Source organism: Mytilus galloprovincialis, chromosome 14, assembly GCF_965363235.1.
Source record: "Mytilus galloprovincialis chromosome 14, xbMytGall1.hap1.1, whole genome shotgun sequence".
NCBI lineage: Eukaryota > Metazoa > Mollusca > Bivalvia > Mytilida > Mytilidae > Mytilus > Mytilus galloprovincialis.
Window position 1 is genome coordinate 31,891,408 of NC_134851.1, and position 72,089 is coordinate 31,963,496.

Below are 72,089 nucleotides of genomic sequence, written 5' to 3' on the forward strand. Positions count from 1 at the left end.
TGCTTTTAACTTTATATCATGTGCACTTGTCACTATACGATGCGCAAACACCTTTATATGATGTGCAAATATCTTTATATGATGTGCAAATTTCCTAATATGATGTGCAAAGATCATTATATGATGCGCAAACATCATTTTATGATGTGCAACCATCATTATATCATGTGCAAACATCATTATATGATGTGCGAACATATTTATATGATGTGCAAAGATCTTTATATGATGTGTACATATCATTATATTATGTGCTTGTAATCTTATATGATGTGGTTAGGTTAACTTCATTATATGATCACCGTGTATCATCGTACAGCGGATATAGGTACAGTGTACTAACCAAGCGGGCATGAGCGATTTCGATCTTACACGGTTACGAAAATTCTTTGTTTTGTTCACATAATATAAATGTGTACTTGAATCTAAACATAATTGCTGTTTTAAGAAATGATTTGGTCATAGGTTGATGATTAGAAATGTCTCAATATTTTCCCAAAACAAGAGGGATAACAAAAAGCATGTGCAAATACTTGTAGAAGTTGTTGGCCCGCGTCTCATCTGATATAATTATATATGCATTGCAACTCTTTTTTCTGATAGAAGGTCAATGTGTGTGTGTAATAAGTATAGCTGTTTCAATAATTGGCATTGACATCTTTCATACATATCTTATTTTTCGATATTTTATCCCTAAAGAAGCGTTGTGTACGGTGCTTAGCGGACCACATAAGTCCTTATGTACGGTGCATAGTTAATTTGTTGTACACCGTACACAAAAACTTTATTTTCATACTCGTTTATTAGCTCAAAAGTGTCAAGGAATGAGTAATCATAGGTAGGTTTATGATTGTTAACTATTACTCTTGCCCTGTATTAGGTTTCTTTCAGATAAAACATGTAAATGTCTCAACAACTGTATCGAAATTGAAAGTTCGTGCTGACATTCACAACTATTTGCGCATGAAAAGTTAATTGTTCTTTATTAGAATATCAAAGTTGTTTTAGGAATAGAAAAAAATCGATGCGAAAATTATTTGGGAGCAGGAATTTCAAATGTTGAGAAATATACATTGAATATTGATCAAGCTAAACAAAGATTTTCATTACCGTGTAAGGTCAAAATCGATCATGCCCGCTCGGTTAGTACCTATATCCGGTGTACTGATGATACACGGTGATGATGTCGAAACGTCATTATATGATGTGCTCTCATCGTCGTTATGGTCAATGGACATGATAACGATTACAAAGGTTACTGTCTACGTCATAACTGAGTCCAATCTGCTTCTGAAGACTATTAACGCGGCTGAAATATGTGTTTGTCGCTAGCGAAAGTACAATTTATAGGGAAAATGAGACAACGCAATTTAACAAAATCAACGTTTCAAACATTTCGGAGGAAGATTAAGATCAAATACATTTTTAATACAAGAGCTAGTTGAAGAAATTCCCTGCTGTGGAGAAAATATGATAAGCATAGGCTCCGTGTTGAAGGTCGTACTTTGACCTATAATTGTTTCCTCTTACAAATTATGACTTGGATGGAGAGTTGTCTAAGTGGCTCTCATACCACATTTTCTTATTTCTATTCATTGCAAAAGACACCATTGAAAGCTGTCAGTTTTAAAAATATTTCATAACAATAGCTATAAAATTATCTACTCATGCATAATATGGCGAGATGGTTTGTTTTATAAAATGTCATTGAATAATATACATCTGTAAATGGTAAGATGTATAATGTAGTATTGAATATGTTGAATGATATCAAATCTAGTATATCATATATTCTATGCTACTAAAGGAAGAGACCGATTTCATTGAGCCGCAACTCCTCTAAAACCATACAAAGTCGGAAATATTTATGATATGGCGTATACATGTAGTGTTTTAACTCTAAAAAACTTATCACCATTCCTATTGTATTTACTTTTGATTGCCTAAAATAATTTCTTAGTGAGTAAAAATATTAAAGGACTTAACAGAAGTATACCAGAAGATCTGGAAAGAGAATTAGAAATATACCTTAAGTGTTCTGTTATATTGTTTGCAGATGACACAGTTTTGTTGACTGAAACAGCACAGGACCTGCAGACTCAACTCCGTACTTTCCATGATTATTGTAAGGCTTGGAACTTGAAAGTACAGTTGACAAAATCAAAGTCTTGGTGTTTTGTTTCGAACGGATTCCAAAAAATCTCCGATTTTCTTACAATGATACTAACATTGAGATGATAAAACAATATAACTATTTGGGAATCTGAGAATGGGAAGGATGTATCAGCTTTCTTAAAAATGTCAACTTGATCTTTTTGCCAAATTATCAAGCCCTTGTTGGTGACTGGGTGCGACGTATAATAGTAATAACTATATATTAGAAAAGATATATTTAAAATTCTGAAAAATACTTTTAAATCTGAAATCCTTAGCACCAAATTAGATGGTGAACTAAAATTTGTTACCTGTATACAGCTAAGATTGTTAGACCATTTTTCAGTTTCGGAACTGTAATTCGCTAGTCCAAAATGCTTACATTACTGTAAATATTTTGTTAACGGGGTATACTTTGATCGATAATGGTTATGTTGATTTTTACTATCAACTTAATTAATAGATTACAGGTGGTTATAGATAACGAAAAAAATATCTGTCATATTCATTTCTCATTTCTGGGCCTTGATAATGACGCTTTCGCGTATCAACAGATGAAGCGTATAGGTCCTGGACTTGGTCTTGATGTTCCTGCCAATGGTTTTATCCTTGCAGACAGTATTTATCCGAATACAAGACCTCTGGTGACGCCGTATAAAGCAAATAAAATAGCAAGACTGCCTCGCAATGAAAAAAGGAGGAAACGAAAATTTAACAAACTGCACAAAAAGAGGAGATTTTTTGTTGAGCATGTTATACAAGAGCTTAAAACTTTCTAGGTTATCGGAGCAATTTACCGCCACAGTAGATAGGAACTATCTTGTATAGTTGAGGTGTGTGCTGGACTTGCAAAGAGAAGGGCTGAATTTATCAATAATCTTGATTAAGAACAAGATGATCCTACGGTTGTCAATAAACCCATACAAGATTTTTTTTTTTCGTTTTTACAAGATAAATTTGTCAAGATTAAAAACCTTTTCGGTCCAATTACACTCCAGGCAGTAAATTAATATTGGAGTCCTTTTTTATTTTTTATGGGTTTAGATGAGTGATCAGAAAAAAACTTGAACAAACTCAACTAACTGTACCTTGCAAAATTTGACTGAAAAAACAGAAAAATCAAAACAAAATGTGTTTTCGGCCAGTCAACAAATTGTATACTTTACAGTTCGATTTGGTCGTTTCAGTCTGATTACTTGTATCGGCAACTAGTGGGACATTTTACGTCGTCACTTCGAAAACATATTTGTGCATTAAGTTTCATGAATTTATAATTTAGACAAGTATAATAACTGAAACGTTTGTCTCTTGATTATATGACTCGTAACACATTTATTGTCAGATACATCGAGGGAAAAAGATAAACTGAAAAATAATGATGTATTTAAGATCTTTATAAAAAAAAATAGTTTCAGTCGAAAGTCAAAAATCGTTGGTAATACTCAGTAGTTTTTCTGCATACCACACAAGCTTATTGTGTACTATAGGTAAAAAAAATCGTTCCAAATAAATTACTCAGTGGCTGTACCAGGGGTGAGGGGGTTGTGTTTGGATCTTACCGTTTTTTTCTTGGAAAATTACAAGGTTTTCCTCTTTTTCTTTTATTCTGAAACCTTTCTTTTCTAGAAACACGATTTTGCTATATATCCAAGTTTATTGTAGTCTGGATTATCATGAAGCAGATATAGTCTTATCGCTACTAGCATTAAACAACAGAAACTTAATTCTCATATATATTGAAAATGATAGAAATGTATGTCCTACATTTTTTATATCATGTATATGTACAATTGAATGAATCTTCCTAAGAGTTTTTTCAAATACACTAAACCAATTTCTTGCTCTTGATTTTCAAATATTTTCACATGTTTTTCTTTGACTGAACGTGCTAAAAGAAATCCAGAGGCATTTGTCAAAAAAATAACACAAAAGTTAATTTCAGCGCTAGGAAAGTCCTAACTTTGGGACCTCCTTGACAGATACACGGATATTTACCAATCAAGTATGTTGCTTCATTCAGTTGTGATTGTCGAGTATGTCTATAAAAAAGTGGTATGATTTCCCGTGAGACAACACTCCACAAGAGATAAAATGACACAGACATTACCAACTATTTGTCATTGTATGGCCTTTAGCATTGAGCAGAGCCCAATCCGCATAGGCGGCTATTAAAGGCCCTTAAATGGCAATGTAAAAAATTCAAACGAGAAAACTATGTACACAAAAATGAACAAAAAACAAATATGTAACTCATCAATAAACGACAACCACTGAATTACAGGCCCCTGGCTTAGACCAGGCACATACATACAGAATGTGGCGGGATTGAACATGTTAGTCGTAATCCAATTCTCCCCTTACATGGGACAGTGGTGTAACAGTACATCATAAGAACAAACTATAAAAATTAGATGAAAAAGGCTTATCTCTGACATAAGATGGATACAAATACAAATACTACAAACACAAGCCTAGTTTGGCTTCAATATTTAAGGCAAAGCTACAGTAAAAAAAAAAAATAACCATTTCCTAAAAACCTACTCGACATGTTTCATCTGTTATAGTAATGCATTTGTTTGACAGCTAAGACAGTACAACATTGCCATCTGACATGCAATTTATATATAGTTAACAAAAAGTAAGACAGTGCTACTATCGATATCTTTGCTTTTCTGTCGGGACGTCTGTTTGTAACATCCCTGTTGACACTCTTAAATCTGCATATTAGACATGTTAGAAGGAATTTTAAACATAGCAAATTTATCACACTGCGATATGTTTTTTCCACTTCTATAATGAACTTTCTAGGTAAAGGTTAACAAACAGCTTTTCTTGATAGATTATTTTTAATGCCACACACGACACAGATCATTCGTTTTAAAAAAAGAAAAGCTTAGTTATCAATAAGACAAAAAAAACCCAAAAAAACTCATGTTTGGAGTTCTCACAAATATTTACAAAAATCCTTAATCATGTTAATGGCAATCCAATGGATTAACTCCCAAAACTATCTGTTAAAAAAATAATAATCCGTGTATGTTTGATATGCCTTTTTTAGAAAATCATTACAACGTCCATTTATGTATTTTCCTAAATTACTGAAATTCTGTCCTTAATCATTGATCAACTTTATCCTTTTTTAGAATAAATATGTTCAAAAACTCATTTTCCCGTACATACTTTTTTTTCAACTTCAGATACTTTATTCCACTATAATATTTGTTAACAAAGCCCCTTAATGTTACATCAATGGCACTAAGGTTCTTCCATGTATGGTTAATTACCAGTAAAACCAGGGGGTTTCATTGGCAATAGTTATCAAAGTACCAGGATTATAAATGAGTACGCCATACGCGCGTTTCGTCTACATAAGACTCATCAGTGACGCTCATTTCAAAATATTTAAAAAGCCGCAAACCTTTTATAATTCTACATAGTATTACATGTGAGAAACAATTTACAGACTAATAGCTGTCTACAACATGTATACATTACTTAACTTTACAATGAAAAAGAAAACAGATTTTTGACCGTCTTTTGTTTAGCTTTTAGTTTCGAATTAAGCGAAAGTGAAAGAGCATGGTTTCTGATCGGATCAAAAGGTCAGAATGAATTATGAATGTTTTTTAGATAGTATCTTTACATTTAAATACACTAAACGTTGAATAATATACTGTATCTGATATTCAAACAAACAATTAAAGAGCATTTTTGTTTACAATTTTTTCTTCCTTTTATTTCAATGTAATTTTTGTGATTCTCAAAAATCAAGGTCAATCAAATATAAACAAGACAGACAAAGAATCAAATTTCTAAAATTTTTCTTTGGAATTTTCTCAAAAAGGAAATTTCCGGATGATATAAAATTTGTGTATCAATTTCGGTTTTTAGGACTGACATCATATTCACATATTTGGTTCTAATTTCTGATAAATAAAAGCTTTACCCGTACATACTCTTTGAAACTGGCATGCCATATTCACAAATTAGTTGAAAATACACTATTTTTCTACGGAAATAGGACAAATGGTAAACTGTATTTCATTTAAAATATACGTGCCTCCTTTGTGAACAAAGTCTGCCTTTTCGTAAGTTCAGATATACGACTAATGTAACCTCTTGCTCGTCAAATACGCTATTTGTAAGAGATTTGAACAAAACGGAGAAAGGGAGACAAACACAATTATACAACAACCAAGTTTAGGTATATATCGTACGTCAAAATATACATTTTTTGTTTAGTTTACAAGTTTATTGGTCAACGGGAGATAATAATTGCCATTTTTTTACATGTTAAGGTATGTTACGTTTAAGTAAGTCAAAAACTTATCTTATGATACGTAGAGTTTCACGGAAACAACAAACATAGTCATGCAACGAAAATCCTTGTACAGGTAAGAGTAGAGAAAGAGGTTGAGTAACGAATCATAATATAATAGAGATATGTGAATGACAGTAGATATGACACATATGTGTTAAGAATGATTTAGCCGTTGGAGATAAAGAATGAGGTCCAAATTACATACAGACAAACAAAAACTTGAGAGCTTTTGTAAATTGTATATGGCAATGACAATGAACATGGTGATCGTAGTATGAACGTAGTCGGGTCGTAAACATAACGTGACGAGGACTGCATTCGCGTGCTACAATCGTACTATGGTCTTGAACAGCGTGGTATAAGCGTGGTATAAACGGGGTATAAACGTATTATAGTCGCAGAGGAAGCGTGTTTTGGACGCAATAAGAACGTAATGGTCGTTGGGAGGTCGTAGTAAAATCGCTGTGTGATCGAAGCGCACTCGCCCCGACTAGAATCGCATTTTTGCCACGCTGTCGCTACGATTGTAAAGCTACCTTTGCGACCTTACTACGGCCTAAATTCGCTAACACTACGATTCTACAAAGACCTGATTTCGCCACGACCGCACCACGATTGTTTCTAACATGTTCAAAGTTTTCCACGCTAATCACGATCATGAACACCTCTTCACAAGCGTACTACGACCTTACTGTAATCTGCACCATCGCACTACAATCGTCAAAATTTTCAGTTTTCTTCACAGATCGTGGCCTAGTGGGACTGCCGTATAAACTCCAACGGCTCAATCATGCATTACACATTTGTTGCATCCCTACTATCGTTCACTAAAGCATCGTCATTTGATATTTAACAGGTCGGGACCACTACCTTATATGGAAATGCATAAATTAGTATACTTATGTTCTCTCACATGCAATTGTTTATTTACATAAAGGCAACAGTAGTATACCGCTGTTCAAACTCATAAATCCATGGACAAAAAACAAAATCGGGGTAACAAACTAAAACTGACGGAAACGCATAAATATAAGAGGAGAACAACGACACAACACTATAATGTAACTAACACACACAGAAACGGACCAAGCATCAGACAAAATCCCACGAAAATAACAAATATAACATCAAAACCAAATACATGAATTTGGGATAGACAAGTACCGTGACACGTCTTATCGCAATATCAATTTACACACAAAAATAAGAGAAAACAAACGACGCAACGTTAAACTGTAACACACACAGAAACGAACTATAATATAACAATGGCCATATTCCTGACTTGGTACAGGACATTTTTAAAGGAAAAAATGTTGGGTTGAACCTGGTTTTGTGGCATACCAAACCTCGCACTTTAATGGCAATGTTAAATATAACATAGAAATAAATACATGTGACGCAATTTATTTTTACCTAGGTTTTTGACCAATCCACTAAATGAGTAACAATGCATGATGGACTACTACGTGTTTATAATCAATCGAGAACACGTGTTATTTATTGAAATACAAAACATTTTTTCGTGCAATGCGGGATTCACAATTTCGCTTAGTTTTTCATTTTGTGTATCCTCATTTATAGTTTGTGGTACAAAGTAATCCTTCCATGCTCAGATTACCGAAGAGTTGTTTCTATGCGAAGAAAAAAGGGTTTGAATTACCCGATATATAGCCATTAATATGTTTGATGATGGCACGGAGATTTCATGTATTCGTCCACCAGACAGCAACGAAACAACAGCGAAAAACACAATTACCCATGAGACAAACTTACTAGTGTAAAGTAAGCCGTCGATAACAGCCGGTGCTAATATTCACGATTACAGCAATTTCCGTATAGATGATTAAAGGCAAATGTGTGATCCTTGAATTTTGTGTTCGTAAAAAAAGGCGAAGAGACTTCCAAACTGTTCCCTTTGTTTTGAAGGTAGTGAAGTCAGCAACTGTAGTTTCATTTTGTTTTCGTTTTTTAACGGGCTCGGACATTCGCCAAATTGAATAAAATCATTACAGCTGATTTCTTAATGCTTGCAAAGTAAAACTTTGGTTGGCTTGCTTGCTTTGTGTGTATAGTTGTTTAAACAATATGTATAGGCATAGTTTAACTTGTATATAGTATATTTGAATTTAATTTGTTGTTATCCTAATATGATTGTACAATATACAAACAAAGCAAGCAAGCTAACCAAAGTTTTGCTCTACATGCATTAGGAAATAAGCTGTAATGATGTTATCCTTATATGTATGTGCGACGAGGTGGAAAATTTGATATGTTTTGTGAAAATTGCAGCGTTGGATATAATATAAAAAAGAAGATGTGATATGATTGCCAATGGGACAACTGTCCACAAGAGACCAAAATGACACAGAAATTAACATTTATAGTTCACCGTACGGCCTCCAACAATAAGCAAAGCCAATATCGCTTAGTCAGCCATAAAAGATGTCTCATTTGGCACTCATACCTCATCTTCTTATTTTATATACAAAGCACGTTTTTGAATAAAAATAATAGGTAATATGGCACCAAATGTGATCCAGAGGCTTTAACTATTGGAGATATTTCACATACGTTAACATGACAGCAGCCGAACGATAAAAAAACCTCTAAGGTATATTTTGTGATCAAATTAGCAACTATCGGACTTTATCGATAGATGAAGCTATATAAAATGTATTAAGCTATATACCGTACCCGCTCAGTGGCGGATCCAAAAAGAGGGGGGTCCGGGGGTTGGACCCCCTTTTTTTGAACGATCAATGCATTTGAATGGGGACATGTAGTTGGAACCCCCTTTTTTGTCCTGGGTTAGGATCCCCCTTTTTGAAATGGCTGGATCCGCCCTACTGCTTTCATAACACTTATATTTAGCATAATGCATATTATGATGTTCTTACTTTCAGTTCAGGTCCTGATAAATTTTAAACATCCAGTACAGAAAGAAGTGTTTCAATGAAAGTTTTCGTGTTTTTCTAAGCAGAAATGATTTTGGAATGACATTATACAGGTTTAAAAGAGCTCAAAAAATTTCATAGTGGATAGTGGTCATTTCATCTGAAATTTCATTGTTTCAGGTCGTAAAATTATTGAACAGGTACAATGAATAACAATGGACAAAACCTGTTCAACAACTTTAACAAGGCGAAAAATAAGACGAATAGTGAAGCCCGTAAACAATACTTTTTTATTCTGAGCATGCAAATTAAAGATTATGTTATATATTTTACAATAATCACATTCGCAGAACAAAAACATACATTTTGAGAATCCCAGACACTATATTAGTTGACAGTTCTTCCACTAATTCCACGTGTTTTTCGGTTGTAGTAGACTCGTAGTAGCCCACAATGCATTGCAGCTCATTGAGTCGATTGGTCAGTTTTTCAAGGCCGTACATCGCTCAAGGTGAATAATTATCTATTTTAACATAACAACTAATTTCAACAGTAAAAACAAATAACAAAACAGTGTCAAATTTGAAACAGAAGTGTACGAGTTGTCCTACGCTTCAGACTTGGAATTCACTAAACATGCATGCTGAAATTGACATGGTTGATTTTGTAACACAATCATACACATTCAAGTTTTGAAATCAACAATTGTCATCGTCATTGGAATGCAACTGGAGTACACATTCAATTTATTTATTTCATATTACACAGCAACATTTTTAAAAAGTCAATTCCTGTCCTTATACAAACAGTCATTGAAAAAAATCTTGCAAACTCGTTAGATTTAAAAAAATGCATATGTATGCTTTTGAGTTTTGAAAAAGTGACAGGAGTCATTCTTAAATGACATAATATACCTGTATTGAAAATGAAAAAGGTAAAATCTCAAATGTGTATTGAGTATAAAGCTAGGTAATAATTGCATAACAGAATTTAACTTAATCTTAAAAACATGATCACGATGGTGCAGTACATCAGTTACAAATTCAAACTTATAATAGCTTAAGTTTTTGAATCACACATACATGTATATAGAGTTGCTTACTTAATTATGAATGATGATAACATTAATCATTTTATTATAACATGCAGTTCTATGAATCATATGTACTTATACAATTACATACTGATTATCCCATATTATTGAACCAAAATGCCTCCTTGATCTCTTATATGTGAAATGCATTTCCAAACACAACCAACATGACCTAGCCACAATTTCAAAATGTTAGCATCCAGGAAGTGCCAACTAGGCATGCCCAGTCAATATTGTGTAATTCCTGCAATGTTCTGGCAAACATATAGAATGGTCAAACATTCTTTATTATTTTAAACCTTCTAGCAATCTTATGGCAAACATTGATGTTTCTGCAAACTTGCCGCAAGCTTGCAGCAATGTTTGCCGGAAGTTTGCAGCTAGCGGCAAACATCTGCAAACACTATTTTCTGTGTTCCTGCAAACGTTTTGTTTGCCGCAAGCTTGCAGCAAGTCTGCTGCAAGTTTGCGGCAAATAATTCAGTTTCATAAAGGCCTTAGACTAAAATAATCAAATATGAATTTTATGAGACATTTTTAGTAAAACTTAAGGTGGCTAGAAGTCTTAATCAGAATTGATATTAGTTTTTGATAACATGTCAAAATCAAGTTTTTTTTTCAAAAATATATTTAAAAATATGGTTCACCGGACTTTTTTTCACACTAAATTGGGCAAAAATTGTCAGATTTTGAATAGATTATGCGTGCGAAAATCAAATTATGTGTGATAAAAAGAAAACGTACTATCATAACTTTAAGATAAAATGGGAGAAGATTGCTGTTATAACATGCTTTCAGATAAGAAAAAGAAAGAAATGGAGTCACCGAACTTGTTTTTTTTTGCTACGTATAAAAATAGGTAAATCCATAACACTTTCTATTATACAAATTACATTATCTGAGTTATCTTCCCTTATTGGGAAAAAGTGAAATCTAATCAAACCCAAACAAGGTGTTTTTGAGAAGATACATGTACAGCTTTAATTATGATAAAACACACAATTTTCTATATTGATATCAAAAGTTTTTACATAGATTACATACAACACTCAAAATTTGCACATTTCATCAAATATCTAGACCAAATTTATTTGTTTCTTCAAATCCAAGATACAGGAAGACACCACACCGACCTTCATTGTGGTTGGCCAAATGCAAACCTAAATATGTATGAACGAAGAAAGTAATAGCGGAGCAACGTTGATTTAAACAAAACAATATAATCATCTAAACACGGCAATCCAGCAATTTGATTTTTCATATTTATCTTATTGAAATCCCTAAATACCACAACATACTTTTCCTATAGTCCAATCATATGGAAAGCCTCAGCTGTCATATATTAGAGTTTTGCATAAAGTTATGCTGAAGCTTACAATGTAAGGTTAATACAGCGTGATGATGAATTAAATCATCAAAATTAATACTTTAAATAATAAAATGTTAAGTTGAATCTGCGTTGTATTGACTTGCAACTTCAAGTGTTGATGTTGTGAAAGCATATTGGTGAGCCACGGCGTTATGATGATATGCTTATAACACGTAACGTTGAGTTGAAATTACATGTTGTTAAGTTGACATTACACGATGTTAACTTGATACTGGATAATGTTTAGACGTACTCCTCGATTGCTAGGATAACAAATGAAACGGATAGTTGAACCTCAGGATGTTGACATATTGTTTATAAATGTAAAGCTTAGATATCACAACGTTATATCATTATAATGTCATGATAGGTTTATCATAATGTATGTAGACTTTAAACTATACGATTTAAAGCTAAACTAGCATACTGTTATATTACTATAATGTCATGATAAGCTATTTATACAATATGCTAACTGGAAATAACACAACGTAAAGTTGAAAGTACGTGTTGTTGAGCTAGGATTGTAGAATGTTATATCCTTTTAATGCCATGATAAGCTAACCATACAATATGCTCAATAGAAATCACACGACGTAAAGTTGAAAGTACGTGTTGTTTAGCTAGGATTGCACAATGTTATATCATTATTATGTCATGATAAGCTAGCCATACAATATGCTCACTAGAAATCCCAGGACGTAAAGTTGAAAGTACGTGTGGTTGAGCTAGAATTGCACAATGTTATATCATTATTATGTCATGATAAGCTAACCATACAATGAGCTCACTAGAAATCCCACGAAGTTAAGTTGAAAGTACGTGTTTTGAGCTAAGATTGCACAATGTTATATCATTATTATGTCATGATAAGCTAACCATACAATATGCTCACTAGAAATCCCACGACGTAAAGTTGAAAGAACTTGGTGTTGAGCTAGGATTGCTCAATGTTATGTCATTATTATGTCATGATAAGCTAACCATACAATATGCTCACTAGAAATCCCCCGACGTAAAGTTGAAAGTACGTGTCGTTGAGCTAGGATTGCACAATGTTATATCATTATTATGTCATGATAAGCTAACCATACAATATGCTCACTAGAAATCCCACGACGTAAAGTTGAAAGAACTTGGTGTTGAGCTAGGATTGCACAATGGTATATCATTATTATGTCATGATAAGCTAACCATACAATATGCTCACTAGAAATTACACAACGTACAGTTGAAAGAACTTGTTGTTGAGCTAGGATTGCACAATGTTATATCATTATTATGTCATGATAAGCTTATTATACAATATGCTCACTAGAAATTATACGACGTACAGTTGAAAGTACGTGTTGTTGAGCTAGGATTGCACAATGTTATATCATTATCATGTCATGATAAGGTTACCAAACAATATGCTCACTTGAAATTACACGACGTAAAGTTGAAAGTACGTGTTGTTGAGCTAGGATTGCACAATGTTATATCATTATCCTGTCATGATAAGCTTACCATACAATATGCCCACTAGAAATTACACGACGTAAAGTTGAAAGTAAGCGTTGTTGAGCTAGGATTGCACAATGTTATAGCATTATTATGTTACGATATGCTTATTAAACATTATTTTGACACGAAACGACTCGAAGGTGGAAAAAAGGACAACTGGTATATTTTGCAAATAGTGCCGCATTTGCGTAGTAATTATATGAAATAAAAAGAGAATGAATTTAGAATACAGTATTCTACTTTCTATATTTACACTGTTACAGTACGGTAAGTACATCATTTTAAAATAGTGAAAAGTTTTCCAATTGTAGAATTTTGGAATTTGAAAAATTTTGAATTTTTCAAGTTAAATTTTCAACAAATAATTGAAATTTTAACATTATTAATATCGTTTTTAAATTTTATAGTTTAAATTATTAATCTTTAAAAGTACTAAACTTAACGTGAAGTTTTGATTATTTCGCCTTTTCGATTTGATTTTTTTAAAGTTATTGATGAAGATCTCAAAATTAAACAGGGGCCACAAAAGCGGGGCACCTGTTAGCTACGGAACAAAACGAAACAAAATGAAATAAACAGTTACTGTTACTTAAAAGTTTATGTATAAAATGAGACCAGAGGCAGGCAGTTGTAAACTTATTAAACCGGCATCGAAAAAGTGAATTTGCGTTTAAAAAAAATCTTTATCAGCTTAGGGTTTCAGATATATAACTCAGAACTATTCTCTCATCATTTAGGGAAAAGCAGTGAAATTTGGACAACTCTCAATAGGCCGAGTAGTATGGTAAGGTTGAGCATGTATATACATTTCCAATTGAACTGTAACCAATAAAATTGCTCTATACTTGATTTCATTTTTTTTTGTTTTATGACTTTTTACTATATATGCAATCATGTCGGCAAATGAAATTATCGAAATTCAAGTACACAATTTTGAACGATTACCTTTAATCGACTATTTTGGATCTTACTAAACTGTTCGCTTTCAAATATTTGGCTTTGGACGTTCATGAAAGGGTAGATCAAGAAAAAGCGCTTCGGTCTCATGTAATTTTCAACATTTCGTTTTTCAATTTTTTATTGATTGCATATGTTATAGATATTTCATATCTTTTGGATAGTTTTGTGGTGTATCGTAAATTATACCATAGCTTTTGTTGAAACTCCCGGCATTTACCTCACGAGACGAAGTCGAGTGAGGTTGCCGAGGGGTTTCAACAAAAGCTATGGTATAATTTATGAAACACCACAAAACTATCCAAAATATATGAAATATCTGTTTTAACCTATCGCATATATTGCTGTTTAAAAATGTGTATTTCATATATTTTTGTTAGTTTACTTTAAAAATACTTTAATACGAATCAGTCAAATTACCCTTTTTGGACCTTACCCATTAACTCCGCCTACTTTCTGAAATAAGCAAGGGCTTCTGAAACAGCGGGAACATCAGTTAGACAAGATTTTTCGACAACGATGGATGCACATCTACATTGGTGACGGGTAACGTTACAGACAAAAGAAATTGGATGTTCTGCATATGCCTGCAAGAGATATTTTAAAAGTTTTCCGGAACCCCAGATTAAAAGTTGAACTGCAAAGGGTTAGTGTATTTTTTTATTTTATTAAAATGTTAAATGTTCGAAATGTTTAAATTTTTATTGTTGATTAATTTTATAATTCCGTGGAAATTTGAATCTCAAGAATCTTTTAGTGAGTTTGGATGAATAATTCCACGTTTTAATTTGTACCAGAAGCCCAAGTCGACGCATTAATTAACAGGGAATTCAAAATGTCCACGATTAAAATCGCGTGCGATGTATATTCTATATATATATATATTGTTTTATGTATTCAGCTTCAATTAAAGAATTTCAAACCTATGTTCAGCTTCATTTAAAAGAACCTATCTATTTTAATTCTCAAACATAATTGTTATTACTTAAGCAACCTCGTTAACAGTTTAGATTTATATCAAATCGGATGAGAATCCAGGATTTTTAGAGGGGGAGGGGTCTAGCAAGTCAACATTTAAGGTAAAACTATATTTAAAAAAGAACTACGCATCTACCATACACGAAGCTCCTTGAAAAGGGCGTGCCTTCCGCTCCCTTCTCCCCCAAAAAATGTGCCTCGGCAATTTTAAACCCTTTTACCAAATATATTCATGTAGCTGTACAATGGAGGCTATGGGACTACAATCGAAAGTAGACATCAGATTCTGAATCACCGAAAATCAACTTATATTTTCATGTATAATTTGATAATTAAATTTTAACACATTTATACCTTTTTCTAAATTTGTTCTTGACAATTTTTTGTTCATTTATAAATATAGGGACAACAGAGTTGGTGTACGTGGGTTCGATTCCCACCCTAGGCATTCAATTATATCGGGTGGTGCAAAGCGGGCAATTTAGCTTAGTGGCCCCACATTGACTCTGTTGTTCATATGTCAATTTAAAAATTCAGGCGGCCTCCTTTAAGTCTTGCCATCTTTGTTTTTCTTTTCGAAAATCATACACAACAAAACCATGGTATAATTGTGAAAATTATACCATAGATAGCTATGGTATAATTTTCGGTTATTGAGATTTATACTCTTGTTGCATTCCCATAGGTTACATTGTACAGCTATAGGTTAATGATAATATATTGCCTTGTATCATTGATTTCATTTCGAAGTATTGATACGGAAGAAATTTTTAATTTATAGTGTCGCTATGAACGTTGTGCTAGCCGCGAATGTTGGAGGTTGCTAATATCTGTTTTACACTGCTAGCCGCTTAGAGTAACTTAAAGATCAAATATTAGTAGCTTGGAGCCAGGCAGGAAACTGTTATAATATATGTAAATAAACTTATCATCGATAGACGCCAGGTTGGAAATTTTGTATTTGCACCAGCCTCGCGTTTCGTCTACAAAAAACTAACCAGTCACGCTCGAAACGAATAAAGTTTAAAAGACCAAAAAAGCTCAATTACATTCATATCATATAAACGTATACCATAAATATTTTTCAGCTTGCAAATCTATGTAATAGTTGCCGCTGTACATTAAGCTCCAATCTTATTTGTAATTTTAAAAAGTTTATATTTAATCCCTTTCCCCTTTGCGGATGTGAGTGCTGCCTTGTAGCGGCATTGCCATGCTCTTTTTCGAGATTTACAAGGATGTCTTTTACGTGCAAGAGATATGGCTCTCTCTTAACACGGGTCAGCCATTTATGGTCCCCTTCCGACGGACTGTCACTGGTAAGCCAAGAGAAGAAACCAGATGTTTTTTGCATTAAGTGATAGTTCCGTGTTTGTTATTTGTGCATTTTTAAGTTATCGCACAACAATCAAATTTCAGGCCAAGTACTCCTCACGTTAAGAACCCCTGCAGTGACTCGTTGCAAGGAACGATTTATGTCCCTATTCAATATATCCTCATTTTTCCAGTGGCAAATACGACTCTTACCTATCCTACCTGTTGTATATCATGTTAATTTGTTATCATCTTGAATATACATGTAATATTTGCCACTGGCAACCAACAATCAATAATTTAGAATAGGTCGTTTTACAAAAAAAATGGTTTCAACTCCCTTGGACAAAGTGGTCCTATTCTGTCTGAGAAAAGGCTCTGCGTTAACGTTGACGACCATACTTTGACCTTTAATGGTTTACATTTACAAATTGTGATTGTGATGGAGAGTTTTCACATTGAGACTCATACCACATCTTCTTATACATGTACATACTTAGTTGGAATTTGATATTTCAACTTTCCATTTGGTCAAACACCTCTTAAATTCTTATGGTTCTTATATTTACTTGGCTTTCAAATATTCGAATATTTTTGGCGTTCCGTAGGTAAATGCTTTACCTAAAATTAAGCGTTTTACATTGTCCTTGTTTTTCGAGAGCATGAGAACAGCATTGGTGTGGGGCCAAAATGGCAAAATTCATGATTGTGCAGAGATCGTGGCACTGACTCTCTTTACACGCCCCATTCTGACTGGACATAGATGCGTACTTGTACTTTTCTCAAGGTTGATTGTGTTACAATAACTAAATAAAATTCTTCGCTGAGCGCAGCCTGATTCGACCGCAGTGGTCGAACCCTGAACAGTTGGTGCAAGTTTCGACACATTATTTAAACTTGATACAGTCTGAAATTGGATTGTGATCAAACTTTTGATAAATATAGGTTTCTGACACATAATAAATGTGGTGAAAGATCTTTTAAATTTGAAATGTGTTGAAATATTTGTTTTCATTCCCAATCGAAATTTTTTTGCTATTGCGCAATAATGTGCAATCGAAGATTTTTCCCTGGTCCAATATTGAGCAGTTGCACAATAGTTTGAAAATGGAGATGTCTTGGCTGTGGCGGATAGTTTTTTTTTTAGACGATCAATGCATTTAAATGGGGACATATAGTTAGCCCCCCTCCCCTTTGTCATGGTTATGAACCGGCTGAATCCGCCCCAATCTAATTAAAAACCGATCTCTCATCGCTCCTGTTTCTGATATGTCGTGTGCGACATATCAGGAAACGGGAGCGACGAGAGATCGGTTTTTAATTAGATTGGATCCGCCCCTGTAAATGCTATTGCGCAATTCGGTGCAATTGAAGATTTCTTGCTAATGCGCAATACTATGATATAGCGCAATACTATACTATAGCGAAATACTATGCAATTGTTTATTTCCTGTCATTGCACAGACAATACTTTAGTATAAACAATATTTATTCAGATAATACATCATGAAACGATATTATACAAATGAAATAATATTCAGGATTCAGAAACAAGCAATTTGCTTTTACAAATCTGTCTCCTTTTACAAAAATAATACACTTATTGAACAATACATAAATATAAATATTGGCATGCTCTGTAATAAATAGATGAATATGAAAAAGGAGAAAGAAGAAGAAGAAGAAAAAAAATATTTTATTTAATAATTTACACAATATCCGGTGTGTATCTCCTGATATATCAGTGTTTTTTGCTTTAATATACAAATACGAAATACATGTATGAATCAATAGAAAATAGAAAATTTTAAGAAAAAATAATATGAAAAAAATTACACACCTCCCCATTTTTACGTTAAACGCATGAGAAAACGGATGATGAACGGATCTGAATCGGATAAATGCCATTGAATATTTCGCGTCAGAATGGCAATTATTGGTGTGTCAGATTTCTCGTGTGTCATGAATGCTCATCAATCATAAATGATCTTAGAGTAAGAGCACGTCTTCACTATCAAGCATCTCTTATTCAGACAAGACACTACCCTTTGGCGGCATTTTGAAAAACAAACCAAGATCATCTAAACGGAAACTTTTTGAATATTTATGCGATTTACAAGTATTATTATTGCCGCCTTTCATTTTTTTCGCATAGAGTGTTCTTCCGTTTTATCCGATATGCTTCCGTTTGGTGTACGTTGTATGCGGAACTAGTCCGTTGAATGTATGTTTGACTTCCGTTCTATCCTGTACGTTTCCGTTTCTCGTACGTTGCATATTCTGTGTGTGTCCGTTGTGCCTTTGTTACGTGTCCGTTTTATTTTGTCAGTACATGAACGGACTCCCAACGGATAACATTTTTGTCAACGTAAAACTTTTTCCATCCGTTAGGCGTCTGTTCGTGATAGCCGGAAAAGCGACCACAGTTGAAGAAGTCGTAAAGCAAAAAAAAATCAAATCAAATTTGAGGGACTTTTAATTAAATGTCTTAAGTACAAAAGAAATATAAACATAATCAACCTTGTATATATCTGTTTAACCTACAGCAAGTTTTCACTGTTACTCCTAAATGTTGGGCGCTGGGGAAACAAAATAGGTCTGAACTATTATTTTAAACGATCATCTTATATAAGAGATTTTTTTTTTAAAGTGAATCGGTTTAAATAAAAAAATCCAATGATGCAAAATCTTAACACATTTCAGGATACTGTTATCTCATGTTAATGTTCAATTTGTTTTGAAAAGACATTTATTTTGCAATTGAAAATTATTTGATATATTTTGTGCGTTTTATTCCTAATGAAGAATGATCATAATCAAAGCTGTGCTTCTTGTTTTAACACGAATTATCCGCTTTTAAGAAATATCTATTTTGTTATCAATTTTTTCATCGCTTACAATTGCCTTCCTTTTGACTTATTTCATACATTAACTTTGAAGTAACCGTAGCTGTGCATTTCATTTTGTTTCGTTTCGTTCCGCTTTCATTCCATTTCGCAGTTTACAGATACCCCACTTTTCGTCCATTTTCTTACTAAGTATTTTGATATCTTCATCAAAACTTTCAAAAAGCGAAATAATAAAAAAAAAAACTGCACGTTAAGAGTACTTTTAAAGTTTGACCAAATATCTAAACTATCAGATCTAAAAACGATATTTAGAATTTTAATAATTTGGTGAAATTTTTTTTTTAATTTTGAAATGATAATATTACATGGACCGTAGTGTTACAGTGTAAAAAGAAAGTAGAATAATGTATTTTAAATTTGTTCTCTTTTTATATCATATAATTACTACGCATATGCGGCACTATTTGCAAGATACCTCAGGTCCTACACCAGTGGTCCTTTTTTCCACCTTCGTGTCGTTTCATGTCAAAATAATGTTTGATAAGCATATCGTGACATAATAAGGATATAGGGTTATTGCATGAATATTGGGGAATATTGTCCCGAGTAGAATTTTATATTGCACGAGCTTGCGAGTGCAATATATGTTCTACGAGGGACAATATTCCCCAATATTCATGCAATAACCCTTTTATTGTATAGCAATATAATATTTGAAAGTAAAAATTGGTTTAAACGAAGATTTTGTCGTTAATGACGTCATGAATTTTGAAGATTTATTGCACTAGTGCAATATTAGAATTTATTGCACGCTAACTTTTGGTTACCTTCTGTGGGAAATATTATATTGCTATACAATAATATAACTTTGTGCATTCTATGGCATGGTATTGGTTGCAAAAATTCGATATTTCTCATTTAAATGCAATATTTTATATTTAATTGGTATATTTCTTCATTTTCATGCAATATTTTTTTCATTTAAATGGTATATTTTTTCATTTAGATGCAATATTTTTTTATTTAGATGGTATAATTTTCCATTTAAATGCAATATTTTTTTCATTTAAATGCAATATTTTTTATTCAAATGGTATAAATTTTCATTCAAATGGTATAATTTTTCATTCAAATGATATAATTTTCATTCAAATGGTATAATTTTTCATTCAAATGATATAATTTTCATTCAAATGCAATATTTTTCATTCAATTGGTATAAAAAAAAATCATTTGCATGCAATATTTTTTTTTCAATTGGTATAATAGTTTTATATTTATATGCAATAATTGCATCATGGGAAATTCTATGACGCCTAAAGGTCAAACTTGCAATAACGTTTGTAATTGGTCGGTATTTATTTGGATTTTCTTCCCTTTCTGTCTAAACTTGAGTGACCAATAATTAAAAAAACGCTTCAGAATTCGCCGTTCTATATAAATCTGGCGTTCGTGCGAGTCCTGCACTGGCTGTTTTATTAAAATCTTGTGGTCCTGACTAGTATTTCTATTGTAAAATTTCGATGGTCACAACGTTCGGGCCGCTTTTCAAAAACTTCAATTGCATATACAATGTAGATATATATATATATATGCAAGTACAATGCATACCTTTTTTTTTAAATAGGTTAGACTTTAAATGGTTTTACACTAGTCATTTTTTTTTGGGCCCTTTATGGCTTTCTGTTCGGTTTGAGCCAAGGCTCCGTGTTGAAGACTGTACTTTGACCTATAATGGTTTACATTTACAAATTTTGACTTGGAAGAAGAGTTGTCTCACCGACACTCATACAACATCTTCTTATATCGATATACAACGTAAACTAGACGTTTCTCAGACTGTTTTTTTTTAATCCTTTGCCGCGCGTTGTGTACTGTTTGATAACTCAATCAGGAAGAACAAGATTTAATTCAGTTCTAGTTGTTACATGTATTAGCTTTGAGCAAATTTCCAGTAATTGCAAATACTCTTATGTCGGTGCTCTGTATTTATTGCCTTAAAATCATTTTTTTTTGTGTGTGTCTCGTTCCGATCTTTTGAGTTAATCTAATTGCAACTGATTTTACAGGTTGTTAAATTCCTGTACTGTTATATTGTCAACGTATATTTGTTCCACCTAACAGAAGTTCCACTGGAAACTTTGTTATAAACAATGTCATAATACCTATTCCCGTTGGAACAAATATTCTATACTATTTATTCCGTTTGGAACGCATATTGTAATATTTATTCCGTTTGGAACACATATTGTAATATTTATTCCTATGGAAATGATATTCCAGAATATTTTTTTCCTTTTGGAACTTATATTATGAAGGAACTTATATTCTGTGACAATATCACTGTCCAATATTTGGGATGGATTGAGTGCTCACAAACATGTTGTTGTACTGTTACACCGCTGTCCCAGATTAGGGGAGGATTTGGGATCCCGCTAACATGCATGTTTAACCCCGCCATATTCTGTATGTATGTGCTTGTCCCAACTCAGGAACCTGTAATTCAATGGTTGACGTTTGTTGCTGTGTTATACATATTTGTGTTCGTTCATTTTTTTGTACCTTAATTCGAACGCTAGTTTTCTCGATTGAATTGTTTTATATTTTTGATTTCGGTGCCTTTTATAGCTGATAATGCGATGTATGCTTAGCTTATTGTCGAAGGCCGTACGGTGACTTATAGCTGTTGATTTCTGTGTCATTTGGTCCCTTGTGGAGAGTTTTCTCATTTGCAATCATACCATATCTTCGTTTCTATATCAACCCTGCCATATTCTTTATTTACCTGTCCAAGGTCAGAAGCCTGTTGTTTAGTGGTTGTCGTTGATTCATGTCTCGACTCATATTTGATATTCTGTAAATTGTTTTGTTATGTTTAATTAGGCTGTTAGTTTTTTTCGTTGGAATTGTTTACATTTTCATGTCGGGCCTTTTGTAGACGACTTTACAGTATCATGGCAGGTTTTTGTCATTGTTGAAGGCCTTACGATTGTCTATAATTACTTACATCCACTTCATATTTGAACTCCAGTGGATAGTTGCCTTATTTGCAATCACATTCCGTCTCTTCGTTTTTATATTATATACCTAACTTCTAAACTCGTGTTTTCATGAACAAGCATGAAATATTTGTCACTGGGTGTTAACATTAGCAACATACAATCAATCAATTTAAAGTTGTGTTAAATAAGAGCCATTTTATATTTATTTATTTGTTCGGGTGGGGACAGAAGGATTTCATATATGAATATAGTTGCCTAAAAGAGCTGAAAATATACATGTTTAGAGACAATGAGTAATAATGCTCTCCGTTCCCTTCCCCATCCTTGATTTATAAATTTAAACTGACCACCACGGAATAGCGCAATAGTGTTGACAGTAGCGTTAAACACTAATCAATCATAAATTCTTCCCTAGAACATCAAATTATTGTCCCTTAACAGTTATTGTCAGTGTAGTTTTTATAGTTATCCAGCTTATCGTCCTACAGTAATACCATAAAAAAACGTTTATAAACAGCCCACATTCTTATATATCTGCATTCATAAATTGATAATTTCATTTAGACTAAACGACGCCATGTTTGTTATGTGCCTCTACCGTCTTAATAACCTACCAAAAAAGAAGAGGTAAAAGAGAGCCAGAAGATTTTCCAAATGCAAAACAAACAGAAATAGACTTCTCCTGGCTCACTTCGGAAAAAAAAAAAAAAAAAAAAAACGCAACCCATTGATATGTTTTTAAAAACGCCTTACCCCTACCTTTTTTTCCAAAAAAAATGGCATTATCAAATATATAAACAAAAAATAGATAAGGGGCGGGACCAAACCTATAGATAACAAAACAAAGAAATGATGAAATATACAGAATAAGTTGATTGATTTTTAGTTGCCTTATGTCCAGTGGCAAATATGTCACGCATGTTTAGGACAAATATATCAAAGGATAAAGAATAGAGTGAAATGGTAAAAACTAAAAATATAGAATGATAGAAACGATCTTTGATCTGAAACCCTCCCTACACACACACACCATAACCATTGCTGCAATTACTCGCACATATACATCTCTATACAAATATCTATATTTGAACCTCCCCCTCCCCACTAAGACACCGAGTTTTTTTATCCGCCCCTGCTATGTGTGTCTTAATAAATACATTTTGTACGGGGCTAGATAATAGCTAAACGTACAATCATATAATTTGTTGGATACCTATAATTATATTATATACTGTATCACAAAATAAACTTGTATACCCCTTCCTTTCCAAATGCAGTATTGGAAAGTAAATCATTTAAAAGTCATGAAGATAAAATATGTTTTGAAATATGCCGCCTGCATACTTATTTAAGCAATGACATATAGTAATTATTGAACTACAGTGGAGCTTGAAAAAAGTCTATTTAAGGGATTCGGAGATGAGAACAGTAAAAAAAGCTCAGCAACGAATCCTAAATGTAAAATAATTTGCGACATACCTCATGACTACATATTATAGATAGTATTAAATATGAAGTTCACGCTTCATACAGTGAAGTCCTATGTCATAGGACTATTGTTGTAACATGGGTTAGCAACTGGTTCAAATTTATCCTGAATTGTCTTTATTAAAGAACTAGTTCCGGAGTATAACAGCTTATGTCTCTCCTTGTCAAGGGGTCTCTGGTTCTGCTGTTGTAATTAGGTGATTTTGTTTCCTCATGTAGCAAAAAAGAGGTGGCTTAGTTCAATTTATTATAAGGCCCTGGAAGGCTTTTTATTCTTTTTTCATGTTTGTCCACCTGCAACGTCTCTGAGGATCAAGAAACGTAATTTTTTTTTTATACATGTAGCACAAACGAAAGTCATGATAACATATATCTGGACTTAGGGGGGGACTAGCTATGTATATATATATTTTTATTATTTCAATGTGAAGACTGTAGGGGAGTTTCTTCAGAAAGGGTTTTTATTGGAGATGTTTTTGCAATGCACGCAGACATTTGTTCCTATCCATGAGCAAGTTGTGTGTCAAATTAATTATTATTACTTGTCACTCGCATTTTTTGCTCTGCCTGGCCATTATTGGGATTAATTGCACGAACTCCAAATTTTAGTTAGATGGGCGATATTCTGAGACTGACGCGTTTTTTAATTCCTAGTCACTCAAGTTTAAAAAGAAAGGGGAGAAAATCCAAATAAATACCGACCAATCACAAACGTTGTTGCAAGTTTGACCTTTAGTAGGCGTCAAAGAATTTCCCATGATGCAGTTATTGCATATAAATAAAAAACTATTAAACCAATTGAATAAAAAATATTACATGCACATGATTTTTTATACCAATTGAATGAAAAATATTTCATTAGAATGAAAATTATACCATTTGAATGAAAAATTATACCATTTGAATAAAACATTATACCATTTGAATAAAAAACATTGCATCTAAATGAAAAAATATACCATTTAAATGAAAAATTTTACCATATAAATGAAAAATTTTATTATCTAAATGAAAAATATTGCATTTAAATGAAAAAATATATCAATTAAATTTAAAATATTGCATTTAAATGAAAAAATATCGAATTTTTGCAACCAATACCATGCCATAGCATTCCTAGTTCAACAACACGTACTTTCAACTGTACGTCGTGTAATTTCTAGTGAGCATGTTGTGTGGTAAGCCTATCGTGACATTATAGTGATATAACATTGTGCAATCCTAGCTCAACAACACGTACTTTCAACTTTACGTCGTGTAATTTCTAGTGAGCATATTGTATGGTTAGCTTATCATGACATAATAATGATATAACATTGTGCAATCCTAGCTCAACAACACGTACTTTCAACTTTACGTCGTGTAATTTCTAGTGAGCATATTGTGTGGTAAGCCTATCGTGACATTATAGTGATATAACATTGTGCAATCCTAGCTCAACAACATGTACTTTCAACTGTACGTCGTATAATTTCTAGTGAGCATATTGTGTGGTAAGCCTATCGTGACATTATAGTGATATAACATTGTGCAATCGAAGCTCAACACCAAGTTCTTTCAACTTTACGTCGTGTAATTTCTAGTGAGCATATTGTATAATAAGCTTATCATGACATAATAATGATATAACATTGTGCAATCCTAGCTCAACAACAAGTTCTTTCAACTGTACGTCGTTTTATTTCTAGTGAGCATATTGTATGGTTAGCTTATCGTGACATTGTAATGATAATACATTGTGCAATCCTAGCTCAACAACACGTACTTTCAACTTTACGTCATGTTGTTTTTAGTGAGCATATTGTATGGTTAGCTTATCGTGACATTATAGTAATATAACATTATGCTAGTTTAGCTTTACATCGTGTAGTTTAAAGTCTTTAACAAATATGTTAAACCTATCGTGATATTATAATGATATAACGTTGTGATATTTAAGCTTTACATTTATTAATAATAAGTCAACATCATGAAGTTCAACTACATGTATCCGTTTCATTTGTTATCCTAGCAATCGGATAAGTACGTCTATAGTGCCTAATAAGATTTTGTGAGGTAGACGAAATTGACCTTAAAACGATCGTGTTGACTTTTTGGGTCCCAACATAGGTAGATCGGACATATTTTGACGTTATATAATGACTTCTTTAGTTTGGGATTTATTGTAATTAGTATGTTCCTATGAGACTGAAAAATGATATTTTCTTTGTAAGATTATAATATGTTTACCTGGCGTAGCCGTGCGTAAAATGTATGTTGGCATTTCTCTTCGAAAAATGACTTGTTGATTGGAATAAAACTTCTTATTTCTAAACTTTTTTCTGTTTTTCTCCGCAATTGCCTATTAAAAAATAATCTATCTACTGTGTATTTGGAGAAAATTGTGAAAATAGGAGAATTGGCAATTCTTACCTTCCGTACCTATACTTCCATTGATAAAACATAACATGGACTCATCCAGTGTCCAGTTTGAAGGTCATTTTACTTACTGTCACATTCATGCACATTCTGATTTAACCAATAGTCATGTACGAAAATCATAAACAGTTTGAAGGTAAACTAGTAATAACTTAATCCAATTAAATTCCGTAATTTTCAATAACAATGACCGGTCCACATCAGAATAAGTAATAGGGGTAAACTGGGTAGGGAGAAAATGTAAGATATTCAAAGTTTATTTTTTTGCAATAACGAATAAAAATTTGTCAAACCAAAGTTTTGCTATCATTTCATAAACATGTCGTTGTGTGTTGGTACAGTTTAGGAACTTTCATGTATGTATTTAAGGCAATACAAAGTTTGGGCTTCAAAAGTCCACATAATTATTGACTATATACAGAAAATTCGTCCTTTTAAAACATAAAATGTTTCACAAACAATACGTGACTACAAAGTAAAATCATTTCTCAAAACACTGCAAACATTTTCATTACAATTGGTATAGTAGTATTGTCATAAAGTGCGTTTAATTGAACAGTGGTATAGCAAACATCGAATTCCCTCACAAAATCTTGTTAGGCACTATAAACATTATCCAGTATCAAGTTAACATCGTGTAATGTCAACTTAACAACATATAATTTCAACTCAACGTTACGTGTTATAAGCATATCATCATAACGCCGTGGCTCACCAATATGCTTTCACAACATCAACACTTGAAGTTGCAAGTCAACACAACACAGATTCAACTTAGCATTTTATTATTTTAAGTTTTCAATTTGATGATTTAATTCATCATCACGCTGTATTTACTTTATAATGGAATCTCCAGCATAACGTTATGTAGATCTCTAATATATGACAGCTGAGGCTCTCCATACAATCACATTTTCTTGGGGTCAGATTAGCTATCACACATATCATTTATCACGCGGACAATCATTGCCATGAATTCTTAAATCGAAAGTCCAAATCAGTTGATAGCAAATCAGGTTTATTTTGTAATGTAATAGTTAAAAATTGATGTTTATAAATAAGATGTTCAATAAGAAAACGGATAAGGAAATAAACAAAATTTAGGAAGAAAAGAATCAATCATTAAATTATGAGCCGATCTATGTAAACTGTTTTCTATGCACCAGCAGTTATACACCGGGCTGAAGTACGTCCATTATTCAATGTTCATTATTCAACATTCAATATTTAAATTAATGAATAATGAAATAATTCATTATTCACTATTCAATGTTTAAAAAACGAATAATGAAATAGTTTATGTTTCATTATTCAACTTGAAACGGTGAATAGTGAAATAAAAAAAATTTTAAAAATGACTTTAGCTATATTCTGTATTTCTAAATTCGTCCTTTTGGTGTTATCTAATAAATATTCAAATTAATATCAGAAAAAAATTAATAAAAGCACTCTGTAAACTTTAATTTGATATATTTATCTAGTTCCTAGTTTCGGAGATAAACTAGTGGGATTTCCTAACTATTTTAACAGAAATAATTCCTTGGTTCAATGTATGGACGACCTGAATACCAAAACATATTTTTTTTCAAAATTGTAATACTCTACGTGGTCTTTCTTTTTTTAATTTTCACTGGACCTTTGCCCATTCTTCATCCTGTAATAAATAATAGACAAAACAATAGAATTGTGCCTCAATGACCATTAGAGGGCTACGGAGGACCTAAATGCAAAAATACGCGTGAAAATTAAGAAATAGCCAATTTTGAATAATGAAATGGATATTTTGAATAATGGAATGGACTGCTGCGACCCAATTGCCCCTAATTATAGATATACCAAAGCTTATTACACGAGGAACAAAGGGTATATATAGTCACCATGTTTCGCAACGCATATAAGAGGAGTAACGAAGGACCTAAATGCCAAAATACGCGTGAAAATTAAGAAATAGCCAATTTTGAATAATAAAAAGGATATTTTGAATAATGGAATGCACTGCTGCGACCCTTTAGTCCCTAATTATAGGTATACCTTATATTTACTTCGAAAGCTTAATACGAGAGGAACAAAATGTATATAGTCAATGCGTTCCGCAACGAGTATTAGAGGAGTAACGAAGGATTTAAATATCGAAATACGCGTGAATATTATAGTTTATTTGAATAATGGAATGAACTGCTGGAACTCATCAGTCCCTAATCAAGGCAAAACTTATACACCAAATTAAAGCTTATTAATAGAGGAATAAACTGAGTAGAAACGATATGTGCCGCAATGACCATTAGAGGGGTTACAACGGACCTAAATGCCAAATTACGCGTGAAAATGAAGAAATAGCCAATTTTGAACAATGAAATGGATATTTTGAATAATGGAGTGGACTACTGAGACTCCTTAACCCCTTAATATAAATATACCTTATACATCATTCGAAAGCTTATTATGAGAGGAAGAAAATGTATATAGTCAATATGTTCTGCAACGTATATTAGATGAGTAACGAAGGATTAAAATATCGAAATACGCGTAAACATTGAAAAATAGCTTATTTTGAATAATGAAATGGATATTTTGAAAAATGGAATGGACTGCTGTGACTCTTTTGTCCCTTATTATAGGTATACCTTATACCTACTTTGAAAGCTTATTACGAGAGGAACAAAATGTATATAGTCAATATGTTCCGCAACAAATGATAGAGGAGTAACGAAGGATTTAAATATCGAAGTACGCTTGAACATTAATAAATAGCTTATTTAGAATAATGGATTATGGACTGCTGCAACCCTTCAGTCTCTAATCAAGGCAAAATCTATACACTAAATTACCTAAATGCCAAAATACGCCTGAAAACTAAGAAATAGCCAATTTTGAATAATGACATGGATATTTTGAATAATGGAATGGACTGCGGCGACCTCTTAACCCCTAAGTATAAATATACCTTATACCTCATTCGAAAGCGTATTACGAGAGGAACGAAATGTATATAGTCAATATGTTCCGCAACGTATATTAGATGAGTAACGAAGGATTAAAATATCGAAATACGCGTGAACATTGAGAAATATCTTATTTTGAATAAAGGAATGGATTGCTGGAACCTTTCAGTCCCTTATCAAGGCACACTTTATACACCAAATTAAATCTTATTGATAGAAAAATAAACTGAGTATAAACGATATGTGATGCAATGACCATCACAAGGGTTACGGAGGACCTAAATGCCAAACTACGCGTGAAAATTAAGAAATAGCCAATTTTGTACAATGAAATGGATATTTTGAATAATGGAATGGACTGCTGCGACCCTTTAGCCCCTAATTATAGATATACCAAAGCTTATTACACGAGGAACAAAAGGTATATAGTCACCATGTTTCGCAACGCATATAAGAGGAGTAACGAAGGACCTAAATATCGAAATACGCCTGAACATTAAGAAATAGCTTATTTTGAATAATGGAATGGACTGCTGCAACCCTTCAGTCCCTAATCAAGACAAAATCTATACACCAAATTTAAGCTTATTGATTGTGGAATAAAATGAATATAAACGATCTGTACCGCAATGACCATTAGAGGGGTTACGGAGGACCTAAATGCCAAAATAAACGTGAAAATTAAGAAATAGTCAATTTTGAATAATGAAAGGGATATTTTGAATAATGGAATGCACTGCTGCGACCCTTTAGACCCTAACTATAGATGTACCTCATTCCAAAGCTTATTACATGAGGAACTAAAGGTATATAGACAACATGTTTCACAACGCATATTAGAGGAGTAACGAAGGACCTAAATATCGAAATACGCTTGAACATTAAGAAATAGATTATTTGAATAATGGAATGGACTGCTGCAACCCTTCAGTCCCTAATAAAGATAAAATCTATACACTAAATTAAAGCTTATTGATTGAGGAATAAACTGAGTATAAACGATATGTACCGGAATGACCAGTAGAGGGGTTACGGAGGACATAAATGCCAAAATACGTGTGAAAATTAAGAAACAGCCAATTTTGAATAATGAAATGGATATTTTGAATAATGGAATGGACTGCTGCGACCTTTTAGTCCCTAATTATAGGTATACCTTATACATACTTCGAACGGTTATTACAAGAGGAACAAAATGTATATAGTCAATATGTTCCGCAACGAATATTAGAGGAGTAACGAAGGATTTAAATATTGAAATACGTGTGAACATTATAGCTTATTTGAATAATGGAATGGACTGCTGGACCCCTTCAGTCCCTAATCAAGGCAAAACTTATACACCAGATTAAAGTTTATTGATAGAGGAATAAACTGAGTCGCCCCCTCTAACAAAGCAACATTTTGATAGCGATTGTATGTCTATGAAATAAACAAAAAAAATAGTGATTTATTCGACTGTCACTGCTAAGTCATTTGAGAACGAAACGTGGGTCTGGCGCGAATACGAAATATCAAACCTGGTTTCTATTATGAGTTTATTCACAGATATAGCTGATTACCTCAAAACGTTGTGACTTAGATCGTGATTTGTGCCATTGTAGATAATAGTAGATAATACTGTAATTATATAAAAAGTTACTTTTGATAATAGGCGAATGTTCTATCATACTTAAATGGTATATGTAGTCGGTTATACTTCTGACACAGTGGCTCTTTCTTTTACATCTTTGGTTTGCACTGAATGATTTTTTTTTTTTGATTTTTTTAAGTTGTTATTCGATGTATTTTAAAGATAAAAGTTGATTGGCATATTTAATTGAACTAATAAAAAATGTTGAAATCTATGATGAGAACCAAGTAATGACGTGATGCATGTGTTGTCGTTTGAAGTTGTTACAGTTGATAAAATAGTTTGTAAATAATATATTTTGACGTAACGTGTCTTATTTCAACCGACATGTATTTAGTAAACCATGACAACTATTTTTGATCTTGTTGTAATAATTTCCTGTACAAAAATAAATGATCTATTCACGGAGGAATATATTAATTTTCAATTAGGCAAAAAGTCTCTTTCAGATCAACTTGTTACAAATGTAGCTAACATAACTTTTCATAAATTTGTGAATAATTCTAAAAAACAAAATATTTCTTGAGCAAATGAGTTGCAGTGCTTCTGGGAATATCAGATCATTTAACACGATGATTTGCAAAAGAACATAAGACATATTAAGATCTCGTCAATCAAATAGAAATTCTCAATGTTTGTTTGAATTATTATTAGTTTAATACAACCAATTTTCAAATCTAAAACTTGAACTAAGCATGAAAATTATAATCAAATTATAAACTGCTTTGTCGTTTTTAATTTTAATAGGATATGGTATTGTGAAAATGAAATCGCATGAAGCACTTCCTCTAGGAATTTTATGAAATGCTTGTTAAAATAAGTCAATTAATTTGTAAATAGTTTATTTAGTTATCAAAGGTACCAGGATAACTGGTAGATATAGCTTGGATACTAACATTTGATGCATCAATCAGGTTTGTTTTTCTGTTGAGACATGCTAGCTACATGTATATTAAAACATTATTTAAAATATAACCTGATTTCAAGAGTACTTTTCTCTCTCTGAGTGATGATTAAATTGCAAACAAATTTGTATCCGTTTGTTCAACTAAGTGACCAGTATTATTATTTTTTTGCAATATATCATTTCTTATTCCGAATCAAATTAATTACTCTCGACAAGGCGTCTACACTTGTAAAAACCAGAAATAATGCTATTTTCTTAACTATCCTACAAACTATTAAAGATCAATTGTTTTCTTTAGGAAATCTGTATACTAGTATATGAGGACTTGAGAGGAGTATTGATATATAGTAAGCCAAAACAGTAACACTGATTAAAGCATCCAAAGATTTTTTTCTAGGTTAAGTCTTGCTTCTATTAATTTGTAAACACAAAAAGACATGTCAGCATATTTTCATATACATTTGGACAGGTAAAAAAGATAGTATCCCCATCCCTCTCATTGAATATGCTGTCTTTCCAAAATGTAATCAATACAGTTTTGTGAAGGGTCGGATAAATCATGCCTCTTTGTACGAATTCCTCTTCTTGATATAAGACCTATTTTGTGTTTTTGAGGTGTTTGTAGTGTTATGTTGGGGTTTTGTCTCTTTCATATATAAGAATTTTTGTGAAAGTATCTGGAGAATATATGAAATACATATGGCAAGAGTGTATGCTTCCAGAGAGGGTCGTAAATCAATGTCATTGTTATACTGAAGGAAAACATTCAAAAAGACAATCTTCCAACAGCCTCGAAAGATAATTGGTTTTAGTTTGTTTGTACAATATGATTATTCAATTATGATGCTCTGTACAATTCTGAGGAAATGTTCCACGTGAAAATGTGTATAGCAATATCAGACGGTCGTCTGAGAATAAGTAATGGAAATAAGTCGATGTAATAGATAAATATGTTACACATCAAACACTTGTAAGGTTCGGATGAATGAAAAAAATAGTATATATATATATATATATATATATATATATATATATATATATATATATATATATATATAATATACAATAGCATCGTAATATACAGTACATGGTAATATGCAGTGTCATCTTAGTACCAGAACCTATGACTAACGATACGATTTTAATTTTGAAATTTTAAATTTCCCTCTGGTAAAACTTTGTAAAACGTAACTTCTGTCTGATCAGAATGTTGATGAACTAGGGGTAAGTCAAAGCACTATCGGAAGGAACCAAGAAGTAAAATCACAATAATACTTAACGATAAATTCGAACAGGAAAGTCCCTGATCAAATGAAAAAAACAAAAGATCAAACACATCAAACACATCAAACAAATTTATAACAACTGTCATATTCCTGACTTGATACATACATTTTCTTTTGTAGAAAATTGTGAAGTAAACCTGGTTTTACAGCTAGTTAATATGCCATTTGATTAGAAACAGTATTTGTTTGATTTTACATTATACAAGCATCCCGGATTATGATAAAAATAAAAATGTTACTTTGTGATGTGTGTGATGAACTTATGAAAATAAACTTGAGTGTGTGTTTTAAAATTGTATTTTTTATGAAGGTAGGTATTTGCTTCCTTCAATCTAACGGAAGAGGTATGACAAGACCACTCGTTTAGTAACCTAATTTCGAAAATAAGAAATTATATCAGTCAAAATAACTGGGTTGTTTTTTTCACAGGAAATTATATTGTCAATCAGCAGCGTCTTTATTTTTATGTTTTCTCTTATACATTTAGGCATCTGTCCTAAGTTAGAATCCTAATTTTCAGTGGTTGTCGTATTAATTTGTTGATGTGGATCATAAGGGGAAAACACAAAACTATTATCACCAATATAAAGCCAGAGAATTTACCAGTATGTCTGACAATTGTGTTTAAATTGAAAATGGACATGGGGATTGTGTCAAAGAGACAAAAAAAAAAGGTTTGTCGTAGCAGATTTGAATAAAACCTTTAGGTATGTTATGTTCTTAATGCCCTTCTACTTTGTAATTTTTTTGGCTTTTAAACCTTATTTTTTCGAGCGTAACTGATGAGTATAATTGTAGACCAAACGTGCGAACTGCAATACTGGTATATATATGAAAAGTTTATTGTACAAACCATATTGATACATTATAGCAAAAATTCTTTCAACACAACATTGTACACATACATTATTACACAAACGTAATAGCAAATGATTGAAATCAGATTTAAGTTTTGTTAAATATGAATGATTTCTATTTCTCATTATGAAAACAAATGATGCAATTACTGACATGTAAGGAAGCTAAAATATACTATAACAATCTATTACTTTGTCAGTAATGAACAAGATTTGAATTATTTATTAAGCCTGTAGAATTTTTTTCTTCATTCTTCGGAAACTTAACTTTCAAGAACTTTCTTCGAATTCCTTTTCCTACATTTCTTTAATTGGGCTTTGATTTCTGGTATTCTCCATGCATAAATAAAGGGGTCTACAACAACGTTTAACATGTGTAAGATAAACAAAACTACTTGTGTTTTCCTTTTTACAACTGTACTTGTCAATATTTCTACCCAAAAGGTGGCAACAAACGGACCAGTGAAAATAATTGACGTCATAACTAGTATAACACATGTTGAAAATGCCCGGATTTCCCATGCCTTTCTATCGAGATGTTGGTCAGATTTCCAGGCTAAAGACATTCTTTTAAATCGTGTTAGTGGTTCAGACGATATTGAATACACTTTGCGTTTGCGTTTAGAACTTATAACTACACCATTATTCTCTTTATAGTCCTTCGTTTGCATGTTGGTTACGTTTTGAATGACGTCATTTCCTACATAATTATCTTGCGGGCATCTTGTTCCTTGATTGGGCATGATCTCGCTTGAGAATTTGGCCTCTTTATCATGACTGCTACATGTCTGTTTTCTTCTGATATTAACTGGGTGCACATGACTTGAAAAGAATATTTTCCAGATACGAATTCCCGTGATAACTGTTATCGAAATAACAGTAAACATCAAAAGTGTTCCTGGTCCGAAAATAAAGGAGAAGTAGATTACAAAGTTATGTCCATACATCTCATTTGATGAACACATAGTTATTGATTTTTTGAATGGCGTGAATAGAGTTACTGCAAGAGAATACAAAAACAAAAAACATACAGTGCCTACCAGGAGTAGATATCTATACTCTTTAAAGATCTTATTGGTCCCAAAATTGTATGATTTAATTGTGAATAACCTTTGTAAACTAATAAAAATTAGTATGATGTACTGCGTCAAAGATCCGAAGGAGAATGCAAACATCTGAAACAAACACATGCTGACTAGTTGATTTAAAGGTTGAAATAATTCAGAGAGACCAAACCACATATACGACAATGCCATAAAGGCATCACTTAATAGAAGTAAAAGAACGGAAAGCCAGTACAAATCCCTCCTCATCTTTCTAAAGCATGCTATGGCACATGCTGCGTTGATTGTAATAGAAAATGCCATTAAAATAGAGATGGCGATGCTTGCAGCTGGTGGTGTTTCGGTACCATGCACTGAGAAATTGCCAGACGAAATCTGAAAATAGAAAATACATGTTTTGTATACATTTGAACAACAGATATTGATTGATCTCGACTTTTCTATTTGATACAGTTATGTACCCAGAATAAGGTTTAATTTTGATGTACATGTCGGTATCATACATATAATACTAGAACACACCCGTGATATCGCGGGTTCGTGACTGAATTAAAGTAATGATAGAGTCATTCAGATTATAAGACGCACAATTTCCTCTGCTTTCAAAATCTTTCTGGAACCTGGAACTTATCAATTATTGGTAATATTAATTATTTAGAAAACAGCAGGCCCTGGAATGGAGTATCGTTTAATCAACAGCACTGTCCTATATTTATTATAAATAAAGTTGAATTCTTTGATTCGCTATTTTACGTCATGACCGCTAACAAATTGAAAACTGTACCTAAACGCCTTGTTTTGAGTCCATAATTTTAGTATTCGTATTGTCATATTAGAAAGTCTTACGGATTAAAATAATACAATAGGAAACAATTTGACAATGATTGAATTTAGTAGTGTCAACCCTGTGATTATAACCCGTGTATATAGCAAAATCCGAAATACACCGTTTGGTGGTGCGCCTGTCAGATGCGGAACGTACAGATAAGGTAATAGGTAACAGGCGAATATACTATTGGTATGGGTATCGGATTCGACCAGGAACTGTTATTGGCAACCTTAATTATGTGGAAACAAAAGGGTCTGGAGTCGTGTAATTTTTAATCAACACCATTGTCCTATATTGGCTATATATAAAATTGAATTCTTTGATTTGCCGATTTAACCCCACTACTTATTTAAAAAACATTATAGACTGTGAACATGACTGATTATATATTTTTGACAAATAATCTTTCCATTCTCGATTTTCTTTATTTCCTCATAATCTTAACTTATTGAAAATTTATATTTCAGATATTTGTCATTGCCCAAGCATGTCAATTGTTGCAAAATGCATATATCCTCGATGATGATCAAAACTCCGTCATCATAAGTATCTAAACATAGATATATATCATGATATCCCGTAGAAACAGCCAGTACCACAGATGTTTAGTGCTGAAAGAGCATAAATGTTATCAACCCTCCTTTGGCTATAGTTTTCGAACTACAATTAGCGAATATTTTTAGGGTTTTTCTATCCGTACTACCAACATCCCAAATATGTGTTTTTCGAGAAGATTATAATGCAAACCAATCTTCGTTTGGGTCAATAACAGCAACAGCTACTATATGTTTCCTCTTTTTGCTTGATCTATAATTTCAATTTCATCCTCAGCTTTTTTGAAAGAAAACGGTAGTTTGAAATTGCTCATTTGATTAAGATTAAAAAGTGATCTACAGTGCTTGAAATAGGATGAGTATTTTTCACATGCGTCAGTTTGTCGGATGCGTGGAAATAACTGTTAGTGTATGCAACAAATAGTCGTACTAGCGGAAACATATCTTTTGCTATAGGTTCCAGAGTCTAAAGGTTCGGTATTATAGAAAATTTATCATTTATCAAAAACTTCGACGCCTTTAAGATCAGCAGATGGTTTTACAACACTTTGATGGAAGTCAACTTTCTTGTTGATTTACTATATTTTAGAAAAGATTTTTGAAAACTCTCTGCAAATATATATCATTAAAAAGAACGTTTCAAATGCTTAAGACACAAAAATGCTAAACTTTTAGTCTATGGAAAATTATATATATATTATATATATATATATATATATATATAATACGTTACATTGACGTTCCTTGCAAAATATGTTCAATTTGGACGTGGTAACATTTTGGGGAGACATGGACAAAAAACAATTAGCGTTTCCTTAACATTGAAGGTTTAAACAAATCTTTAAAAAAAAATCACATTTCAGTAGTAACATTTGTTTTCATAGTTCATTTGTCTGTCACAAATTTAAAATACTCTAAATTAGCATGGTACTGAAAAATCAAAAACAATGGCTCTATGGTAACATTTACAGGGGACACGGAAAACACTGAAAAATATAAAATGAGAGAACCTATGTTAGAAATAAATATGTGTTCGTAAAATTCCATAAAATTACATTTGCATGTAAAGGTGGCGAACCTTTTCTATGACTTGAAAATATTGTAATATCGATGTGCTTGCTTTCATTTTTGTATACTCGAATTTTCAAATTTTACAGCTGTATGGAATTTCGAAAATGGCTACTTGAATGCGAACTGACATGATATTTATCGTAACCGTTTCACACCATGCATATGATGATATTATTTCCCACCTGTTTGAATTTCATCGTAATCCATTCAGTAGTTTTTGATTTTTTTTCGTTTATATTTGTATGTTTAGTTATTGTTGTTACGTCTTACACGGCAAAAATTACATTATGAACACCGGATTTATCGCTTAATTATGTAATAATACATAAAATTAAATATATTAAAATTAGGTTTTATCTAATATCGATTAAACTGATGAACCAAGACAAGTATTTATTTGATAATACGTAGAATTGATTTGTTTTTGTCCTAATTATGCATCAAGAAATTGTCAAATGAAAGATAGACCTAATACCGTGAGTAACGTCAATAAATTATAATTTAATAAATAAAAACTGTAATTTTGAAGACATATTAGAACAATATTTAAGATTCAGATACAAAAAGGTAAAGGTTAATTACTACTTGTAGTGGGAGATATTATGGACATAATTGTGCAAATCGTTATACAAGCATGAAATTTGGTATAAAGGACGACTAAATGATACTAAGAAAAATTCCGCTGCTGGCCAATAAAAAAAATCATTTTTTCAAGATGGCCACCATTCATTTTGAAAATGGCGTCATTACAAATTAGCAATACTGCGTTTATCCTTTAAAAGGTGTGTTATGCCTAAAATCCGATGTTAGTTTTGATAAAAAGTAGATAACAGATCCTAAATGTCGAATGTACAGTACATAAATGAAACAAAAGGTGACTTCCGGTTTTAAAATGCCGGCAAAAAAGTCAAAAATGCAAATTTTTATACTTTTAAGCAACATCACAAGGGATGTTACTGATTGCTTTCAGTTTTCTTTCATAGTTTGGTTAAAAAACATTGTGTGTATCTAAAAATTATCAAACTGACAGTTGCATGTACACAAACCCGTACAAGGAAGGCCAGACCGGTAGCATTTACAATTACCAACACAGCTGGGTTTCTTGCATCCGCATTTCACAAGTTCCTGACACGACGACGCAACTGCAGGTAACGAAGTCCATTTCGGTTTCCAATTGTCGATGTCATTTTCTTTCGTCCAACCCCAGTGTTCAGGACTTGCATACACTGTTTTCTAATTGGGATTGAATATCAGGGCCATGTTCAATCATGCACACTAGTTCTAGCAGTGATGTTGGAACACTTGATTGGGTATCTTCGGCAGAAAATGAACCAGAAAATGTTGTTTTATGTTCCTTAATTTGTGCCCTAATAATTTCTGCAGTTTTTCCAATATGTATGGTGTCGTCGTAATTACATGCTAATGCTATTGCTGGACCGACATCTTTTTCAAAAACCAATAACACCTCCCTACCTTTCGTATATGCTTGAAGATCTGGTATCTTTGCAAGACGCATTTCTTTCAGTCGTGTCCTGTGTATTGGAATTGTACCCTCACTTAATTGCTGAACCCTTTTTTCATACATATTTGAAAGGTCTGCGAGTCTAAATGCATTGGCCCCATCACTATTTCTTTGAGTTTCAAATACGTAATTAACCAATTCAGCCAAGGCAACATCTCCTGCTTCTTTTTCCGCATCGTTATCAATCTGTGCCTGTTCTTCTGTCCTTTTCTTAATGGCTCTTTCTTTATTATATAGAGCTACAAGACAAGCGGGGTGGTATTTCAAGTCTTGGGCTATGACATCCCCAGTACTTAGTTTGGCCAATAACTGTTTGTCTTGGAGAGTTTCAGCACAACTTTTCAATCTATCATTCAGCTTCATTGTCATTGCTCTCTGAGTGAGGAAGGTGGAGCCTCTTTGTCACACAAAAACACTTAACAGTATCTTGTGTTAATTTTGTATCTGAATGATCAATTGAACGGCGAATGAACTTAGGAGAACAACAAGGTTCACTTTTGATTGATTGTGTCGACTCGTATCGTTGTTCGACACGTTTCAATTTGGTGTTGTTAAATTTGATTCGACAACTTGGATGGTATTTGCCTCATTTGTTGTTAAAGTGCTTTCAATACCAGAACCGTTGTTAAACCTTCTAACGTCTAGTGGTATAGGTAAGCTATTCATTTCGTGAAACTTAGGAATGTTGAAAGCCAACATTTTATACCCATCAGCAGTTAATTTTACTGTTTCAACTGTGTCTTCTTGACATAAACAACACTTTGTCCAGTCAGTTTCCCAACTGTCTGTTGAGACTGATGACAGACGAATTCTTTTCGCCATAATGATTGTGAAAATAAAACCAAATCAAATATTTACTCTTATAGCATTAATGATATCAACAATAATTGCAATACAGTTATAAAAAACCTTTTCTAAATTTCACGCAAATGATAACAGGTCGAGGGATTTATCCGACTACATCGACGCACATAAGTGAATTTACAGGTAATTTTTAATAATTTTCAAGAAAAAGAATAAAGTTCAAGATTAGGTTCGTAATAATGATATTCGATGCATTTAATAACAATTTAAGTTACAATACTATAATAATAGAATAGAAAATACAATAGTTACAACTACAAACGATAAAACAGTCGATCAATATAACAAATGAAACATTGATACCAAATTCATGAATGTGGGATGACTAACTACCGTGACACGTCTTATAGCAATGCGATTTTATACTCAGCAAAAACAGTCACAATAGGGAATAAGTGAGATCTGACGACGTAATTGTAAATAACAATCATTATTATACGTGGCAAAAATATCATTAGTTAGTATAGACAAATACATAAACGAAATGGTAAATGTTTTTGAATTTTGTAACTATTTTTTGAGCATGCGCAAACCCCAAACAAGTCAAATATTCATTTATATAATATATCTCTTATGTAAGGAAGGAACCCACCGAACCTCATATGTTTTTTACCAAAAGAATGACAAAGAAAAACAGTTTTCCAGAAAAATAGGTATTTTCGAGCTTTGAATTTGAAGCCGTTTTGAAAAGGCCGTGGCCATCTTGAAAAAATGATTTTTTTTTGTTGGCCAGCAGCGGATTTTTCTTTAGTATCATATAGTCGTCCTTTATACCAAATTTCATGCTTGTATCATCATTTGCACAATTCCCTCGATTTTGCTTGCTAATATCTTCCACTATTGGTCATGTTTTAGGAAGATGTATTGCCCGAGGCGTAGCTTAGGATAATTTTAGAACATATTCACACCTTCGTGTGACATTGAAAAAGTTAGTCTCTCCTATTGGAATAATCACAATAAGTACAGTTACTATATACCAATTTTGCATAAAAATAAAAATAACTTGAATATAAATCGAAAAGTAAAACCTGTATTTTTATGAAATCAACTTCATAGAATGAATTTGAAGAATATGAGCTTAGTAAGACTTCAAATTTTAAAAATGTTTAGTAGAACATTAAATGATCTACAAATCATCAATAACTTTTAAGATAGTTTTGTGTTAGAAAGAAAATGACAAATTATGCAAAAATGAAGAATATTTTCTGCTTTTTGGTACACTTTTATAACAAATACACATTTCATTTCACGTCCCTTAAAAACATACACTGTTTTATAAATCAGCTTGTCTAAAATTGTATAATTTTCAATGAAGACACCATTTCGTCAATAATTTTTATTATCGAGATCGTCTTGACATCAAATGTTTACTTTTTCTTAATGAATATGTTGTTAAAGAACGTCCTTTACTTATTATATCACTATTTTTAACTTTAAAAAAGGAATGATTTTAAGATCTAGTTTTAATATAAGTTCCCAAAGGCCATCAGTACTAAAACAAGACATGAGGATACTACAAAAAAACTGTACCGATATAATTAGTAGTCGTTCAGTAAAGATTTACTAAAGGGTAGAGAATTACAAGTAAAATGTGACTAAGTATTTTTGATTAATTGTAGTTCTCATAAAGCCTTGTATGCTACACTGTAAGACCAGATCAAACCGAGGTGATTCAAAACGGCGTATGGGTCACCGTGGTTTCGCCTAGTTGATATTATCAGATTATAACATGTAATCTTTCATATCAGATGTTTTATCAGTCCAAGTTTTAATATCAGCGTAAGAGCCGAAGGCTCGAGAGATTATATTAACCGAGGGCTCATCATACATCTTATATGTCAAATTTTGTGTTATCATCGTTTAAGCCTCGATAATAGAGAAAATGTTAATAAACTGGAAAGTTGTCTCATTTATACTCATACTTCTTCTTATATTAATATGATCTTTTTAAGTGATTCTCAAGTTGGTTTTTAAAAAGAGAAAAACTTATGGACACCAAATGTTAAACATTCGGTGGGATTTCTTTTTATCATATGCATCAACAGACGAAAAAGCAAGTAACATATATTTTTATATTGACGACAAAAAAAAAAGAAAAGAAAACAACAACAAAACATAATGCAAACTGTTTGAAAAGTCAAAATTTTATATCTTCATAAAAACTTTATAAAACGTCGATTTTCCATCCGATAACAGTCGGAAGAATGTGATAATTGTTCATATCATCCCGCTAATGACCATTTAGGAAAATATGGAATTTATGTGCATTTAATGCTTCTATCATTCTGTAAAACGATAGTTAATTTTTTTTAAATACTAAGGCGTTTCTACCTCAGGCATAGATAACCTTAGCTGTATTTGGCAAAACGTTTAGGAATTTTAGTCCTCAATGCTCTTCAACTTCGTACTTTATTTGGCATTTTTAACTTTTTTTTATTTGAGCGTCACTGATGAGTCGTATTTAGACGAAACGCGCGTCTGGTGTATATACTAAATTTAGTCCTGGTATCTATGATGAGTTTATTTATTCTAAGTATATGCTATATAATTTTCCTATACCTGCAAACTTAGTAGTTTAATGGATTACCGTATGCGTCATGTGATATGAGGTACAACACATGTTCTTTGAATTGCTTACATTTGCTTTGAATTACTTCATTTGATCTTTATTAGATAGCTGTCATTGATAATCAACTCTTATTTGGTTATTTGAGAACGTGTATATATAGTTTTTTTTTTTTACCTAAGACATTAAAGCACGTTTTTATTTTGTATGAGGGTCAAACCGGAGTTCCTTCATTATGCTTTTTTCGGTATTTGTATAACGGTCAAGTTTTCTTTATCATTTGCCTATGTTATTCTATTACGTATATTTTTACTCCCCATTATTTTGTATTCCTTATTTACTAACATCCAATTATAATTAAGTCTTTAATTTTTGTTTATTTTTTGGTTTATTCTTTAGACTCTCGTTAAATATATTTTATATTAACTAAACTAGCTTTACAAGCATGTTCAATTTCTATAACATGTTATTGTGTTTCATAATGAAAACGTAGAAATAGTCACCCCCTCAAAAAAAATAATCAAAGCTACACAGAAATGAAGTGCAAAAAAGGTGTTTATAATTAACACCAATATAATTATCGTTGTCATTGCACAATTATAATTTAATTATTTAAAATTATAATCACGTATGATTGAAAAGCATGATACAAACAGGGTATCCAATTCCATTTAACGACATCTGTGTGTAAATAAAAGAAATATCAGGCTGCAATACATATAAGAAGATGCAGTATGCTTACTATATTTTATCTTTTTGAACTCGTAAGCTGAGATAATTTAGCTTACTAAGAAATACAACGAAAAGGCAATAAAGTTTAATAAAGACTATTGATTATGTTGATCGGCATATACGGAGTATATGCCCGTTTCTCTTAACTTTGTGCTTTGCACATTTCTTGAGCGGTGTTGAAAAAATATTTCCCCTCGCAAGTGAAATATCTGTTCTAAGCAAATGATTAGTCGAAATTTAATTCTGACTTTCTTTGAATTTCCTATTGTGACGTCCTGTAAAAATGCGATCCTGCCTGATGACGTAATATGTATACCGTACACAACTTTCTACAAATCTTTGAAAAGCGTCAAATAAGTCTGTGTTGTCATTCGTCAAATAACATTTGCGAGCTACTGTGAGCGTTATCATTACGTAAACTCATATGTGTTTGTCATTTGTAGTGTGGGGATATCCCATTTTTTTATTTCCATGTATATCCTTACTTTTTTTTCACGATAAAATGCTCGACAACAAAACCAAGACCTTTTTTCGGACAAAGAAACGGTTTCCCAACGTTTCGATGCTAGACTAATTGAAAGAATGATACTCAAAGATTACAATAAGAAACAAAAGACAGAAGAATCAGAAGCAAATTAATAAACTAGACAAAGTGATGCAACCCCCTTTTCCCCACTCCACTCTGATACAACTGTATAATAACAAAGTCAGTGATACTTTTTTGAGATATAATGCTGTCTTGAAGACTAAAATGATGCAACCTGCAGATACAAAGTTTTATCTTAAAATGCTCAAAGTTGAGCATGGGAGCACATAGGTTTGAGTTCATTTAAGGACTACCTCTTATACAACTAAATGCTCCAAAAAAAGACAAAGTGCAATTATCTTTTAAAAGGAGGTCGGGTTTATTAAACGGTACAACACAATAAAATAAATCTATTCACATCTTAAATATTTTAACTTACATTCATAGCAGCATGATCGTCCATTCTCCGTTCTGTAAACAAATAAAGAAAAACGTTTTACACCAATGTCTGCCCTCAATGTTAGAATCGTCTAAAGGTTTGTTGTTGTAAAGGAACAAAAAAAAAGAACAAAACAAAAACAGAAAGAAAGAAGGAGCTAAAAAAGACAAAATCTTATTTGTTTTTTGATGTATTTGGTTATGCTATATTTAAGTAAATGTTTTGACTTCATTTTACTGTAAAGGTAAAAAAGGGCCATACACTACATCAATTCTAATACTCCTGCTTAAATTGTCTGAGTATGTGTTGTTTCAATAATATTGTATCAACAAATATAAGCAAAACAATTTGTATATTGTAAAAGAAATAATAGAAAGAACAGAAAGGCGCCAATATTTCTATAAAGGTCTATATTTATCACCCATTTATATATCAGCAACAAATCTGTAGTTTAAATAAAAAGGCGAGGACAAATATTATTTCATTTTACAGTGTGCTTGTTAAAATGAAACATGGAGACAATATCTATATTAATATTATAGACGTCCATCATCATTTAGACTCGTCCAATTTTGAGCTACGAAAATATAGAAGAGATAATTCAATGTAACCAGTTTAAATCTATATTCCGTATATTATTAGTATCAATAACGTATCATGAATCATTATACTTCTCTAATGCATTTATTTATCAGTTTATTATGTATAAATTTATCAGTTGGTGTATTAATATATATTTTGTTATTTAATTACACCGACTTCACAAACACGGCTTTTCCTTACCAGTCCTTACATATTGTCAAGTGAACACAACATAGCGAACCGCAAGATTAATTTTCTGGTATCCGTAATTAACAACTCATAACTCGCAAACACTCCGAAATATCCGTGAAATAACAAAACGATTGTCCATGAATCTTATGTTTCGTAAGTAACGTGTAAATATTGTGCACATCCGTAAGTATCGCACACCACACGTTACTACGTAACTACAGGAACATCTGTACCAATATCTCACTTTGTTGTTGTTGTAAAAATATACAAAGACTGGACCTATTCATTGCATATCAAGAGAGCTGCGCTTCTGTGTAAATTGAACTGATGACAAAGAAAACTTACACTATTGGACTAAAATAAAAAGTCACGCATGCAGGCAATAGCTATTGGCTATCAGTCTTAAGAAACGACAACTACTAATGTTTTATCATATTTTTATCTTTTGTATTGGACAATAAGTATGTTATAATTGACTTTCGAACTTCTATATCTGGGCGTCACTGGTAAGTCTTGTGTGGACGAGGCGCGTTTTTGGCGTTTTGAATTTTAAACCTGATGCCTTTTGTTATCTGTTATTCATGTGTTTCTTTGCCTAATAAGTTCTCCTATTCATTTGTATTGTTGTCCTGTAATATTATGTTGTCATTTTAATGTTATATTTAACATTGCAATTAAAGTGCGAGGTTTGGCATGCCACAAGTCAGGAAAATGGCCATTGTTATATCATAGTTCGTTTCTGTGTGTGTAACATGTTTACGTTGTGTTTCCGTTGTGTCGTTTGTTTTCTCTAATATTTTAGTGTGAATTCACATTACTATAAGACGTGTCACGGTACTTTTCTATCCCATATTCATGTATTTGGTGTTGATGTTATATTTGTTATTCTCATCGGATGTTGTCGAATGCTTAGTCCGTTTCTGTGTGTGTTAAATTCAATGCTGTGTCGTTGTTCTCCTCTTATATTTAATGCGTTTCCCTCAGTTTTGGTTTGTTACCCCGATTTTGTTTTTTGTCCATAGATTTACGAGTTTTGAACAACGGTATACTACTGTTGCCTTTATTATGCTACTTATGTTGTATATAAATTTAATTGTCTAGAGCTCCATGTATGTCTCTGACATTCATATAATAGGTTACTTCTAATTTTAAAACCTTATTGACTTGTTAAGGTTTAATCTTGTATTTTAATACTTTGCAAAACTCATACTTAGAAAATTAAAATTTATGCTTTCTGATTTCTAATTTTTAATTACTGAAACATGAGGTTTCCCACGCGATATAAAAAACTCTACCAATTGATCCAGACCATGAAAATCAACGAATATCCAATAGTATGACTTTTGAACAGCGGTATACTACTGTTGCCTTAATATATTTCAAAAAGTCGAAATTGTGACCGCCGATAATATTACCAAGCTATTATGAATGAGTTTAATCCGTTTTTAAATGATATAAGTGTTTTAATTTCTCGTCGTACGGATGTGTATAGATTAAAAACGTGTTCCCTTTTTTTTTTACCTTTTACCTATACATTTGTATTTGATTTAATAAATGAGTGTAGCTCCATGTATATTAAGAACGTAAATCATCTATACTATTAAACGAGAAGACCTCATTTTGTGTGTCGCTTCTCTTCCTTCCACAATAAATCAGTCTTCATGCCTCGGTTTCCTATAGGTAACATGCATAGTCGCATTTGTCATCCATTCTTATTATTATTCAGATTGAGTTATTTTGGGAGAAAAACGATAAAAAAAAGGAGTCCGGATATGATTCCGTCATCAGACTGTCTTTTAGTCATAGATAAGACTTCCGGTTTGAAACATGCACAAATACAACCAATCGTATGATAGATAACAAAAATGAAAAATAGATAAGCCAATCAGAGCGTTCTCCGTATCATGGTGTTTAGATCACAAGAACCACAACTATTATACCTCCTTTAATAATAATAGAGAGGACAATTATTTTTCGCGTTTATCTACATGTAAACTACGATTATACTACTTTAATATATAGAGACTCTCTGTATTCTGTCTACTGTTGTTTTTAAATGTTTACTATTTAAGGGGTCATACCAGTTGAATATATATTAATATAAGTAAAACATGTGACACAAGTACAACCAATCGTAGAACGTTCTCTATATCATGGTGTTTAGATCGCAATAATCACAACTATTATACCTCCTTAGAGAGGACAAATATTTTTCGCGTTTATCTACATGTAAAATACGATTATACTACTTTAATATATTGAGACTCTCTGTATTCTGCTAGGGAATTTCTATGTTAGTATAGAAAATCCGTGATTCTGTTTACTGCTTTCTTTGAAATGTTTACTATTTAAGGGGTCATACCACTTCCATATATATTAAAATAAGTAAAACATGCTCAACTTCATCTTAAACTACCTGGACCAAAACTTTTAAATGAAGTTGGACAGACGGACGAAACGGGCGGACGGACGACCAAACAAACGAACACACGGGTGCACAGACTAGAAAACATAATGCCCATAATTAGGGCATACAAAATTATTGTTAAAAGGGAAAATAGTGATTTGGCAAATATGAAAGTAAGGTAGAGATTAGAGGGAAGCAGGACCTTTTTCGGGGCATCGCGATCGGGTGTTTTTAAGCTCGGGATTTGGGGATTGATCCTTACGGGATCCGGGAATATATTTTTCAATTTCGGGATATGAATTTCTTTAAATTCTACATCTCGGAATTTCATGGTTTTAAGCCCCGGATTTCGGGATCAGGACCCCCCCCCCCCCCGACAACCCCTAAAATTAGCCTTAGTCGGTATTAGTCATTTATACATGATTCAAATCCTACCATTGGCATTTTAATAAGGCTCTCAAAAAAGCACTGATGAATTGTCATAGAAGCATATTTTTTAGACTAATAATGGTCTATATATAAGCAGTTATATTTATTTTATGTTTGAAACGGTGCAAATTTTTAATTTGATCTGACTTTTACCAAAAAGAAACATCGTAGCAAAGGAGTAGAATGATTGTAGTCTTAGGCCAGAAACACGAATATAATTGAATTTAACAGAAATGAAACAAATATCGGACTTTGGAAAAAGGAGAGGGCTTTTTATACCTTTTAAGTAATCCTCCGTACACAATATCTTTTACCAAAAATCATCTTACAACAGTTCACAAGCTGTATATGCCCGCGATTTCGCGGATGTGTTCTAGTTAATATAATAAACGCATACATAATTGAAATTAATTCGGTGACCCTATACATATAGGTTGGATATCGATTATGTTTGAAATTCCCCTTTAAATCGATCGTAAGATCGTAATGGTTCACGAATTAGTGTAATTATTAAGTACTCGAAAAAAGTCCTTGTGTGTAAAGAGGGCATATTAAAGTAGTAAAACCAAGCTTACAAAAGTTCATTTTTTTTAGTGAAAGTTCACAGTTCTGTGTGTTTTAAACACGCAAAAAAATCCTCGGAAAACCGTAAATTTGTCCTTGAATACTAGTAGCACCGATAATATGTTTGATTTTACCTTTATTGATTGCTCTTTTTTTACCGGATACTATCATGTATTTCCAAATATAAGGTTACATATCGTAACGTTTTATAATCCGGAGTCAAAAGACAGTAACATGAAAATAGTTTACTAAATTGTACTCACGTTTGTATCGTCTGAATGTTTGTTAGACATAAGACATACAAGTAGTCTTATTTAGATACAGTATAATCAATACTATTACAAAAAAATAATGTCTGACGAGCGTTTAAAACCGACAAAAGATAATAACAGAAAACAAAGCATACACATTCGTGTTACAATGTGAATCACATTCCCTTTATTGTAATGTAAACATAAAAGAAAAGAAAAAACAAAAGACATCATTGTTGTAATATTTATATTGTTTACTTACAATTGAATCGTCGTGTTGTTTGATGATTTCAAAGGATGCTGCAAATAATATCCTTTGTTAGGTAAATCCGTAATAGTCTTTCAAATAGTTGATAATTTGATGATAAATGTTGAAAATGATGCAGAATAAATACAGATAAATATCGTATTACCATAGTAACAATTCGTGTAACAAATAATTAATTATTGAAAAATCATTTTTGTTTTGATTAATTAGATTTTCTCCAGGTTCATTATTAAATTCTTATTCATCGGAACAAACACACACATTTTACACAAAGGTATTGGTAGGTATGATATTATAAACGTGATGTAAAAGTACACGTGACTCAGAAAAAAACAATGGTGAAAATATTTGATAAAAAAGGTTCTTTCCAGATATATTGGATGATTGATTGTTGGTTGATTAACGTCCAGTGGCAAAAATTCCATGCATCTTCAGGACGAGAACAAGTTACATGTAACAATAAATACAATAGGTAGGTCTTGTCATAATAGAGGCAATTCAGGATGATTGCTGGGGAAATTTTGACTGCCACTGAAAAATGAAGGTATATTGGATAGGGGCATTGCCTTACAACAGGCCACCTACGGATCCCTCAAAGAGTTATTGCAAGGGTTCTTAACGTGCAAAGAGCGTGTCACTTTCTTTAAATGAAGCATCGGATTTAACGTCCCCATTCTGACCGTACGTGACTGCGAACTTGATACATCCTGCACGGCAAAATGAACGAGTGTATACGATGGTATTGTTAGGGATGATATGACGATTGTTTGATAAAAAGTACACGTGACCAAAAAAAAAATTACCAGAAGTATTAAATTTAAAAGATTTTCTAAAGATATAGATTATTCTTATATATAAGGCACAAAAGTTTACTATGAGAATTTATCAAGATAAATAAATCAATTCTTATGTTAAGGGAACAACATAATTAAAATGTTACACCATTATGCTGTTACAGGGATGATATATATATACCGAACACATCACAGAAAGTACACGTGACTGTTAACAATTATAGTATCATTTTTTCCACCAGATATGTATTCAAATTCTTGTTCTTCGTTTTTTAATTTATTATTTTTTGTGTTTTAACACCATTTTTTAAGCATCTCATTTAGACTATGTCGTGACTTCAAGTTTTTATTGATGGAGGAAGCCGGAGTGCCAGGAGAAAACCAACGACCTCCGATAGGAACACTTACAATCCTAGTCAATTAATATTATACCGGCGTTACACATTAGCGTATAGCTTCGACGTACGCCGAGCGTGGTAAAGCATCGTGTACGCTTTCAATACGCTAGTAACTTTGGATGCATTCAACCAGCTGTCAATCATATCTGTATCGTGTGCACAACGAGCTCTAAGCGTGAATTTGGCGTACGAGAAGCGTACCACAGCATTTATCGGGTGTTCAAGTAACGTAAGTTGGCGTATATCAGACATTAGTATAACGTAGATATAATGCACGCTACGAAGGAAAATAAGTCTTTCGAACGTATTGGAGACGATCCATGCTTTCGGAGTGTGTGGGAGGTTTGATAATGGGATGTTTGTTACAAACACATCCGCATACGTTTAATACTGGCGTCACACATCAGCGTATAGTTCCGACGTACGCCGGGCGTGGTAAAAAATCATGTACGCTGCCAATACGCTAGTAATTTTGGATGCATTCAACCTGTCAATCATAACTGTATCGTGTGCACAACTAGTTTTAGGCGTGTATTGGACGAACGAGAAGAGTACCTAAGCGTTTATCCGGTGTCCAAGTAACGCATATTGGCGTATGTCTGGTGTTTTTCTAACGTAGATGGAATGCACTCTACGAAAGATAAAAAGTCTCTTGAAGGTTTTTGAGATGCGTCCCAGACGTATCTGGGACGTTTAATTATGGGGTGTTTGTTACAAACTTACCCGCATATGTTTTAGTTATAGTCGAACGATCTTGAAGCGTATATATTCTGGATCACATACGCAACTATATTTACTATAAAGTCTATTGGATTGAATTTTCAGACATTCATATTTTCCGGAAATAATCTGGACTTATCCGTACTTTCACTAGCGTTTACTTTCTCTTCCTCACCTGTCTATTGCAAATGGATGCCACGACAAATCTGCTCCTGTGGATATTGTGACAAATCACCGTCAAGTACGTTTCAAATCGATTATAAACTGTTAAATATATATACCGTTAATTCCGTTAACTTGAATTCCACGTTTATTCAACAAATACGAACTGTAATTGTTTATTTCTATGAATTGACCTGAGAATTCTACTTTCGTTTTTGACTTGATATTATTATTGCATTGAACATTCATATATTTCTTTCGTACATATTGTAATTATTGTATCTTTATTTCTTTCAGTTTACCAAACAATACACGCTCTGTAAAAACTCCTGTATCATTTCTGGTGGAATTATAATCTACAATCTTCACCCACAAGTTGTTATTCTTTATAATTTGCCGAGATTGCGATACAGTCCCTTGGTTATACTAGCTGAGTCAGGCTCAGCATAGTAAATTGACGACAACCTGTCTTTACATATCCAGACAAGGAACGACAACGTAGCAACTTACATACCTTTACTCTGACAGTGGACTACATAGCTTGTGTATACTCGACAGCAAACTAACAACGTTGAGTCAACATGGATCCCAGTCATGAGGAACAACAAGAAGAGATACAGACCCCAGAGGGAAATGTTCCAGATTTAGAACTATTACAAAATCCATCTAATACAATCCAGTCAGATGAAAATCCCGAGGCTAGGCGAGTACGTGACCTCACTGAAAAAGGACAAGGAGCCTTCTCCGAAAAACGTGACAAGTTCTGTCAGGAACTAGAGGCTCTCTGGGCAGACATTGAATCCCAGTTATTGGAAGTAACAACGCCTCCTAACGAGCTCCAGCAACTCCTTACAGCTCAGGACATACTAGTTAAAGCCTGCAATAACTATCGTAGGCTCACAGATGAGTACCTTGACTTTCTGAAAAGGACCAGAACATTGGAGAGTCAAAAAGAAATTGATGCATGTAAACTCTCTTTGGATTTACGTCTGTCCAAAGTGGAACTTGTTATGGAAAAACTACACGAGCATCGCCTCTCCCTAACAAAGGCCAAATCCACTAAAACAAAGACCTCAAAAGGTAAGAAAACCTCACGCAGTGGTAGCTCTAACGTGTCAGACATGTCAAGCCTAGCACGGAGAAAGCGTGCCAAGGCAGAGGCTGCCAAGTCTAAAATAGCCTTTGTAGAAAAACATGCCATTATCCTACAACAGGAAGCAATGTTAGAGGAACAAGCCCTGTTCAGGCAAATTGAAATGGAACAGGAAGCAGCACACAAAAAGGCAAAAATGGAACAAGAAGTCGCTCAGGAGGCCGCACAGAGAACAGTTCAGTTAGAACAAGAGGCTATGCGCAGGAAGGCTCAAATGCAACAAGAAGCCGCACGAGTAAGCCGAGAAAAGGCCCAACTTAAAGCCAAATTTAACCTTCTTGAAGCACAGAGAGAAGCTGCAGCCGCAGAAGCCGAGGCTCGTATCCTGGAATACGATGATAGCCAAGCGTATAGCGATCTCCCTGACGAAAAGGAAGACCCGCTCCAGCGCGTGCAAGATTTCGTCAATAAACTTCCTGTATCAACTGTTGTAAAGGAAGTAACAGAACCTCAAAGGAAAAAACAAATTCCTGTTAAGATCGAGCTGAGTCACGACGCACCAGCGTTCGTGCCATCCGTGGCACAGAACTTGCTGTCACAGACATCTGCTGTCTTGCCTTCCAATAATAAGTCACCGGAAGTTACCTTTATCCCAGATCTGGGATTAGTAACCGGCATAAAAAAACTAGGCCTTTCAGATGAGAGCCCTACTGAACATCAAAAACAGGGTGTTAAAGAAGCGATCCCTGTCTTGCGCATAAAACAAGACTTTATAGAAGAGATCCCTGTTTCACACCAAAAACAAGGCGTAATAGAAGAGATCCCTGTTGCAAACCAGCAACAAATCAACCTTACATCAGAGATAACTAGATTCCTTTTACGCAAGGACTTGCTTTTCTCCCGATTAACAAGCTTTAACGATCGGGCAGAGTCCTTTCATACTTGGAAAGCAAGCTTCAAGAACGTGACTGATGAGTTACAAGTCTCTGACTCAGAACAGATCGATTTACTGATCAAGTGGCTCGGTCCAGAGTCTGCTAAACACGCCATTAGCATAAGAGCGTCGAACGCTAATAATCCTACCATAGGTATACAGAGATTATGGAAGAGGCTTGACGAGCGGTATGGCGCTCCAGAAATGTTGGAAGCCTCTCTCAAGAGTAAACTTGCAAAATTCCCTACCTTAACAAATAAGGACAACGCACGTCTCTACGAACTGTCTGACATTCTATCAGAAATAGAATATCACAAGGAAAATCCCAAGCTGGGATGTTTGCTAGCATATTTTGACTCCTCGTCCGGGATAAATCCTATTGTTGAAAAATTACCGTACGGACTCCAAGAAAAGTGGACCACAAGGGCTACAAGATACAAGGCCAAATATGACGTTGCCTTTCCACCTTTCACAGAATTCTCTGCCTACATCAGGGAAATAAGCAAAACAAAGAACGATCCTGGGTTCATCTTTGGGTCAAAAGCCACACCAAATACAAAAGGTGCTGCGCCAAGGTCTACGCCTTACCCTAGGACTAAAGTTGGTGCTCATAAAACAGCAGTTGGGCAGCAATCTGGAGACGCCAGCAAACAAGGTATTTGTATTCTGCACAATACAAAGCATTCCTTAAATGAATGTCGAGCGTTCCGAGCCAAGTCAATAGAGGAGCGCAAAGGTCTTTTAAAAGAAAACAATGTATGTTACAAGTGTTGTGATTCTACCACACATAGAAGCCGGGATTGCAATGCAAGCATAAGTTGTAAAGAATGTGGAAGTAAACAACACACTACCGCACTTCACATCACTAGACCACAGCAACCTGCAAGTTCACAGTCTAGCTCGCCTAAGCAAGCCTACGGCGGGGAGCCTATAGAATCGGCTGAAACTAAGGCAACCTCAGTTAACTCTACCTGTACTGAGATCTGCAAAGATACATATAGTGGGAAATCTTGTGCTAAAATACTTCCTGTGAATGTTTATCACAAAGATAACCAGTACAAAGTTATTCGCATGTACGCCGTCATTGATGACCAAAGCAACCGGTCACTAGCATCGCCCGAATTCTTTAATCTTTTCGACGTCAAAGATAAACCGGAAAACTATACTTTATCAACATGCTCCGGCAAAGTAGTCACTTCCGGCAAAAGAGGAAGAGGTTTCGTCATGGAATCAATCAATGGTAATGACAAGTTTGACCTTCCTGTACTGATTGAATGTGATCATATTCCCAATAATAGGGACGAAATACCTACTCCTGAAGTAACAATGCATCACCCTCATTTAAAAGAACTTAGAGGCAGCATTCCACCAATAGAGGAAAATTGCCAAATTCTTCTCTTAATTGGCAGAGACCTTATAGAGGCACACCATGTCCTCGATCAGCGCATAGGACCACCCAGAACTCCATATGCACAACAATTGAAACTTGGTTGGGTAGTGATAGGAGAGACCTGCATTAACAAGCAGCATGTTCCTCTTGAGTTAAATGTCAAAATAACCAACATTTTGCCTACAGGACAACCTTCAACCTTTCAACCATGCACAAGCAAGTTTGACATCCGGGAAAACTACACAGACCCTGTAACGAAAGACCTTCAATCGCCACTCTTTGAAAAAACAAGGGACGATGACAAGCCTGGACAGTCATATGAGGATAAAATGTTCATGAAGCAGATGGACAACGAATTTGTAAGAGACTCGGAAGGAAGTTGGGTAGCACCGTTGCCGTTCCGAGTGCCAAGACAGCCATTGCCAAGCAACAGACAACAAGCTCTTCATCGTGCTAATATGTTAGACATCAGTTTGAATAGAAACCCAGTTAAGCGGGAACACTTTCTTACTTTTATGAGTAAGATCCTAGACAATAATCATGCAGAGCTCGCTCCACCATTGCACGAACATGAGGAGTGCTGGTATTTGCAATTGTTTGGTGTTTATCATCCGAAGAAACCCGATCAGATAAGAGGTGTGTTTGATTCTTCCGCCAAATGTAACGGAGTTTCACTTAACAGCGTCCTGCTTACAGGTCCAGACTTGACCAACGATCTCTTGGGAGTACTGCTGCGTTTCAGGAAAGGAATGATCGCAGTAACTGCAGACGTTCAACACATGTTTCACTGCTTCGTTGTCAGAAAAGACCACCGTAATTACCTGAGATTTTTATGGCATAAAGACAATGACCTACAGGAGAACCTTGTCGAATACCGCATGAGAGTTCATGTTTTCGGGAATAGTCCGTCACCTGCTGTTGCTACGCTTGGACTCAGAAAAGCAGCTCAAGCATCAGAACTAGAGTTTGGCAGTCATGTGACTAACTTTGTTACAAGAGACTTCTATGTTGACGACGGTCTAACGTCATGTCCTACTAAGGAGGAAGCTGTTAAGCTCATGAAGGACACACAGCAAGCATTAGCAAAATATGGAAACTTACGTCTTCACAAGTTTGCCTCTAATTGCGCGGAAGTTATGTCTGCATTTCATGCCAGTGATTTGGCTTCAAATCTTAAAGATTTAGACTTAGAATGCGACAGCAAACCCCTACAACGTAGTCTTGGTCTCAGCTGGGACGTAAACACTGATAACTTCTTATTTCAATTATCATCAGAAAACAAACCGATCACTCGGAGAGGAATTTTATCAACGATAAACAGTCTCTACGATCCTCTGGGATTTTTGGCTCCGGTGATTATACAAGGGAAACTCCTATTGAGGAAAATAGTATCAGAAACCGTCGATTGGGACCAACCCCTCACTGATGAGACAGCCGATGAGTGGAAATCTTGGAGAGATACTTTAATAGCTATCGAAACACTGCGCATTCCACGTACCTATGTGCCGTATCTCAGTAAAACTGCCACAAAGGAGTTACATGTATTCTCCGATGCATCAGAAAAAGCTATAGCAGCTGTTGCATATCTACGCACGACCGACAGTAGTGGTGAACCAAACATAGGTTTCATTCTTGGGAAAGCTAAAGTTGCACCAACAAGTGGTCATACTATTCCACGTCTTGAACTATCTGCTGCAGTATTAGCAGTCGAGATAACACAGACCATCATGGATAATTTAGATTTACATATAGACACTGTAAAATTCTACACAGACAGTAAAGTAGTCCTAGGCTACATAAGTAACGAGACAAGAAGGTTCTTCATCTATGTCGCCAATCGAGTAGAGAAAATAAGAAAATTTAGCTCTCCAAGTCAATGGAATTATGTACCAACTCACCGTAATCCCGCAGACTCGGGAACAAGGTCCGTACCAGCCCATGAAATTCACAGCAGCGAATGGTTATTAGGACCAAAACAACTTCTTTCCTCAGAACAGAAGAATTCTGAGGATATATACCAGCTAATAGATCCACAAGAAGATGGAGAAATCCGTGCAACTGTTAATGTTGCAAAAACATTTTCCACACCTGAGCATAAAGGTATCGGAACTGATAGATTCAATCGATTCTCCAACTGGACATCACTTGTGCGAGCGATAGCCTTTTTGGAACGTTTCTCCCGTTTACACGGGTCAAAACAGGTATCATCAATGACTTCTCTGGATAGTTTTTCGGATGCCGAAAATTTCATCTTAATATCTGCACAACATGAAGTTTATGGAGATGAAATAGATTGTATAAAACGTCGGGAACAAATTAACAAGCGGAGCCCGATAGCTAACCTTAATCCGTTTTTGGATGAACGAGGACTATTACGAGTTGGAGGCCGTATTGTAAAATCTGACTTACACCTCCGTGAAAAGAAACCATTGATCGTCCCTGGACGCCATCATATAGCGACATTATTAGTTCGACACTTCCACAATAAGATAAAACATCAAGGTCGCCATTTCACAGATGGAGCGATTCGATCCGCAGGATTTTGGATCGTAGGAGCAAAACGCTTGATCTCATCTATTATTCACAAATGTGTGATATGCCGCAAACTCAGAGGAAAAACCGAGTATCAAATCATGTCTGAATTGCCAGAGGACCGTCTTGAACCTTCACCTCCGTTTACTAACGTTGGAATAGACACCTTTGGACCCTGGACAATTGTTTCACGTAAAACACGTGGTGGATACGCCAACTCGAAACGTTGGGCAATTTTATTCACATGCTTAGTGACAAGAGCTATTCACATCGAATTAATCGAGGAAATGAGTTCTTCAGCCTTCATAAACGCTGTCAGGAGATTTGCCGCTATAAGAGGCCAAGTTAAGATTTTCCGATCTGACCGTGGAACAAACTTTATCGGAGCAATCGACGATTTAAAGATTGACTCAATCAACGTTGAAGATGGACCCTTCAAGAACTTTCTGTACAATTCTGGTACAACTTGGATCTTCAATCCGCCGCATTCGTCCCACATGGGTGGAGCCTGGGAAAGAATGATTGGTATCACCAGGAGAATTCTTGATTCTATGCTTCTTAACGCAGCCGGAAGAAGTCTAACACATGACGTGCTTAACACACTAATGGCAGAAGTTTCAGCAATAGTGAACTCTAGACCTCTGGTACCGGTGTCGACAGATCCAGAGAATCCGTTAATATTAACTCCGGCTATGTTATTGACGCAGAAAACCAACTACGTTTTCACTTCAGACCATCTTGGGGAATTCGACAAACGAGATCTCTGTCTTGCCGAATGGAGACGAGTGCAGGCTCTGGCCAGTGTTTTCTGGTCCCGTTGGAGGAAGGAATACCTGCCGTTACTACAACAACGACGAAAATGGACCGAAGATCGCCGTGATCTCAACGATGGAGACGTCATTCTTCTAAAGGACAAAAACCTTTGCCGTACTCAATGGCCCGTTGGAATTATAGTGAACTCATTAAAAAGCTCAGACGAACATGTCCGAAAAGCAGAAGTGCGAGTAATCGTTAATGGAAAAGCCACAACCTACACACGCCCTATCGTGGACATGATTCTTCTCATAGAGAACAAACCTGTGTAATTATATGTATATATTTTGGATTAATATAGTGACATTCACATTTGGAATTATACTTTCTGGAATAGTGATATCAGGTAGATTTCAGACGGGGAGTATTCTGGATCACATACGCAACTATATTTACTATAAAGTCTATTGGATTGAATTTTCAGACATTCATATTTTCCGGAAATAATCTGGACTTATCCGTACTTTCACTAGCGTTTACTTTCTCTTCCTCACCTGTCTATTGCAAATGGATGCCACGACAAATCTGCTCCTGTGGATATTGTGACAAATCACCGTCAAGTACGTTTCAAATCGATTATAAACTGTTAAATATATATACCGTTAATTCCGTTAACTTGAATTCCACGTTTATTCAACAAATACGAACTGTAATTGTTTATTTCTATGAATTGACCTGAGAATTCTACTTTCGTTTTTGACTTGATATTATTATTGCATTGAACATTCATATATTTCTTTCGTACATATTGTAATTATTGTATCTTTATTTCTTTCAGTTTACCAAACAATACACGCTCTGTAAAAACTCCTGTATCATTTCTGGTGGAATTATAATCTACAATCTTCACCCACAAGTTGTTATTCTTTATAATTTGCCGAGATTGCGATACAGTCCCTTGGTTATACTAGCTGAGTCAGGCTCAGCATAGTATACAACGTGCCTAAAACGTGTCTCAAACTTATCTGTAGTGTTTTCAACGCGCTTGTATCGTATGTGGTATGTGCGAGAAGCGTACAGGTATACGCTTGACAAACGCGTAAGCAGGATGAAAATGTTTATGCTGCATAAAAATTTCTTTGAGTTATAGCGTTCACGAAGTGTATATCTTTGCATTTCGACGTATTTCAAACTTACTCAATGCGCGTTTAACGATTGCTTAGCATTCCTTTAGCACGCAACTAACGTATACGGACTTTGTCAATCATTTTCGTTTTCTCTGTACATCTGGTGCACGCTGGTCTATACGCCAATGTGTGACGCCGTCATTAGATCGGAGTCGAGTGCAACCGCACGAGATGGGTTCGTACTCACAACCTCAGTGTTGACTGGCTAGTAATTACAGTAGCAGTTACTTAGACCACTCGGTCGCCGAGGCCTCTTCTTGTTCTTAAAGGCACCACATATACTATAAGGTATTACGTGCCGATAATTTTATAGAAAGTACATGTTTACATAGCTGTGTACAATGGCCAATATATGTGATTAATTAGATTTTCCAGAAATATAACTACATTCTTATTTTGACCAACAAAATCAAAATTTAACACCAAGGTGCTGTGAGATACGATACATACGATCACGTTATAGACTGTTAAACAATGATCAACATTATTTGATTAATAAGATTTTCTCCAGATATACATATTAATATTTTTTTTGTAAGGCAATACATGTACTATTATGTATCATGCATGTAAAGGACACGTGCAAGTAACTGTAACATTGACCACAACATTTGATTAATTAATGTGATTTTATCCAGATATTTAATAAAATTGTTATTCAAAAGACCAACAAAATCAACAGTTTACACCACGATGCTATAAGGGTGATGATATAACGATCACGTCATAGAATGTACATGTGACTGTAAAAACGAGACTAGACGTATGATTTAAGTAAAATTATCTCCAAATATATGATTCAATTCTTGTTTACCAAATGTGCTTTTAGGTATGATGTGGCGATCTTTTTACAGAAGGACCACGTGCACGTTACTGAGAAAAAAGGCTGAATTATTCGATAAATGAGATTTTATACAGATATTCTTGTTTTGAGGCACTACAGCATAAACATATTACGTCAAATGTACTGTAAGGTCTATGTTACATGTATGATCATTTCATAGAAAAACACTTTGAAAAAAAGGTATGTTTTGGAAAACATGAGCATGCAGTTTGTTCTGAGATAAAGATCATGATGAAAGGGTTGAGCGCTCACAAAAATGAATAACCACACCATGTTGTTACTGTGCCTGTCCATTGTAAGCAGAAAAGTGGCTTTTGTTGTTTGAATTAAGAATGTGACAGTTAGCCGTTTATTTTAAACATTTTGTGTAACATGACGTTTATATCTTACTATCTGGAATTGGTTTTCTATATTTTAAATGCTGTTCAGGGAGCTTTAGTTAATAGCATCTTTATCGTTTAGTCTTAAGTGGATAGTAGTCAATCATACAGTTACGACATCTCCAGGTTATGTCTTTAGAAAATTCCACAGAAATAAGAAAATGTATGACATATAGATATACCCCACTAGATCGAGTCTCCTTTCAATATATTCAATGATTTTTTAGATTTTATTCGGGAAGCAATACATTACGTTATATATACATGTATACAAATGTACATATATATATATATATGCCACGCCTTTTACGAATTAACTTAATATCTAAATCACAAAAATCGTAGCTTTGAGTGGATTAATTTTTTTAATGAGTAAGGCGTCTCAATATATGCTTTGTAACATTAATGGGCCACGACACATGCCAAAGGTTAAACGCTGACCAATAAAACCCAACTGCACTTTTCAATATGTCAATCAATAGTTACACTATTTGATTTCCAGATAAACTAACACATGCAGCAAATGTCAATTGGATTTGTTTGTCCGATAAAGTCACGTCTAAAATTAAAAAAAAATGTTGCCGTGGGATTCATTCTCAATAGTTATTTATGTGTTTTTCTTCCCAAAAATTCTTGAAAAAGGGCGTGTAGTTGGGAAAGAAAAAAAAAGGGAGTTTTTTTTTTTTGTCGATGAAGGTGATGATCAGTTATATGGATAATGATGATTGATGTATGTGATGTTGGTGGTTTAGATTCGGTAAACTTTGGAGTTTTTTATCGGAAATTACCGAATACAGTCATAATTGATAATCCGCGCAAACAAATTGAAATAGCTGAGGTAGTCATGTTATCAAGGTAATTCGATTGAAAACTTGATCAGAAAAAAACCCGCCTGCTATACTATTGTTTGCAAAATTGGATAGTCAATTTTATAAATTTATGGAACGTTCAATCTTGAGGTAAAGGAATCAAATAGTTTTATCCCTCTGCATGTTGATTTTGATGGTGAAATCAACATTTGATTGGTTGAAACAATCACACGTGACGTCGAACAAAACTATATTCCCCTCTGAGTATCATATTCCCCTCTGAACATCATATTCCCCTCTTCAGATCGGGACCTCATAGTACATGTACGATGTTACGCACGGTTAATGTGCATACCGTTTTGAATGTCGTTTAATTAAAAACGCGTTAAATAAGTCATTACCGTGTTTAAGACTATTAATTTACCTTTGAACCGTACTGTTTATGGCGTGTTTAGCTATTTAAACAAGCAGATAAGAAAAAAAAAACGTACACAAATCATGTATGTTCAGTAAGTAAACGAAGCATAGGCAGTGGAATACCACATTCATTCCCCTTAGCTTCGAGAGATACGAAGATTTGTTCACTCTCAAAAAATCACATTTCCCTCCGGCACCGCCCTCGTGAAATATGAATATTCTTGGGTGAACAAATCTTCATATCTCCCTCAGGAACGGGGAATAAATGTATAGCGTTCGTCGTAAGAAAAACGTATGGCATATTGTAAGTTAGATAATGAAAAAAGTTAATGTTATATCGAAGGGAACTTTGTATGATATATGCCTCGAGTTCATTTCCTACTAAAGTACTTTAGCAAGGTGCCACTTTATAGTCAGTACTCAGTTTAAAAAAGCGTAAATACATTTTAAATAAAATAATCAGCTTTCTATAAGACCTAAGTCCCATATTACGCTAGTGTATATGTCATGATAGAGTCATTATTTGGCATCGATTTTCAGATTTTTGCATTTTTACATGATTCGGTATCTAACAGATATGTACAATGCAGTTTAATGCATCAATTGCATGTGTTTAACATAACTTTACATCAAGTATTCCAAATGTATGACAAGCTTTTTAGTACGTCAAGCAGTTTGTCTCTTAGATATGATCAACAGCCTTATATAGAGATACAAACCTTCAGGAGAAAAAAAAAATACTCTTTCTAGACCCAGTTTGATATTTTCATTTATAGTTATCATCTCTACGGAAAACGGAGTTTGTGGGAGTGGATAAAACGTTAACTACCTGTTTTCGTCAGTCTGTCATGCACGATTAATATAAAAAAGTGATATGCTTGCGAATGAAACAACTCTCCACAAGAGACCAAAATGGCACAGAAATTAACAAGTTAACTATAAGTCACAGAACGGCATTTAATGATGAACAAATCCCATAATGCATAGTCAGATATAGAAGGCCCTGAAATAACAAACGTAAAACATTTCAAACGAGAAAACTAACAGCCTAATTTATGTACAAACAAATGAACGAAAAACATGTAACACAGCAACAAACGACAAACACTGAAATACATACTCCGGACTTAGGACAGACACAAACATACATAATGTGGCGGGTATAAACATGTTTGGGGGATCCCTTTAACATGGGATAGTGGTATAACAGAACTACATAATGTACAAGTGTAATTGTATTGTCCACTGTAATTAATTTTGTCATATTAACGTTTTGGTTATCGTTTGTTAAAGTCATTAAGTCAAGTGACTATCCTGCTATACGAGATTAACGTAGCATGTTCCCTTAGGTCACATAGTAAAATTTAGTACTTTTATTTGATTTATATGTTTTATTAAACTGACTCACAGTATTAGAAAGCTATTTATAGCTGTGAGAGGAAATGCATAATTATTAATATAGACACTTTAACTTAGGAGGGTCTGGATGGGGTTTTCAGAATGAAGGATTATGGGGAATATTAAAGAAATAAGTGCCAAAAAATTACAAGAATACAGAAAAATAGACCAAAACATTAATTGAAACTGTAGGAGAGCTACACTATCAAGAATAGAGAATAATGTACACAATCTATAAAGAATAGTAAAAAAATGACAATTACATTTTTTTTTCAATACAGAACCCCACCATCGATCACGACTCTCATTTATGGGTCTTTGGTCTTATCTTACATTATACGTCGACATAATTGCAATGTCTTATAAAGTAAGATAAGGCCAAAGACCCATAGATGAGAGTCAAGATCGGGGGTTGGGTTCTGTATAACGATAACACTTTCCATTTTTTGTCATCATGTCGCAATGCCTACGAAGTTTTCAAAATTTTGAAATACCTACTTTGGAATTTTACTTTTCTTAACTATAAATTGAACGAAATCGTATCAATGTTTTATTTCCTAGGTCTACTATAATGAATGGATTTTGAAATAGGCACAAATATGTGCATATAGAAATACGCAACATTTAATGTGGTAATGATAAGATGCCCAATTGGTTAAGGAAAAGTGAAAAGACCTAATTATGGGTTTAAAAATATGCACAACAATGTGCATGTGAACTGTGGAAAATTTAAATCGGTAATTGATCAAAGGCTTTGTTAGTACCGATATTTTAATCTCGTAAATCCATTGAAAAAATCATTGTAAAATTATACAGTTCATATATTTTCTTTAACGTTGAAATTATAATGTCAGATAAACTGTCCTTAAATGGTGTTAAATATATTCATTTGAACAGTACCCCTAAAATAACGAAATTAGCAAGCGTGATATTATAGGTATTATAAACAGTAAAGTATAATTTTACGGATTTTTTTTACCTTACAAATGGTGTTATTAAATGATTAATAAACGAACAATGAAGTCCTTGAACCCTTACATGTTTTATCATCTAGCAAAATTAATTTTTTTTTAGAAACAAGAGCTATGATATTTATGAACAGGTCTATTTCTAACTTAACATGTCCAAAGGACCAAGTGGGCTTTTCTCATCATGTTGGTTCCGTCATCCGATAACTTTTACAAAAATCTTCTCCTAAACCTCCAGGACTAAATGTAATCCCACTTGCGCACAATCATTATAATTGGTGTATATATACAATAGCTCGTGTTGAGTTTGCTTTTTCCACCGGCCCAACCGTGCCCACTCTAGCTATAATCTTTTTTTTTCGAAAAAATATTGATTACAAATGCTTATCTGCTTTTTTCTATTGATTGTACTTGCCAGTCTTTTGATTAAACAAAAGAAATTGAATGCCCACTCCTATGTGTGGGCAGAATTGATAAGCTAGAAATTTTGCCCACTCCCACTGTGGACAAAGCAAAATCCACTCGAGCTGTAGTGTAGGTTAAAAATGTGTCCGATGAAACCACCTGCCAACCAAGATGGCTGTCATGACTAGACATATACCATAAGGGTTAAATGCAAGATTTGTCTATTTTTTATTCTTCGTGCCCAGCTTGATGGGATAATTCCGTTTAATAGATGCACCAAACTTTGGACGCTTTAGTGAAAATTCATTGCGCATATAACGGAACATAACGTTTTAATATACTAGTAAAAATAGAAGCAAAAGACACAAAAAAGAAATGAAAAATTTAGCTAGCATCTGTTTTCGTCTGAGAACACATATAGTACGGTGACCGAGTAAGGAAAAGTCGCTTATTTAAGGAGTTTAATTGTCATTCGGACTATACGGCTATAAATCACAGTATTGGTAGTTCAAAGGTTAAACTTAACATAATAAAACTAAAAATCGTACGGTGCAATTTTCGTAAAATGGGTACGTTAATTAACTTGAACGAAAAATCGACTAAGAAAAGTTTTGAGGTCAACATTGTAAAAAAACATCCGTGATATGATTTCTGTTATTATATACATTGTTGTTACACCTTATTCATATTATTTTAACAATTTCAAAGAAAGTTTAGCAAAATTAATTCGTTATTAAAGAGTTTTTATAAAAGTTTAACACTGCGAATACTTTGCATTTAATAGAGTACGTTCCAATTTAATTTCATGATTTTTTTAACGCAAAATGTAAAATAATTAACATTTATATGTTATTTCATACATTTGTACCTTTATTAATCAATAATATCAAATTCATTTGTCTCAGAAGCACTATTTCAGCAATTCAAGCCAGACAAAATTCATAACGCTCATATGACGGAGCTATTCAAAGCTCATATACAGCCTCTTATAGATACATATACGCTATTGGGGTGTGATGTATTACTTACATTTACATACTGGGGTATGTTCCCTGAAGCAGTAGACATTAAGCTGTCAAATGTTAGAGCAGAACGAGAGGGAAATTGGTCTCTTCCTTGAGATCGTCATCTCAAATGTAAAATTATATTTTTGTAACCAACCGTACTCCACGAAGGTGGATGTCATTTTACATACTCGATATGCTTCAATTTTCTGTGAACATTTGATCACCTTTTATAGATGGCTACTTTGCTTTTTAGACAGATTCCTGGACATTTTAAAAGTACTATGACATGGCAACAGAAAAGACCGTTATAAAAGCCTCAAGGGGATTAGGTGGCACTGTAGGCATAACAATTCAAAAGTCTGCGCTTGTTAGATGAGTCCTTACTAGACATTTCATAGAATCCATTAGTCGTGTAATACTGAAAAGGGATGGAAATGCTGAAAATTATGCAAATTCACAGTAAGAAACAAAGCCAACAGCAATGAACAGAGATGAAGAACATGTTATTGCCATTGTGAACCATCTAAATGATCCACGACTGATCCCTTTGGTGTGGAATCCCACCCTCAATGTCTTATCAATATATCTTCTTAAATGCATGTTTCAAGACATATTCGAGGTTCTTTGCTCACAGGAAGGCTTGAAAATGTCTAAACATTTTATCATTAGTGCTCTTTCTTAAGATCACAAGGAGTTTTTATAGTCCAATATCAAAGTCAAACACAAACCTGAAAAATAAATCGGGGGAAATACTTTCAGGTCGCATAAATCCATAACTTGTTATTAGACGTGCGCTAATTTCGGCAAAATGTAAGAGATGATGTTATCATAGAACATGTGTTGTCGCACCCATTCCATTATCCCCTTTTCAAAATGACGGTATCATGAGAAAATCATGCAAGTCGGATTTTGTGAAGCAATTCGAATCTTAAGTCTCTTGTGCACTTTCCCTACCTTCCTTTATATCATCGCACACAACTTACATAAGAGATGGTATGGCATTGGTTCAATTTAGTAATGCTAAGAAAGGTAAAACATGCGGCGACCTTGCAGCTTACTATTAAAAAAAATATGTCCCAAAGAATTTCTATGGCGCACATAGTAGCACATGTTTTTGACCGCTACGACACGAACAACTCTATAAAGTCTGCCGAAAGGGAACGCCGCACAGCGACTACAGCTTCCATCAAAGTGTATCAGATTATAGAGCGGAGAAGTATTCCTGACTGGAAAACCTTGACAAATCCGATAAGATTCCACCTGATGTGAGCTTTATATAGTCAGAACGTTTGAAACTTAGTTATTTATACCAACACTGTTCATGGCTGTCGTAACTTGTTCAGCACTCAAGAGAAGGCCTATACCCAATGCCTTAAACTTTGACACGGAGTAAAGGGAAATGTGAAAGAGTGGAAGAACAATCATACAGACCTCTTATACAATTGTAATTGTTTTGTGTGTTCGCTACTATAAAAATAGGACACATACAAGCGAGTTGTGGTTGCAGATGTGGAACATTAGCAGTGTAAATGATGGGCGGAGATTTTCACCCATCAATAACTATGTGTCTGTCTTTCCCCAACAATTTGTAAACTATTGCCTGCTGCACATGTACTTACCGGATGCGACGCAACTTCGTCTCTGTTTGGAGTAGGTATACAAACTGGCTACAAGACTTCGAAGGACACGCACGACTATTTCAGTTGTGTTTAGAGTTTCGATAATATTGACAATGATGAAGCCCTTGTTTTGGCATGAAAGATAATTTCAAAGGTTTATGATCAGAACTATCTCTTTAAAACCACTCCATCATAATAATTATTCAAGTTTACCACAAGTAAGATGTAAGTTTAGTCAGGTTACCTTCCTGCGAGACGGCACTGAAACAGTATGTTTTAAGTACTTCATTACACATTGCTAAACCCCTATCCGGTCACCTTTAGAATACGGTTGGCGAGAGTAAAATGATTCATTACACCCCGTGTATTTTAAAAGGCATATTTCAGCAGAATTCTTGCAGGATCTTGTGTCTTCATTGAAGGAAAATCTGCATGTGAAAGAGTCATGTGTTTGTTCACTACAAAACCTTACATGTCCGGGGCTTTGGTCCTGTAAAGGGTCAGAATTATGTAGAAATTTCAAATCATGTTCCTTGACAATTAACCAGAAGATATAATTCTGTTGTGTGGATCTCTTTGATTGGAATGTTGAATTGTAACTATTTTCGAATAATCGAGTGCTTTTTAGTTTTAGTGAATTTCATGAATGGTCTTATGCAAAATATGCCTTCATGACAGAAGGATGCAGGTAAAAATAATATTCATCATTTATTGATGAGGTTGGATGTTTGCCGGCAAGGTAACTACAGTAATTTTAACAGAATATGTGTTGATCTTGTGTAATAGAACAAATATTTGAAAAACGCCAATTTCCAGAATAAATCGATTTCTTTTTCATTTTTTTTTAACATTTTCGAGATGATTCATTGAAAATTGATATAAGAAAATGTATGTATCTAGAATTTAACCTAAATTGTTGTATATTTCTTCAAATTTTGAAAGTATAGAAGAAGAAAAAATAAAAACAGAATTTGATCTTTGACCTCATTTTATGCAAAACTGTTACCACATTTCTTTTTGACGACATCGATATTTCAATAGTACTCATTTTTCCGAATCCAATGATATATGATATAGCCATATAGTATGTCTGACGATTAAATCTAAAAAACATTGGGTCTGGTCACAGTACTAATAGCAGGTCGTATTTGAAATCAACCGTATATCAACCACGGGACAAGTCGAACAAGTAGAGGAACACAGTTTGTTGATTTGCCTATTGTTTGTTACAAAACGGGTCATCCAAACGTTAAACAATACGTTGTAAAAACAGAAATGAAATATCTTGATAATGTCAGATTAAGATTATATTTTGTGTGAATCAGAGAAGAATTGTTTTTAACTCGCTAATATAGATTTATGTTTCTACGTTAGCATTTTTTTTATGAAACGATGACACATTCTTTTACTTTGTTAAAACTTCGAATTGGGAATATTTGTTAAAAGTATAAAAAAAAAGATGTGATATGATTGCCAGTGAGATAACTCTTTACTAGAAACCAAAATAACACATACATTAACAACTATAGGTCACCGTAAGGCCTTCAACAATGAGTAAAGCTTATACCACATATTACGCTATAAAAGATCCCGAAATGACAAGTGTGAAACAATTCAAACGAGAAAACTAACGGCCTAGTTTATGTACAAAAAAAAAACCCCAAAAACAAACATGTATCACACCAACAAATGACAGCCACTGAATTACAGAACCATGTCTTGGGACAGGCACATACACACAGAATGTGGCGGTGAGACCAAGTTAGCGGGATCCCTTCCCTCCCCATAACCTGAGACAGTGGTGTAACAATACAACATAAGAACGAACTATAAAACTCAGTTGAAAAAAGCTTAACTCAACAGATGGATAGAAGTACACCTAACAAAAGCACAAAGTTGACGTGGCAAGGTACATGTACCTGTACATCTACATTATCCCAACAACCAAGATACACTAAGTACTGATCTGAGTGTCTACAAGTATCACCTCCCTCTCTATCTACTGTTTCCACAATTGTACAATTAATGTAACATTAAGCATGTTAAGTGTACATATATCCTTTGAAATATAAAATAAGCTTGTATGCTTTTTTGAATTGTGTTTGCATTTTGAAACACGTATCATGTTTTAAAATTCTGCTTCCTCAAAGCAAACTCTTACCATGACGGTCAATATAAGAGCAGGTTTCAAAACCAACCTGTACTGACAATATTTCACATGATATACATGTATGCTTTGCTATTTGCTGAGAATGTTGACATAAAGAATCTTTTGAATACAATTCCTTATTCTGTAAAGATTCAAGCATCAATGTTGTCATCATTAGGACATGCAGTTGTCTGAATTATAGCTTATAATAAGTTTAAGAAAAATATATTTATATTCTAATTTTGTTTCCAATACTTTGAACACCATCTCTTAACCTCATTCCTCTGACACCGTTTGATAAAAGCGTATACCATGCTGTGAACTTCAGTAGATCGCAAAGTCATTTTGATTGGACAATTTATCTAGAGCAATGATGCTTTGACTATTTTGTTACTAGTATTTGCGATAAATAAAGGCAACAGTAGTAAACCGCTGCTCAATACTCGTAAATCTATGGACAGAAAACAAAATCGGGTTAACAAACTAAGGGAACCGCATTAAATATAAGAGGGAACAACGACATAACATTAAAATGTAACACACACAACAATGGACTAAGCATTAGACAAAATCCGATGAGAATAACAAAAATAACATCAAAACCAAACATATGACTTTGGGATAGAAAAGTACCGTGAAACGTCTTATAGTAATGTGAATTCACACGATAACACCGAAGGAACGCAAATGCTCTTAGACTGTTTCCCTGAAACACCAATACTATCATTGACAGGACACTTAGACAAAAATAACCGCAGTATAGAGTATACGTTAGATGCGCGAGTGAAACCTCAGTGTAGTTTGAGCATAATTAAACGCTTTATTAAAGACAAAAATGACATTTAAATGATATGCATAATGCTAGTTTATTGGTGACAGAAAGAATGCCGTTAAATTTGATATCATTCCATATAATGCATATACTTAATCTTGAATTATAAACAGCTGAATATGTTAATTTATATTCATTTGAACACAAAACTACATCGACAAGTGAAATACTACATTGTTAAGGTAAAATTACATTATAACAAAGTAAATTACAGAGATATGATAAACATGCAAATATCACCGTACTAAACTCTTTTTTAAACAATATATACAATGATATATGCCCAACTAAATATTGTCCCTTTGACATATTCCTCATTTCCATTCTCATTCTCATTTTATTGGTTACCAAAACGAACATATACTTCTTCAAAATGTTAAATTTGATATTAATTAAACTAAATGATTTATAATTTGTAAAATTGTGAAAGTCAAAAAAAGGTTTTGAATAAAAACACATAAAAAAGATTAAGTCAGAAAAAACACGTTTGAAAAATTGTGCAATTATATTTGCATTCATACCATTCCGAGATGAAATTTTCTGTTGACTTATTGAAAACAGGCGTATTTACTCCTTTTTTTTTAGGTTTTGATTGAAAAGAAGGAATTGATGGCTTCATTCGATCTGCTAAGGGATTAAGTTAAAACATGTTGATGTATACCTACGTTTACGGAGTCAAACTTTTAACTGTTTAACCTTATAAAAGTCTGTTTTAATTCATAAAATAAAAGTTTGTTTTTTTCATCATAACTGATTTTCAAAATTATTGTGTTGAAAAAAATGCCAGCTACCATCCCATCGTTAATAAATACAAAAAAAAAAGTACATACAAAAATGAGATAGAATATATTTTCTAAAAAAAGCACATTTAAAATCATTGTTAATGAAAAACATAATATAACAAGAAGTAATTGTAAGAGGATGCTGTTACGAAGTCTCCCAAACAAAGCTCCCATAACTCACCATTCATATGGTCCCATGTTCATTTGATTTGAATTTTTGTCTCATAAAAAAATATATGTGGCTTACGAGTGGGGATCTCCACCATTTACAAGTATTCAACCAGGAGGGGGTGGTAATGACCCCCAGGAAACTTTACCTACATTTAATTTGATTTGTTTAAATGTCCCATACAAGAATATATATGGTTTAGGGGTGGGGATGTTGACCGTTTACAAGTTTTCAAACAAGAGGGGGTGGGGTGACCCCCTCGGGACTTTCCTTTTATATCATTTCATTTGTTTTATTGTCCCCTACAAGAATATATATGGTTTAGGGGTGGGAATCTGGACCGTTTACAAGATAATAGCACATTCTGAAATTGAACAGGATGGGGGCGACCCCCAGGAACTTTCCTTTAGTTTCATTTGATTAGCCTTGTTGTCCCATACAAGAATATATATGGTTTAGGGGTGGGGATGTTGACCGTTTACAAGTTTTCAAACAAGAGGGGGTGGGGTGACCCCCTCGGGACTTCCCTTTTATATCATTTCATTTGTTTTATTGTCCCCTACAAGAATATATCTGGTTTAGGGGTGGGGATGTTGACCGTTTACAAGTTTTCAAACAAGAGGGGTAGGGTTACCCCCTCAGGACTTCCCTTTTATTTCATTTGTTTTATTGTCCCCTACAAGAATATATTTGGTTTAGGGGTGGGGATCTGGACCGTTTACAAGATAATAGTACATTCTCAAATTGAACGGGGTGGGGGTGACCCCAAGGAACTTCCATTTAATTTCATTTGATTAGTTTTATTGTCCCATACAAGAATATATATGGTTAAGGGGTGGGGATGTTGACCGTTTACACGTTTTCAAACAAGAGGGGGTGGGGTGACCCCCTAGGGACTTCCCTTTTATTTCATTTCATTTGTTTTATTGTCCCCTACAAGAATATATATGGTTTAGGGGTGGGGATCTGGACCGTTTACAAGATAATAGCACATTTTCAAATTGAACGGAGTGGGGAGGACCCCCGGGGACTTCCCTTTAATTTCATTTGATTTGTTTTATCGTCCCATTCAAGAATATATGAGGTTTAGGGGTGGGGATCTGGACCGTTTACAAGTTTTCAAACTTGAGGGGGTGGGGTGACCCCATAGGGACTTCCCTTTTATTTCATTTCAATTGTTGTATTGTCCCCTACAAGAATATATATGGTTAAGGGGTGGGGATCTGGACCGTTTACAAGATAATAGCACATTTTCAAGTTGAACGGGGTGGGGAGGACCCCCGGGGACTTCCCTTTAATTTCATTTGATTTGTTTTATTGTCCCATTCAAGAATATATGAGGTTTAGGGGTGGGGATCTGGACCGTTTACAAGATAAAAGCATATTCTCAAATTGAAGGGGTTGGGGATGACCCCCCAGGGACTCCCCCTATATTTCATGTGATTTGTTTTATTGTCCTTTAATCATTTCTGAAGACTACATGTATCTATCACTTATAGTTTTCAAGTTATATTCA

At 33.8% G+C, this 72,089-nt stretch overlaps 1 long non-coding RNA gene across 1 annotated transcript; it reads right to left on the reverse strand.

Annotated features, from left to right (window-relative positions):
• Positions 1-34,657: 34,657 nt before the first annotated feature.
• Positions 34,658-48,908, reverse strand: LOC143059804 (uncharacterized). The gene is made up of 3 exons (XR_012973615.1): positions 48,826-48,908; positions 44,139-44,170; positions 34,658-35,410 (listed from the first exon to the last, which is right to left on the reverse strand). It is a non-coding gene; the product is annotated as an uncharacterized LOC143059804 (long non-coding RNA).
• Between the last annotated feature and the right edge of the window lie 23,181 nt (positions 48,909-72,089).